Source organism: Natator depressus, chromosome 3, assembly GCF_965152275.1.
Source record: "Natator depressus isolate rNatDep1 chromosome 3, rNatDep2.hap1, whole genome shotgun sequence".
In the NCBI taxonomy this organism is placed as follows: domain Eukaryota; kingdom Metazoa; phylum Chordata; order Testudines; family Cheloniidae; genus Natator; species Natator depressus.
This window is the reverse complement of record NC_134236.1, coordinates 31,783,684-31,848,455: the sequence shown is the minus strand read 5'-3', so window position 1 is coordinate 31,848,455 and position 64,772 is coordinate 31,783,684. Positions and strand designations below refer to the sequence as shown.

Genomic DNA, 64,772 nt, shown 5'->3' with positions numbered 1-64,772 from the left:
CCATTGACCTAGCACTGTCTACACTGAAGGTTAGGTCAGTTTAACTACATTTCAGGATGGTTGATTTTTCTACATCCTGAGAGACATAGCTATCCCAATATAAATCCATGGTACGCCCACATCTTGAATACTGCATGCAGATGTGGTCGCCCTGTGATGGGTTGGATCACAGAAACTAAAGCTTATACAGGATAAACTCATAAATTGTTCACCCTCTATAACACCGATAGAGAGATATGCACAGCTGTTTGCCCCCCACCCCCGAGGTATTAATACATACTCTGGGTTAATTAATAAGTAAAAAGTGATTTTATTAAATACAGAAAGTAGGATTTAAGTGGTTCCAAGTAATAGCAGACAGAACAAAGTGAATTACCAAACAAAATAAAATAGAACATGCAAGTCTATGTCTAATACAGTAAGAAAACTGAATGCAGATAAAAATCTCACCCTCAGAGGAATTCCAGTAAGCTTCCTTTTACAGACTAGTCTCCTTCTAGTCTGGGTCCAGCAATCACTCACATCCCCTGTAGTTACTGTCCTTTGTTCCAGTTTCTTTCAGGTATCCTTGGGGGTGGAGAGGCTATCTCTTTAGCCAGCTGAAGACAAAATGGAGGGGTCTCCCATGGGCTTAAATAGACTTTCTCTTGTGGGTGGAGACTCCCTCCTCTCTCCTATGCAAAGTCCAGCTTCAAGATGGAGTTTTGGAGTCACATGGGCAAGTCCCATGTCCATGCATGACTCTGTTTTTTTTATAGGTAGCAGCCATGGGTCACATGCTACCTTGAACATCCTCAGGTAGACTTCTTATGTGGATTGGAGCCTTCCAAGATCCATTGTCTCTTAAGTGCTTCTTGATTCGGTACTTAATTTGCACATTCCTTTCTCAAGAAGCTGACCAAATGCTTTACAAAGGCTATTTAAAAATCAAGCAAGTACACAGTAAATATTCATAACTTCAAATACAAAAATGTTACATACATGCAAATAGGATTAATAGATTCAGTAGATCATAACCTTTACAGAGATATGTTACATGTCATATGTAGCATAAAACATATTCCAGTTATATCATATATATATATTCATAAGCATATTTCCATAAAGCCTTATGGGGGGCACCGTCACACGCCCTGTTTAAAAATATATATATTGGAATTGGAAAAGGTTCAGAAAAGGGCAACAAAATTAATAGGGTATGGAATGGCTGCCATATGAGGAGAGATCAATAAGCCTGGGACTTTTCAGCTTGGAAAAGAGACGACTAAGGGGGGATATGATAGAGGTCTATAAATTCATGACTGGTGTGGAGAAAGTAAATAAGGAAGTGTTATTTGCTCCTCCTACCACAAGAACTAGGGGTCACCAAATGAAATTAATAGGCAGCAGATTTAAAACAAACAAAAGGAAGTATTTTTTCACACAATGCACAGTGAACCTGTGGTACTCCTTGTCAGAGGATGTTGTGAAGGCCAAGACCATAACAGGGTTCAAAAAAGAACTGGATAAGTTCATGGAGGATAGCTCCATCAATGGCTATTAGCCAGGATGGGTAGGAATGGTGTCCCTAGGCTCTATTTGCCAGAAGCTGGGAATGAGCTACAAGGGATGGATCACTTGATGATTACGTGTACTGTTCATTCCCTCTGGGGCATCTGGCTTTGGCCACTGTCGGAAGACAGGATACTGGGCTTGATGGACCTTTGGTCCGACCCAGTATGGCTATTCTTATGTTCTTAATATAACTTTTCAGCATAGACAACCCATAGAAAAGATACAGTTATGCCTATATAAAGGTGCTTTGTGCTCTTATGGGTGTTTCCATCCAGGAAGGGAAATAAGTGATGACAATGTTATACTGGTATAACTGTATCCACAATTGGGATTGTATTGGCATAACTATTTCAGTTATAAAAAAAAATCACACCCCTAACCAAAAAATTTATACCAGTACAAAAACTGTGAATGTAGACCAGGACTAAGCACATAAGAATGACCACACTGGTTCAGACCAATGGTCCATCTTTTGACAGTGGCCAGTGACAGGTGTTTCAGCGGGAATGAACGGAACAGGGCAATTCATCAACTGATTCATCCCCAGTTGTCCAGGTCCAGCTTCTGGCAATCAGAGGTTTAGGGACACCCAGAGCATGGGGTTGTATCCCTGACCATCTTGACCAATAGCCATTGATGGAGCTATCCTCCATGAACAAATCTAGAACATAAGAATGGCCCTACTGGGTCAGACCAAAGGTCCATCTAGCCCAGTATCCTGTCTTCCAACAGTGGCCAGTGCCAGGTGCTCCAGAGGAAATGAACAGAACAGGTAATCATCAAGTGATCCATCCCTTGTAGCTCATTCCCAGCTTCTGGCAAACAGAGGCTAGGGACACCATCCCTACCCATCCCGGCTAATAGCCATTGATGGACCTATCCTCCATGAACTTATCCTTGGGGGAACCCCACTATTTACCTCTCTCCATTGTGAAAACTGATAATTTATTCTTACCTGTTGTTTCTTATCTTTTAAACAGTTACTGATCCATGAGAGGACTTTTCCTCTTATCCATGAGTGCCTATTTTGCTTGCCCTTGGTGGAAGGACCTTGTCAAAGGCTTTCTGAAAGTCCAAGTACACCTTGTCCATGTTTGTTAAGCCCCTCAAAGAGTTCTGATAGATTGGTGGGGCATGATTTCCCTTTTCAAAAACCAGGGTGACTCTTCCCCAACATATTGTGTTCATCTATATGTCTGATAATTCTGTTCTTTCCTATAGTTTCAACCAATTTGCCTGGTATTGAAGTTAGGTTTACTGGCCTGTAATTGCCAGGATCACCTCTGGAGCATTTTTTAAAAATTAACAATATATTATATGTCCACAAGTCATCTGGTATGTGGAGACTGATTTAAGCAACAGGTTACATATCACAGTTAGTAGTTCTACAATTCCAAATTTGAGTTCCTTCAGAACTTGGGTGAATAGTATCTGGTCCTGGTGACTTTTATTACTGTTTAATTTATCAATTTGTTCCATAACCTTCTCTATTGACAGCTCAGCCTGGGACAGTTCCTCAGATATGGTAGTGTAGTGCTCTTACTGAATATTTGAAGAATAAGTTCTACAAGTGCTGATGTGAAAAAACAGGTAAGAGAAAGGCAAAATAACAGTTAAGAAAGGCAGTCTTCATGAGTGGACCAAGGGAATGAAAAAAAAATAATGACAGCAATGCAGGAAACCCAGCAAAAAATAAACTTGTGCTGTAGAACAGAAATAAATAAATGTAGAAAAAAAGTTATAAAATAACAAAGTCAGAACATAGGAAGTATTAACATAAAAAACACTTAAAGATGAAAGTGCTTAGCTACTAGCATGTTAATATCTGGTTATTTGCTATTTGAACAATAATTTAAGTAGCACAATGTTAGCACATCATTCACTTTAGTTCAAGACAGTAAGTCATAAAAATGCCATTTTTAAAATAAGCACACTTTAGGAGTGAAACTACATTAAGTGTGGGGACCAAGGAATGGAGTAGTATGCGGGCAATCAGAACATCAGATAAGAAATTTGTGATTTGCCATGAGATTATATGTAGACATGTTGCAGCTATAGAAGCTGACAAGGAATTCTTTTAAACACCAAAAACATATGAGAATTATGAAAGATTCTGGGATTTTGTATGTGTAAAATATTTCAGGTTTCAGAGTAACAGCCGTGTTAGTCTGTATTCGCAAAAAGAAAAGGAGTATTTGTGGCACCTTAGAGACTAACCAATTTATTTGAGCATGAGCTTTCGTGAGCTACAGCTCACTTCAGTGAATCAAGTCTCCTTTCCTGCGGTTTCCCCTTCTGCCACTTTTCCAGGGGCTCACCTCTGTCATCAGGTCCCCAGTTCTGCCTGTCTGTCCCTCTCCTACCCCTCCTTCCACCTGGTTATTCCTCCCTGCAAAAGTTCTCCCCATCCTTCCCTTCCCATTCTGATAGCAAAGAAGGTACAGCTAGGGCAGTGCCTTCGGAAGATGTTATTGAGCACGCTCAGATCGCTGGAGCATACCAGTTGCAGGAAGCAGTGTCTAGCACTACGCCTGAAACTCTTCACTCCCTTGCAAGCTGCACAGAGTAGCTAGTCCAGACCAAGCCACCGTTCTCACCAGCAGGGGCTCAGAGCACCGGAGCCTCTTCTCTCATGGAATGAAAACTTCCATCCAGCACAAGGTAAGAGAAACAAAGCAACTGAACGATAGTGTCTGTGTGTGAGCTGGGGAAACGATTTATGCCCTGGGTCTTTTATGTCATTTTTAAGTGATTTAATGTGTTGGGTAACTGGGGTCTCTCTAGTGCCTTGTCTCAGAATCTTAAATGTGAGGCAAATGACAACAGTTATATTTTATTAGTAATTACCACAGTGTTCTAGGCTCTGTACAGAACATATAAGTAAATGTTGACTGTGCCTCAAGGAGTTTATACTCTAAGCGCTGATTATGCATTTCTTGTGCTCCCCAAATTCCCAAGGAGCTGTGTATGTGCGTGCAAATAATTCATGATTAAGCCCTAAATGATCAAACTAGTTATGTCCCTCCTAGGACAGCCTGTGAAGATGGGCAAAGAAACCTAAATCATGAAGTCCACTGCAGGAAATGCTATTTGAAGGGTCTTTTGAGGTATTTTTATGAAGAAGAAAAAAATCAGCAATCTCTGTGTGACAGAGAGGGAAATTCTCTTCCCATCCACTCCAGCTGTTCCTTTACTCTGAACTGTTTAATAATGTACTTTCTCATTCACCTCTCTATTTTTTCTGCAGTTTCGAGTATTAGTTGCTAAATATATTGTATTTACTGATGTGTTCTTTATGCTGTAGATTTGAGACCATTTAGTGTGGTTTCCACCAACTCTCTTCTCTGTATATAAGTAATAGAATTGTGGAAATTGATCACCATGGTAGCGGCATTTTCTGACTGCCTGAAAGTTCATAAAAGGATTTTTTAATTTATTTTACAGTCTACTTTTCCTTTTCTACACGACCATCATGGTACTAAAGTTTTTTAAGAGACTGTGTTTAACAAACAGAAACACATATTACATTTGGATTTTTGCGACCTACAAAAGGCTCACTCTTCCTTCCCTGCCCCGTAGATGCTGAAGCCAGCGGGAGTTTTTCATTGGCTGCAATGGGAGCAGGATTAGTGCCTTAAATCTGATAGAGGACGGTGTGCTATCATGGAGATTTATTTTTATGAAAACCTCCTCTCCAGAAACCAGATGAAACAACTCTGGGGGAGGAGGAACTTCTACTGCCTTTTCATGACATTCAGGAGAAGGTCACATTCAATTTAGGTTTCAAACTGAGGGAGCTACAATGTTCTTTAATTTATTTATTAAGTTAGTTTGGATAATCTCTGTATCTATATAGTGCTTCATTCTACCTGGATTCAGCTCACGGGGAAATACAGTAACCTTTGCTTGTCTTGTTATTTGTGGCTATAGTGATCAGGAGTGAAGAGAGAGGCTAAAAAGCATGTCGGAGTTCTGGTTAATTTCTGCACCGGGGGATAAAGTAAATCTGCAAGCCCTGGAGAGAATGAACACAGTGACATCCAAAGCCAACCTGTCCAGCAACAATAAATTCCTCATCCCAGACCTCAAGGTAAAAGCAGAAAGAGAGGATAGGGTTTGGGTGGCATAACGAACACAAACAGGGAAATCTTTCTTTTTCTTTATGGGGTACATATGTTGGGAAATGGAAGAGAGTTATGCAGGGAGACCAATGAAAATGGATCTGAGACAGAGATGATCAGGAGAGAAAAAAGAAATGGGTCTTCTGAGATTGTCTGCATACATTTTACTTTACTGAGAGGATGTCAGCAAGGAGTGATACATGCCAGGGGTGGCTAGACAATTAAAACTCTACACATGCTGGTTGATCTCTGTTGCACTCTGCTCACCGTTTACCCATGTGCTTCAAGGTAGTATACCATTACACACAATAGGCTCACTAACGCAATGGGAGTAGTTAGATATATGGATACCCAGGAGTGTGTTAATGAGAAACTTGACGAAGAAGAAAATAGTCTGTATGATAAATGTTGCTCTGAGGAAACAAAGAGTTGTACACCAAGGTGTGCACATTTAGATATGATAATGAGCTAAATCTTTCATAGATCGATAGATAGATGATTACACTTCAAATTTCAGTCCATTATTCATCCTTATTTTTAAAGCTCTGAGTCTTATTTTGATCTCAGTTCCAGTCACTCCATTAAAGTCAATGGAGTTACACTAGATTTAGGAACAGATTTTTTGAGGGAGCAATCCAAGTTGACAATGTGCAGCATGTCGTAGGAGAATCTCAGAACATCTGAGAATCCAGCCCTAAATCCAGAGGAACCACTAACCGTCTACAAATTGAGTTACTCCAGATTTCTACTGATGTAGTGGAGATCAGAGTCTGGCCTTCTGGCTGTTAAAACACTGAAATGAAAAACAGTTTGTGCAACACAGGACTTTCAGACTGGGGCCAGCTTTCCAAATATATAGTTACCTACTATGAGCAACATCTTCAGCTGGTGTAAATTAGCATAGCTCCCTTGGCTTCAAAGGAGATTAGTTGGTGTAAGTTAATAGATCTCCTTTGAAACCAGGGGAGCTATGTTGATTTACATCAACTGAAGATGTAGCCCTGTTACTTTGATTACCATATTTTTGCTAATTACACTCTGTAGCATTTGCTTCCACTCAACTCTTCTTCTCTCTTGGTATGACCCTGCAGTAAAGTCCATCATGATGATTTGGCAACATTACAATAATAGATTGAGCAACAGACTGTGATGTCATAAACATAAGATTATGACTATAGCGTGGAATCATACAAAAAGGAGAAGCTGGGCTTGGAGAAAGACATGATCTTCAGTATTAGCAAAGAAAACAGACAAGCATTGCTCAAAAGCATTTCTTTAGTATAAATACTGTTCCTCCTCCCACACCAAGTTTGTTCCTGTGTGTATGTGTTAGTCTCTTAAATTACAAAAATATAGTATTTTATTAGTGAAATGTCCAGCCTATTCTATGTGACGATTCAGGAATCAAAAATAGGAAGGAGGACATCAGTGCATGATCATAAGACTAATGTATGCATTTTTTCCATTTATCATAATGCGCTTTATAGTCCCAAAATCTAAAAAGAGCACCTGCTGCTATTTTCCATTAAGCGAACAAAGTTCTACTAAGTTTGCTGGTTTTATAATTGCTAAAGAGAAGTCGGTGCTGATAAAGCTTTTAAAGCATACGCCTTGCACAGGCTTGTGTACATTTAACTTATTTATGGTCCTTTGCACAGGTGGGGACATTGGATGCTCTTGTTGGTCTCTCAGATGAGTTGGGAAAACTTGATAGCTCTGCTGAAAGGTAAAATAGATGTTATTTACTGCATACAAATGAGAAACGGACGTTGTTTTCACAGGACACAGTGTCCTTGTGTTCATCTACCCTGACTTGTCTAAACCTGGTTCTAGAACTCAACTAAAGTTGATAGATTTGGCTAGCCTATAGTGGGTCACCACAAATAAGGGGCCAGATTCTACATTCCTTAACCAACAGGCCCACTGAAGTCAGTGGCAGTTTTGTCCAAATAAGAGCAGCAGGACTGGGGTCCTTGTGCAGAATTTGTTTGAAAGGTAACCCTGATTAAGGCTATAGTACTAGGAAGGAAGCTCCAATGAGAAATGTAGGAGGTTTTTAAAATCAGGTGCTCCAATGAATAAAGGATTTCTCAAAAGACTCTATTCCCTCCCCGGTAAGAGGCAGGATTTTTCAGGGGAAGGTTTGTCTAAGCAAGAAGTTTGAGTTCTCCAGGAGTCCAATTCACATTCCTCAACTCCTGCCATGCCAACACTGGGTCAGATTGTTGAGCCCTTATTCCCGCAGAGGAGCAACATGTACAAAAGCAAAGAGCCATGCTGATCTCATTGGGACTCACCTTAATGAATGAGTGACCGCTCTAAGGTCTGACCTTTGGGCCAAATCACACTTGCACACAGAGGGCTGCATGCATCATGAAGGGAGCAGAGAGGTTGCCTGGTTACAAGGCATTCTGTAGCACAGGGCAAGACTTCACATGCTGAGCCAGCACAACCTGCTTTTGGGTGTTCTTTGCTCCTTTTTTTTTTGGCAACACACATTGCTCATAGTCATGGTTCTGGCGGTGGCAGCGGAATACGCACATGCTCACTTATGGGCTAGTCATGCTAACCCTGTTCAGGCTGTTTTCCTAGCCCAGGTACATATTTGCCGCCTGAAGGGATTTTGTCCAGCAGCTGAAGCTGTATGCAGGGCTACCTGTGAGGGGATATGAGGGCTTCTTACAGCTACATCAGGATTAAGCCCATTAGAGCAAACTGATTCCTGGTGTAATTCTCGACTTCAGTGGAGTGACAGCAGGGCTGAATGTGGACCATTGCTTTTAATCATTATATGGTGCACATGCAGTTGCACTTCTTATGGCTGCTTCTCCAGCCTTTTCGCAAAACAGAGCTATTTCATGCTTAGTTCAATGATCAGTCCTCACCCGCCATCCCTGTGGTGGCAGAGGGAGTCAGATTTTCTCCCCAGAATCTTTGAAAACCTAGTCACAGCCGTCAATGTCCACAGTGGTGTGGGGTGAAGAGTGGGCAAGAAATGGGGAAGATGGTTTTCACTTTGTAGTCACCAGCTGTAACAATAGGGTACCACTTATCCAAGTGAGCCAGTGGCCAAGTTACTACATGGTTTGGGTTTGAATGTTTGTCAAAAGCACTTAGGTCCTGATTTTCAGAGGTGCTGAGTATGCACAGCTCCCATCAACTACAGTGAGTGCTCAGTACTTGTTAAGAGTCAGGCTCTTAGAGCTTGGGCTATGCACTGGAGTATTTCAGTGTGTGTAGAAATACAAGGTGTCCTCATCCCTCCCCCAGCCCTTCCCTTTGTTTGTCATCTTCTTGTGTTTTCCTTGTCTTAACTTAGCTCCAGATTCTGATCCCTTATCAAGTCGCACCTGACTCCACAAATGGTCCCACTGACTTCAGCAGTCCCACTTGTGAAGTAACATGATATCCATCATCAGCAAAGGGATCAGGATCAGGCCCTTATATTATAAGGTCTTTGGGGCAGGGCCTCAGCATATCTGTTTTGTAAAACTCCTGCTTGTCAGTGGTGCTAAGCAGTACCGAGGAATTAAACTGGTTTAAATATAAGACAGATATGTACAATATCAAAGCAAAGGATGAGCAGAGAAAGATATCAGTGGATACAATTGTGGTAAGGCGTTAGCACAGTGAAATACCAAAAAAAAAAAAAAAAAGCATATGTTTTATTCACTATATAAATAGTCCGGTAGGTTTTTGAGACTAGATTGTGTAATCCAAGGGTTAATGTACCAAGCACACATGCCTCAGTAGAAGTAAACAATGTACAGTTGGTTATTAGTGACAGGCTATGAAAATGAACTGGACATTTACATTCCTGCTCATTGAAAGGAGCTCCCTGCTGAACTGTTGTTAGATAAACAAATGCAAGAAATGCTGGTTAAAGCGAGGCAGCACAAACCTGTCAGCACTACTTCTCACTAGGACAGCAGAGAAGGGGCAAGAGTTTTCAGGGTCTCTTGTTTCCACATACTTTTATTATTTATTTACACAGCAAGTCAGAGTGTTTTTCCATGTCACTGGAAGGTAGTGTTAGGCTCTGATACTTTCTGATTGCTCACTCCTGATACGTGCCTTTACTCAGGGATTCACCAGCATTTTTGTTCCATGGACCACTCTGTAAGGGTCTGAACACATTCACATCCACTGGTTTCAAAGACTGTTGAGGGTGTTCAACACCTTTTCAGAATTGGTTCCTGAGAGAGATCCTGACATTGACCCCTGTCCTGTCCCCATCACCTATCTCCCCCACACCCCTCTGCACTGTTCAGTTCTCATAATATTTCATCCACGTCAATTGAAAAGGAGCTGCAGATCACATACCATTTCCACTGCTCTAACCTTTCCATTAGTATCCTCTGGGCCTATCTACTAACTGCTGTTTAATGCATTGTTGCCTACAAATCCAGTGCTGGGTAGTTTTCTTTAGGTGATGACATTGCAAACTTCTTTCACATGCAACATATTTGATTCTTCGAGTTCAGGGGTTCTCAAACTTCATTTCACCGCGACCCCCTTCTGACAACAAAAATTATTACATGACCCTGAGAGGGTGGACCGAAGCCTGAGCACTGCCACCCTGGGCAGGTGGGGCAAAGGCAAAGCCTAAGCCCAACGGCTTCAGCCCCATGCAGGGGGCCTGTAACTTGAGCCCCGCCACCCAGAGCTGAAGCCCTCAGGCTTGAGCTCTGGTCCCGGGTGGCGGGGATTGAGCTTTGGCTTCAGCCCTGGGCCCCAGCAAATCTAACGCCAGAGCTAGTGACCCTATTAAAAAGGGGTCACGACCCACTTTGGGGTTCCAACAGTTTGAGAACCGCTGTTCTAGACCATTATAGTAGACTACAAGATGGTTATTTTGAGAGAACACAGTTCATAGGTTCTGATTCTTATTACTCAAATAAGAGGCTTTATTGAAGCGTATTTTGCTTCAGTTTTCTCCTTGGCAGTGGAGCCCAGGAGAGTATGACACCAATGCTCAGCAAAGGAGTGGTGAGGAGCCAAGTGCTGCCATCTCTCTCAAGGAGCCAGAGGGAAGAAACCTAGACTAGAGGAAATAGCTGTGTTGCTAGTGAGCTGGAGAAGACAGTAGGGGGTTCAAGGAACTGGACCGCTGGCACAAGGCCTCAGCAAGATGGTTCTTTATAGCCAGTAAGTCTCCAGATCCCTGCATATCTTGTGGAACCTGCCAGTTTAGGAGGCTGGACTTGCTGCTTTTTCTGCAAGGAGGCAAGTGAAGGGGTGGGGTGCGGGAAATCCCCAACAGAAGTAAAATTTAGAGGAAACTCTGTACGGGGAATTCTGCACTACCCCAGCTACCTCCCATGGATATTTCTGCAGGAGAGGGGCAGTTAGGCCCGTCCCTCTGTGGAACAATACATAGGGGGTGCACCTTTGCCGTACAGTAGGATTTTGGTTTTGTCCTTAGGAAGCTTTTTAAATCTTAGTGAACTACAGAAATTGATTTAGCATCCTATGAAACTGATTTATTTTTGTTCTAGTTGCACATTTGCATTACTTTTTTTATTTCAACCACAGTTACTCTGGAATACTCAATATTTAGAAGACAATCCCTTGACCATCCTTGGAATTTTATGCACACATACATTTTTCTAGGATTAAGTCTTTATGCATCGGTGTTATGAAGCGTAGTAGATGCACATAAGGTCAAATCCTAATCCCAAAGAAATCAATTGCAAGATTCCCATAGGTTTGAATGGGGCCAGATTATAGCCTCGACTAGAGAGTATTTACAGAATACAGTGTATTTAGAAATAAGCAGTGTAGTTATGCAATATGCCATAGGTCTTTTGTTCATCATCATTTGAATTACAAATTAAAAGCCTTGCCTCAGAAATATGTTGAAACAAGTACCTCCTTGTTAATCAGATAATTGTTGTAACTGTTTTATCTTCAATTAGATTCTGTCACTAACAAAAGCTTCTCTTGTTACACATAAGCGTAATAAAGAAAGTAGCACAGTACATAGGAGAGGTTATGGAGGACTCGAAAGATAAAGTCCAGGAGAATCTTCTGGCCAATGGAGGTAGGTGCTGTGAATATGAATGTTTTTATTCATTGATGCTTTCTGTATCTATGTTAGAATTTGAACAAGTAGCATTAAGACATCTATCTTTTTTGTGGGGGAGATGCAGGAAATTCTCTAATACTGTTTTCTAAAACAGATCTTAACCCTGGTTCTACTTCCACTGATGTTAATACAAGCTTTTTCCAGTTTATTTCAGTTTCACTTCCCCTTTCCGTTGTCCAGTGTCCATTTTTCATTTAAGATAGAACTTTTATCAGCCTGGGGAGGGGAATAGAAAAGAAGGTAGGCGTCATTGTCTGACTCATGACCCCTCATGGGCTGCATGGTTTTGAAAATGTATGGACCACTGAGCCTTAATTTGTTCTGATTGACTATCTGACTGGAATGCTAGTTTGTGACATCAGTTAGCAAAGGCATATATGCCTCTCATTCTCCACTACAATACAGAGAAAGGAGGAACTCTCTGGTAACTACAGCTTTACCTACCTGATATCATAAGTGGACACGTCAGTCTGCCTCAGAGCCAGACCCTTAAAAGTCACTTCATCTAATGGAGACTAAGTGCCAGTTCTGGGCAGCAGGACAGCGGACATTGTATTTGTATAATACAGTAGTCTCAATACTTCAGGGGTAAGCAGTACTTTAAGCAGTTTTCTGTACCAATAACTTAGAATAATGGTGTTCCTGCTTGATACATAGGGCAAAAATCCTGCTTTATTCTGTACAGGAAGAGAGAGCAGATGAGGGGCTTTTTCCAGGGCATGAACTTGCTACAGTGCTGAAAGCGTTTTGAGATGTTCTCTTGAGGACACAGTGTGTGGCCAGGGTACTAGTCTGCCAATTACAGGGCAGGACCAACTCCAATGCAGCAGTCAGTGGCTGTGTGGTAGCTGGATACACACACATGCTGCTCCTGTTTGGAGTGTGTTCCCTTCAATCTTCCCTGTGCAATTCTGCCCTAGCCAGCAGCATTTGTACTCCATAGAGTGCTCTTCATTCTCAAAGCACTTTACAAATATTACAATGACCACTCCTCATTGTACCTCTGCAGTAAACATCATTCACATTTTACAGAAGGGGAAATTAAGGTTACAGGCCATGCCCAAGGCCACAGGGAGAGTCTATGCCAAAACTGGAATTAATGTTTAAGAGCTTCTAGCTCCCAGTCTTGTGCTCATATCATTAGCCTAAGAGTGTCTCAGCTGTTTAGAAATGTCTGTTCTCCTCATGTTTTCTTAGGCTACCACAGACCTGTAGAGAGAAATCCTTAGATACCAGAGGAATACCTGGGCAGTCATACTCTGTGTGTTCCAATTTTAAACAAGTAGTTTAGCGTTGACTGTTTGCACTGTTTTCTTTTCAAACCCTGTAGGAACAGTGTTAGGGTTTCTCTTTTAGAAAAGCTCCTCTTGCATATAATAAATCTGCATCTGATGAGTCGAACTCTGAAAGTTTAATAATCCCACTTATTATGTTTCAGGACTGAAGAATAAAATGAAGTGTCTAAAGAGTATGTTGAGTATTGATTGTTGCTGTGTTTTTACAAGCATGCACTTGAGTGTGTTAATGCAAATGATGGGTCTCTCAGTCTGGTTGTAGGGATACAGTGATCAGGTTACGAGGGATTTCTCAAGTAACAACCTCATAGCTCGATCACGATATCCCTATGACTTAGATAACAACAGGTTTAACCCATTGTCTTCTTTTATTTCCTCATTTTGCCCTTTTCCTCTCCTCTTCTAACAGCTCTGCATGCACGACAGACAAATGTGGGAATGAGTTGGCTGTGCAATATTTGTTACAAACGTTTAAGTTCTGATGATTAAGATAATTCATTTCTTTCTTAAACTCAGGCTAGGAGTACTTCAGCCTTTCAAAGACTATTGCGTCTTGCAAAATGGAGTCAGATTTTTGTACACTAAAGAGTTCTCCTTATACATTAGGATGTCATGCATAGAACGCCAGCTAACTAATCCTCTTGACACCATCTGAGATAAATATTATCCCCACTTCACAGTGGAAGAAACGGACACCCCAAAATTAAAGACTTGCCCAAGGCCACAGAGCAAGTCAGCATCAATACTATAATACTTGAGCTCCTGCTTCCTACTCCCATTTTCAGCCCACTCGACCATACTGGGTCAAATCTCTCTTCAGTTACACCCATGCAATCCCATTGATTTCAGCTGGATCATGTGTGTGATTGACGGAAATATGGCCCAGACTTTCTGAATTCAGAGAGTTTAAGGCCAGAAGGGGCCACCAGATCATCTAGTCTGATTTCCTCTAAATCATAGGTGACAAAACACCATCCAGCCATCTCCACACCAACCCAGAATTAAACGGAGGTATTTCAGCCCTCAGGAAACTAAACTATCAAAATGGCATGTGTGTCTACATGACAGTGTCTTGTCTACATTCATGCGGGGAGGGCTGGGAATAGCACAACATATTGCCTTTTTAGTTTAGCCAACAGACATATGCAGAGGTCATTAGGGCAGGAGCCAGTTAGTGTTGGGCAGGTGGGGTATGCCTTTTATAAAAAGCAAAATGAATATGCTACCAGGAACACTAGCCCATCACAACAGCAAGAAATGCCTTCTTGCGGCATAATTATACGAACTTCAAAAGCTAGGGAGTGAAAATAAAGCTTTTCCAAAGGTGCTAGGCCCAAATCTGCTGTCATTTATAGCAACATTGATTCAAGGTGACTTGAAATTCAGTGGAGTTATGCCAGCTTTACAAATTATGTTCTATAGTAGAAGGAGATCAAAACTCATAGGAACAGCAAGAGGGGATAAAACACGGGTGGAAATACATATACATTTTGAAGAATTAAACAGTGTGGAATAAAATTATTACAGCTGAGTGACTAATTCACAGCCAATAATTTCCTTGAAGGATTTATCTTATAGCCTGTCTTTTGGCTCTTGGAGTGCCAACAGCAGCTGAATTGTAAGCACTTCAGGGCAGGAAATGTCTCTTTTCTTTGTTTGTACATTGTACCCAGCACAATGGAGCCCCTAATCCCAGGTCAGACCTCAGGTGCTACCATAATATAAATATTTACTACTACTAGCAGTGATTTTCCTCAAGGATTTTTAGTATTTGAATTAATGCAATTTTTTGAGGATCTTTCTCTTATCTTTGGATTGATTCTTTACAGTTTTCTGTAAGTATCTGGTATTTGGTATTGAAAGTTTGTGATGGTATTGATATTCTGTTTACTTCCTAGGTGGATAAATGTAATTCATGATCAGGAGGAGGGGCTTGCAGAAGCTCTGGGGCTTTGAATCTCAGGGATGAATAGCAGCTTAATCAGTTTTAGAAGGGGTAATGTGTGGCCCATAAGAGGAAACAAAGGCTTGCCTGGAGTGCCATTTCTACTACAATTAGCACACTACAGGGACAGAGCATTGATTGCCTGGGACACACAAAATCAGTGTGTGCTGTCCCAGCTGCAAAGGTGTGGTAGATTGTTCGGCTCATTTAGTTGCCCCAGTGCTAGCTCTGGTGAGGGGTTTGGGGAATAGTGTGTCCCTGTTGTGTCAAGCAGCGTCCCATCTCAAATTATCCCCGTTCCAAGTACTGTTGCACAACAACTTTGGAAAGACTTAAAGGTCACTTTGGAAGTACTAGTGTGAGTGAAATGCAGACACAAAGAGGGCATAAAAAGGGTCAGAGTGCCTGTGAAGTTTGAACAAATGCTTGTGGAAGCTTGTGTAGAATTTGCTACATCTATTTACTATCCAAACTAGGCTGATTGACACCGTCAGATCATTCACAGACTATGTGGGTGACTACCAGTGCTCATCTCTTTCTTCTGACCAATAGTATCAAGCTGGATATGCATGAATTTAACACTCCAGATTTTCTCTCCTGCTGCTCAAATGCTGACTTTCTTCCAAACGCTCTTGACTGGCTAACAGACTTGCAGGTTTACAGTAACCAGCTTTCATTGGCGTTGTACCTGCTCTAAGATGATTCTGAAGTCAGTTAACCCAGTGAGGAAAAGTCACACAGAGTGTTCACTTCTGCTGCCACAGAGAGACCCTTGAGGCTATTTTATCATACTCCATAGCATATGGCTGGAACCCATAAGCTACAATAATTAGAGCATGCATTTCCTCAGGAAGGCAATTCAGTTTGTGTGCATGTTACCTGACCTCCTTCTCTAGGAAAGCTGTCAGAAATGAGTTTTAAGAGGCATCTGAATGTGGAAAGGAAGGTGCTTTGGTGAATAGGTATTGGGAGAGGGGCATTCCAGACATAAAAAAGGAGCAGAAAAGGGGGATCCTTGGCATCAGTGGCAGGTTCAGAGATGATGGAGCAGCAGAGAACACAGAAGGAGGCCAGGTTAGATATCTGGGCAGGGACCATGTGATGTGGCGTGCCCAAGGTAAAGAGAACTCTGAATTTAATATTTTGAGTGTTTTGGCTTGTTTGCCCCAGGGAGGGGGGTGGTAAAGTCTTCTTGGAACTTCTGTCTTCCATGCGTTTTCATGAGCGATTTCCACATCATTAGTTGCAAGTAGCTCCATGTTGTATTCAGGCACACCTTGCCTAGAAACCAGGTTTCAGTTAGGTTTGTCACCTATAAAGCATTACTTTTCACTATGCACATGAAAGAAACAAACTCTGAAGTGACTGTAACAGACATCTTACCTCTCCAGCACAGAGGTGCATCCACTACCTCACTTTCCCTCCAGCTGCTAAGCTGATTTGGCATGTTGGCAATCTGGCCCTTCACCTTCTCAACTAAATCTTTGTCACAGTGAGCAGAAGGGAGCCTTGTATAGTCCTGCCCCTTTTCCCAATAGGCCTTGTTGTAGGCTGTAGTCATATGATCCTTCTGGGGAACTACAGGGTCCCAGAATGCCTGTCCTCAAAGGCCAGAACTTGGAGTAGGGATGGGCTGGACCCCTTGCCTTTCCACCTTGAACACCCACATAAGTGCAGCCTGCCTCCACACACAGCATGCAATATAATAAACATTAATGTGCTCTTAAAAGGCAAAATCCTCAACTCTGCAAACAGGGCCGGGTTAAGGTTATGAGGGGCCTAAGGCTAATGGGACGGAAGGGCCTAAGTATGAATTACATATTGCAAAAAAAATTATGAAGTCATCAAACATTTATCTACACACATATTTATATATTATTTATTCTGTAAAATTAACAAGTTTATTTTACTCTCATTACACTCAATTCTTCAAACAGATACTTCTGAGTAAGAGGTAGCATGGGGGACGCTATACTGTCCTTTTCTTAGGCCTCCTTCCTCCGAGGTAGTGGGGGGCTCATCTGTCTGAGGATGAAAACTGCAGCATTCCCCATCCTGCTCACCTCTTTCAACCTGGTGCTTCTACTCTCAGCTCTCCACATGGCACAGTGCAAAGCCAAGCCCTGAAGGTGTTTCCCCCAAGCATGGACTCTACACCACACACCCTGTCTCACTCTGATTGCAGTCTAGGAGGCAGCCAGCTTTCATTATGCATAAACAAAACCACGCAGGTGTAAAATCCACTGAGTAGAGGAAGTAGTCGTGGGGAAATTACATTGGGTGGCATTGTATTTTAGGCTGTCTTGCTCGGAAAACTGCCTCCCAATGTTGCACTGGCTGAGGACAATGAATTACTGTTTTCACATTGAACCCAAATATTATTTGTGGGATGATACCAGTTTGTGGGTCCTTTCCCCTGACTCACAGCCTCCTGTAGGCACCTATCTGTTCCGTGTAGGTCTCACTCCCCAGGTCCTCTGCTGGCCTGCTGGGGCCTTTCTCCAATATATGAATTTCGAGCTTCCTAGCCTACAGGGTTACAGTCCCAGACCTGCTGCCTGGATACTGAAGAGAGCCTTTGTCTTCCTTCTTGTCTCCAGCCTCCTTCCTCAACTCAGGCTGCCCATTATATTCCAGCAGGTCCAACTCTGAGGCCCAATCTTCTACCATGTGATCAGAGGACTTATTCCCTTCTGTTGGGAAGGCAGGCTGAGCCTGGCACAGGGTGGAGCCAAGCCCCAGCTCCCTTAAAGGGCCAGCTCACCCCATGACAGTCCTACAATAATTTCTAAGGGTTGCCTGAACTTTTGAGGGGTCACGGTAGAATTTTAATGTAGCATCATGGTCTTGTCACGTCATGACACAACCTGAGGACATGTGAGCTTATCACATCGGACAAACTTGCATAAAGACAACCCTACACTGACATAACATCAGTGTACAACTTTTCTGGGTTGACTTTTGCAAAAAATTGCCTGTTTCATAACAGCATTTGACATATTGATGAGCAAAAACATTCATTTGGTTTTGTAATGTCTACTCAACCTTTGATGGTAGCGGACACTAACGATCACTGTTTTCCAAGAGGTGCATCATGGCAAGAATCCTTTTTGCTAGCTGGGAGTCACTGGTGAATTTCTGCCTCATCACAGGAAGGAGTAGAGGCTCCCATTTCTCAGTTTCAGAGTGACTCATTCATGGGCTGACTTTGGGTCCTGTGATTGATTTATTCTTTCGTAGAAACAGTCTTGCACAGCTTTGCTTCCATTAGCCTGGGAATTCTGAGTTTATGCTTGCACTGGTACACTGTCAAAGCCAAATCAGGAGTTTCTTGCTCAGTTTTGACTCACTCCTTATTCAGGTTTGACTTCAGGAGGAGTCTGACAGAGTCAAAACTGAGTAACAGTATCAGCTATATCAGTAGCAAATTGGGTGAAATGCTTCTCTCAATACAATTCCATTAATTCCAGTGTTTGCCCCAATGATAGCTCCTACTGATATGATTATAAACTTCAGCCACACTTTAATAATCAAAACTGAGGTGTGTTTCATGAGCATATTTGCCTCAAATGAGAATGACTGCAAAATCTGATACCGTTGAATATCTTTTTGTCCAGAACAGGCACAGCTAATTTTATAGTGACTTTAGTTTGGTGATAGATACTAATGCTCCGATCCTCAAAAATATTTTCCACTGGAAGTTAGGCGTTCGAATATTGTTGAGGATCTGGGTCTAATTGATTGGGAACAATTTACCTCAGTGAGGACGTGTGACTTGATTATTAATTAGTTGGGCCTGTGCTACAAAGTTTAATTCTGGATCTGAACTTTTTCCAAGTTTGGGGAAAGCGGGGGCGGCAGGGGAGGATCTTGAGGGTTTTTTAGAGTTGTGGTTCTGGTTTGTGAAGTTCCGATCTGCTGCGGAACTCTGGGGTCATTCAGACGTGGGATTCTGGGTGAGCCCCTTTCTAATGTTAACGAAAGGTATGGCTAGTGAAGCAAGTGGAGAATAGCTCCCAAAGTTGTATTTTACTTTCAGTTTTAGAACATAGTGTAGTGGATTTCTCAGCTTGCTTGTTTCATACATATATTTGTATCTTTTCAGTTGACCTAATTAGTTACCTGACCCGGTTTGAGTGGGACATGGCCAAATATCCCATAAAGCAGCCACTGAAGAATATTTCAGAAGCATTAGCAAAGGTAAATCGTACTCACCGACTTCTAAAAAGGCATCTAAATGGGAGTATCATGCTGTTGCAGTTCTCAGGGCTAGTATCAGTGTCTGATCCTTCCCCTATCAGAGTCAATGGAGTTTTGCCATTGAGTTGAGTAGGAGCAGAAGCAGACCCTGTGTACTGAAATAGTCAGTGTGATTTTTTCATTATGAAATAATGCTGGTGAAATCTACTCAGAATAATATATTACTCATGTCACAGGAGAATGACAATGTGCCTTAACAGCTCTTCCTGTAGGGTTGCCAACTTTCTAATCACACAAAACCAAACACCCCTGCCCCGCCCCTTCTCTGAGGCCCCCTCCTTCCCTAACTCTTCCCCACCTTCACTCACTTTCACCAGGCTGGGATAGGGGGTTGGGGTGTGGGAGGGGGTATGGGCTCTGGGCTGGGGGTGCAGGCTCTGGGGTGGGGCTGGGGATGAGAGGTTTGGGGCACAGAAGGGGCTCCGGGCTGGGCCAGGGTGTTGGGGTGTGGGGGAGGTGAGGGCCCCGGCTGGGGGTGTGGGCTCTGGGGTGGGGCAGGGATGAGGGGTTTGGGGTGCAGGAGAGAGCTCCAGGCTGGGCCAGGGGTTGGAGTGTGGGCTGGGGCAGGGGATTGGGGTACAAAGGGGGGGTGGGGGGTTCCTGGCCACGCTTACCGTGGCTCCGAGGAATCGGCTGCCAGGGTCCCTTTTTGACTGCATGTTCCGGTCAAAAACCGGATGCCTGGCAACCCCATCTTCCTAGAATATTTTTATATAAGCTTCCTACTGCTTTAATCTACTTTATTATAATACTTCTGTTATTATTATATATTGCAATGTTGTTGTCCATATGGAAAATATTGTATTTTTTTTCTACAGTATTCATGGCTTTACATTAAATCAAAACACATCGCAGGATGGATGAATTATTTACACTGTAAACTTCTTGGGGCAGGAGCCATCTGCTATTTTATATCACTATACTGCCTAGCACAATAGGGCCCAGATCCTGGTTGAGGCCTAATGCATTGGATATAATGGGAGGGAGGTGAAATGGAGAGAGCATGGAAACAATGAATTCTGTTTACAACCACTTTTCCTATAGTTATTTTCTTAAACCCAGGTGAAGCTACCTCTTTGCAAGTGTAACACCCTTCATTAACAAACATGCCATCTGATAACTCTCTTACTTGTGCTGGCGGATGCACTGAAAATGTAATGAAAATGTACCTGTAATGAATTTAGCATTTGGTCCAGTTCCATGCATTGTGCTACTTATTTTACAGCACTGTTGACTTTGTAAACATAAATGCAGTCAGTTTACATCAGTTGCATTTTTCCTTTTGTATTTAGCAAATCACACAAATAGAAACAGACCTGAAGTCCCGAACAGCAGCGTACAACAACATTAAAGGAAATTTGCAAAGCCTGGAAAGAAAAACTGTGTATGTACAGTATGTGCCTGTGTATGCTGAGTGTTTGTGCTGGTGTGTTGTTTGTATGTATGTACTTTCCTGCCCACTTTATAAAAGTGTGCATGTTCTGACAGGAATCAGTATCGGGAGTAATTGTCAGAAGTGCTGAGCGCCCACAGATCTAGCGGAAGTTAAGTGAGAATGGGGATGTCCAGTACCTCTTAAAGTCAGACCAATAGATTCCTTCTCTTTGCTTCAGCTAAAGTTCATAACTCTTATCTATAGAGGCAATGTGACTGATTTGCTTTGTAATGCATCAGAACCTAATATCATTGCATTTGTTCTGAGCATATCACAGAGTATCAGCAATAAGAGATGGGGACGTTCTACTAAGTCAACCAGTGCAATCCCATGCAATGCAGATTGTATCCTATACTTGGTTATAGAAGTCACATGCAATTGTGCTTCCATTATTTCCCCTGGGAGACCATTACACCGCTGTCTGCATCTCACTGATGATCAGCCTTCCCATTCTTAATTTCATCCTATTACTCATAGCTACCCCCTCTTGCTTTTGTAAATGTTCTCTTTCCTCTCTTCACTGGGTTAAATAAGTTCACTCTTTAAACATGTTGAGACTATTATAAATATAGGGTATGTTGGGTTCCCTTGATTCACTACTTTTGTAATTTTCCTTAAACAAGCAATGAGATTTGGCTGGCAAGCTCCATTCTTTTTAAATTCAAGTCTGCTTTTATCATCTCCCCACTTCCAATGGGAGTTAGAGAATCCTAGGTAAGGATGAATCCTATGTGAATTTTAAGCAACCCATTTGAGAAGAAAACATCTGTAAACAGAACTTTTGGCGCATCTTAGAGAGTGCCAGGCAAACCCACTGTCAGTGCCAACACAAGTCTCAATGCTAATGTGAGCTCGCCTTTCCTGTACAGGTTCTCTAGTTCCATAAACAGCCTCACAGCTGCCACTCCACACTGCTGGGACTGTTCCCAGGGAGCTGAACTGTACCGATGAAAGTTACCCAGGCCCTGTGGGAGGGGATGTAGGGCTCCAGGAATGGAGAAGAGTGCCACATGCAGTGTAGCTTAGCACTTTGGAGAATGGTTAGGATGAGAAGTAGCCAGGCATTTTTCATCTGAGTGGGTTTTTTTGTTTGTTTGTTTTATTTCTGTCAAAACCAAAATGTTAGCAGGAACTGGTCTGTTTCAATGCATTTTTTCGACGCAAAACATTTTTGAAAAAAAGGTTTTGAAATTGTTGAAATGTTTCATTTTGGCATGTTTGAACAATTCCGGTTTTCCGTTTGAAATGCCCTTTTGTTTTGAAATGTAAGCTAATTATAGTAAAATAGAACACAGTCAAAGTCTTTTGGAGCTTCAGTTCACAAAAATTTGAGATTTTTGACTTTTTATCCAGAGTTAGGATGTGAAAATTTTTCAAAATCTCAAAATTTTTGCCAGAAAGAGAAAAACTGTTTCCTGCCTAGCTCTATTTAGGATGCAGCCCCCTGCCACCCTTGCAACAAAGTGATGGATTAGCATCTTCCCTCCCCCAACACCCTCTTAATTGTTTGTGGCATACGCTGGCAGGGTTACTCTGTCTCTCCTTTTGGGTCTGCATTCTTTACTCCCTTCATGCCTCTCTCCTTCCCCCCCTTGTGCTTTTGCTTTTTGTTTTATATTCATGTTTGTTCACTTGAGTTTTGCTGTGCTCCCTGGGTCTTTCCTGCCAGCCCCGACTCAGCAGAAGAGCACTTGCCGCATGGGACAGAAGATACCCATGGGTGGCTAAGTGGAGCTGGGACAGATGCTCCCAGACTAGCTGTCCCCTCTCAAATTCCTCAGAGGGATTGACCTCCAGTATGGGAAAGACAAGACGAGAAGTAACATGGCTGTGGTGGTTCTGTTTCCAGTTATATATTGAGCTGTAATAAGAGATGAGGCAAAAATATGAAGAACCTTAATGAAGGGTATAGTGAAAGCTTCAGTTCTACTCACCATCACAGACTCAGGGGCATGGAGGGTGTCTTTCTATACAGTATGTCCTGGCAATGCGGAAGGGCTGAAGGGCTTCTCTACACAAAACTTATACTGCTTTAACTAGACTTAGTTAACGTGGTACAACACTGCTAGTGTGGGCACGGTGGTACCGGGGTAATAAATATTCCCATATGAGAAGGGGAATAAACTAAACTGATATAAGGCAACTTTATATTGGTATAACTGAGTCCACACTAGGAGTGGTACTGGTATAACTCGTGTAAGAAATCTCGCCCCCTTACCAAAATAGATATACTAGTACAAAACCTGCGCGTAGGCGAGGCCTTTAGACATGTCAGATCTGGAACGTGCATTCCTCAGTATGTAACACTACTTCGCAGTTAGCTGTATAGCACTTGACATTTCCCAAGTGCTGTAGTCACCTGTATATGCTCCAGTCATGATTCTTTTTTTCTGATTTGTTTTATTTTAGGGGAAATCTGTTAACTCGTACTTTAGCTGATATAGTGAACAAAGAAGACTTTGTGCTGAATTCAGAATATCTCATCACTCTTCTCGTTGTAGTTCCAAAGTAAGATAATCTCATGTCTTCCCTTTCGGGGAAGGAGGGAGAGAGACAGAGTGCAAGTGTGTGTGGTTTCCTTTTAAGAAGGAGGGAGGGAGGCAGTTATGAAAGACAGGGTCAGAGTCACAAAGTTTGGATATAGGGTTTTGGTTTGGGCCCATCTCTAAGGGTATGTCTACATGACAGCGGCTCAGCTGTGCTGCTGCTGTGTTGCACTGTAGCTACATCGTGTAGACACTTCCTACATTAACGGAAAAGGGTTTTTTTCCCCATCCATGTAGTTAATCCACTTTTCTGAGAGGTAGTAACTAGGTCAATGTAAGAATTCTTCCATCGACCTAACCACATCTACACTGGGGGTTAGGTTGATGTAACTACATTGTTCAGGATGTGAAATTTTTCACATGAAGCTAGGTCAGTCTAATTTTTGAGTGTAGACAAGGTCTAAGATAAATCTAGGAACTACATAAACGTGCAGTGCACATGTCACAAGTCATGCCAACTGAGAGCCCATTAAACCTTTATACCAACCCCAATCATGATTTCTTTAATGACACATTGTACAGAAAAGTTATTTTAAGAAACTTTTTGAGAGTTTAAAATACTTTTACTGGGACTATTTAAAAAAACAACCCTGTACCTGTAAAGCTGTGTGTGACACTTCGGGGTTTCCCCCAGACAGTAGGGGGTTGTGTCACCATCTGCTCTGTAAACCTAACTGCTTCTGTGTTGGCTCAGAGCCCTGGTCCCAGCAGCCTGCTCGCAGCACCATGGCCTCACCCTGGCTTCCACCAGCCTGATTACTCCTTGCAGGTGACCCAAGCAGCCCTTCCAGTCCTGGGTCTCCTCAAAACCATCTCCTCTGCAGTGCTCAGCCCCTCTCACTGTAGCCCAGGTGGGTGAGGTAATATTAGATAGCCCAGGTGGGTGAGGTAATGTCTTTTATTGGACTAATTTCTGGTGGTGAGAGAGACAAGCTTTTGAGCCACACGAGCTCTCGAAAGCTTGTGTCTCTCACCAACAGAAGTTGGTCCAATAAAACTATTACCTCATCCACCTTGGTTCTTTAACAAATAACAGACATTTAAGCAATCCCAAGTAGAAGGCATTGAGATAGGAATGGTTACAAACAAACAAAAGTAAAAGTATGCCCCTAAGACTAAAACTTAACTTAATGAACTAGTTTTCTCGCCATGGTCATTCTTCCAGCATGGCTGGCCAGTTCTTAACCAGGAGCCAACAGAGAGCTCAAAGCACTCTGTTCCTTTGTCTCAGCAGGAGAAGGATGCCAGAATGGCTCTCTCTTTGCTTATATCCTCAGATTTTATCTTTCTTTTCAAAGTTAGGAAGCCTTCCTGAGTGGCTCAGCTTGGTATGTCCACCAAGGAGCTGACACCATCTTATTATTTGCAGTCTCCTCCCACTGTCATGACAATTAAGTGGTTATCTCCCCCACTTGCTAGGTTGGTGGCTTTGTTCAAACTCGCTAGTTTGGTGGCTTTCTGCTCTGTAAATGCATTTCCATGGTCTCTCCTTGCTCAATTTACACTGGTGATATATTCAAGCCAGCTGGAAGCACATTCCTTAGTCTAGGGCTGGGTGCCTTAAGCCCTGCTTGCCAAGCGCAGTTGAAGAACATAGTTCCAGCACACATTTATAATTCTTTATCTGCTAACTGCACATACCCTGTGCAAGCATACTAATTGATCAGTGAGTTAGCTTTCCAGTGATATATTGCAAGACACCTTTTAAATAAACATGACAGTGGGTGGTGGGTGTACAGGCCAGCTGAGACTCAGTGCTTCACCTGGGAGCCCCTTGCCCTCTGGCTTTAGGATGATTTTAGTGGCACATTAAGTGCATCTTTTTACCATGCTGCCAACTGGCCAAGGCTCAAAGGGAGGGGGAAAAATCATTCTAAAAATACCTTGTCTAAACATCAAAATGTCACTGTGTATAGTCTGTTATCTCAGGCCCTTCCAGGGTGGGCTAGGAGTAAGTGTTGGGTCCCTTTGGGAAGCTGGGAATCTCCCCTCTCCCATGGGATAAAGCTGCTGCTTCTAGACCTTCAAGGCTGTACGATGCCAGATTTTAAAGTTGTGCTATTTTGATATCTAGAAAAACCATCACTGGAAACCTTGGTCATGCTGGGCCTCCAGCTAGAATAACTGGGTGGAGGAAGTGGGGAGGAATGCCACATGTGAGGGGATGAGGAAATGTGTGCTGGCAGGCTGATTTCTTATTCATTTATTTATTTAATGGCTGCAGTTTGAAACAGCTCTAGAGTTTGGAATGTTAGAATAAATCCTGGTGAAGGAGCTTCATGGGCAGGTGATGTGGTAATAGACTTTTGATAAGTTAATTTATAATATGCCCTGTGCAGCCTGGCATTGGCTATCACATACCCATGTATATACTTCGTAAAAATGCTTGCGCTTTTCCGTTACTTAATTCACTTTGTTTTGTGTTACCAACAGATCAAACTATGCACAATGGCAAAAAACATATGAATCCCTCTCCAATATGGTAGTGCCTCGATCCACAAAGTGAGTGACATTCCTGAACTAGCTCCCCTGTTTGCTCCTGAGATCTCTGTGCTGTTTTCATCTTAATCCTTTGATGTCCCTGGCTTGCAGAGGGAATAGTGCATGTAACAGAAGAGCTCCATGAGACTGTATGGAGCGACACTATCCTCTCAATCTCATTGTTGCTACTTCAATCCCTGATTAAAATGGAAGCTGCTTGGTTGTGGGAAAGTGCAGATGAATGAAAATGCTTATGTGAGCTATTTTACAATAACCTTGCTTTTCTTTTGAAATGTCTAGTGATTCAGGTCTCTCTCCTTTTACCTTGACACCTGACTACTCAACAAACCATTTATTTTGCCTGCTATTGTTATGAAAATAGAGGAACACGTTGTTACAATAATATGGGTCAAGTTCTGTCCTGATGTAAATAGGCACGTCATTAAAGCCAGTGGAGTTACAGACACTTACACAAGTGCTGCCATTTAACTGTTTCCTGATTGGGGATGGGTTAATTCAGCTTCCAAGATGTCTCTTGTAGCAGGAAAAGCCTAGTTAACCCTTACCCTGTTGGACTTACCAGGAAGTAAAAGTTCCAGTGGATAGCCAACAGCAGGAAAGAGTAGATCATGGCAGAAGAGAAGGTCCAATCCAGAGATGAAAGGCTTGGAGATGGAAGATCAGGAGGGAAGGAACCAATGGGAGCAGGAGAAAGCGGAGGAGGGCAAGTTAGGGAGTGGGCAGGAAGGGGGATTGTCTGCTACTTCCTGTCTCAAAAATATAGGTGGACAGAAAGGAAGAAGAGGGGCAAACAGGAGCCAGAAAGAAGGAACAATAGGAGAGAAGCAAGCAGACACAGACACCCACCCGACTGGCAGGGTTCAGAAGCTTGGTCATAGGGGGCCTAGAACTGAAAGCCCAGTCCTGCTCCAGCAGAAATCAATGAACATTTTGCCGTTGCTTTCAGTAGCAGCAGACCTAAAAAAGTTCATGCTATCATTCAGTTTTGTAAATGGAAAAGAGAATTGCAACAGAAACCAGGTAATCAAAGCACAGGGCATCCTCTACGCTTGGTCACTGCAGTGCATTTCCTTCCTGCAGAATGATTGCTGAGGATGCGGAGGGAGGACTCTTCACTGTGACACTGTTTAGAAAAGTGATGGATGATTTCAAAGCCAAAGCCAGAGAAAACAGGTACTGTAGTTACTGAATAGCTCCTGCAGAGTGGGCCAGCCTCACAGGGTTGCTCAGGGTGGGGAGAGGATGCAGGGAGCCCCTGCTCTGCATGAAGCAGGAGCCAAGCACAACCAGAGCCTTTACACTTCTCTAAGTGCAAGGACTGCTCACGTCTCTTGCTGCTGCTGGCTCTAGATTCACTGAGAGCAGGGAAGCCCAGCAGGGTCTGTCCTCTGTGGGGGTGAATGTACGCGGCATTCTCCAGGAGTGGCACAGCAGCTGTCCACAACTGCTGCTCCTGGTGCTGTCCGACCCTGCTTGCCTAAGGCACAGTGTGTCTGGGAGAATAACTCCTGCTATGCTGAAGTGACTCCACATTGCTCTGGGGTAACAGCACCATTCAGCATACTGTATGGTATTGGCTGGCAATTTAGAAATGCCTATTATTCCAGAAGCGTATGACAGATGACCAGGCAAGTTACATGAGTGGCAGCTATTACAAGCCAATATATTTGTTTTAAGGTTCATGGTCCGAGAATTTTATTTTGATGAGAAAGAACTGAAATGTGAAAAGGAAGAAATTATTAAATTAGCTTCTGATAAGAAACAACAATATGTAAGTAACAAGTAACACTTTGATTTGACCTTCCAGTGACTGATTTGGCCCTCATCACTGTAGTATCTCAGCAGCTCACAATCATAAATGGATTTTTAGCTCACGGCATCCCTGTAGGGTAGAAAAATATCTTTTATACAGAGGGAAAACTGAGGGTTGAGTCAGTGACTTGCCCAAGGTCACTCAAGCTTGTGGATGAGCCTGGAACCTTGTCTAGTGCCCCATCCACTAAATCATCCTTCCTACCCTACAGGCCCCCAGTCATAAATGTGAATGGTTCATAATTAGCACCAGTATCACTACTTCCAAAGCAAGGTGAGAAACAGCAATGTTACTCTGTTTATTGCCATAGGGGCCACTACTGCGCTGGCTGAAAGTAAACTTCAGTGAAGCATTTGTGGCTTGGATTCACGTAAAAGCCCTGAGAGTTTTTGTTGAATCTGTCCTGAGGTAAGTGGGCAAATATGCAGAAGTTAAAACGAGCGGTTTATTTTCCTATAGCAGTGTTCAGACAACTTTAGAAGGAAAGACTCACCACCAGAGTTAGGAATTGCTAGAGCCACCAGCACATGGAAAATTTAGATGACTGAGAGGAACAGCACTGTTGCTTGAAGGAGGCAAAAGGGTGAAAGTAACTATTCAAGTGTATTTACAGGGGATGAGTAAAATGAAGGCTACAGTGGGGACAGAACATGTTGTTTAATCAACTTTAGACTTCACAAGGGTGCTCCCATGCACTGTGATCAGGTGATGAGACAGCACAAGGGAAAGACACTCTGCAGTGGTGGAGAGGAGTGAGCTGGTGAAGACAGGCTGACAGGAGATTGGAGAGAGAGGAGGAAGAGTTACCAGAGAGTTTTGAAAGGAATGCACTGTACCAAGAGCAAAAAGTGTACGTCTGTGTATTTAAAGGTACGGCCTACCCGTGAATTTCCAGGCAATGCTGCTGCAGCCCAGCAAGAAGTCTATAAAACGCCTGAGAGATGTTCTAAATGCAGTCTTCAAACACCTGGACGAAGTAGCAGCAGCAAGTATATTGGATGTATGTGTTCAGGCTACTGCATGAGAGACTATGGCCATTAGTTCTGAACAAGACTATAGTTGCAAGACTTTGTATCAATTTAATTAAAACCAGTGCTCAGGAAGCAGATCACATAGGCCTAAACCCTGGAGCATGAGGTGCTATCTCAAGGGGCTAGGAGATCTAGTGTGGGAGGCCTAATGGGATGTTTCATACACCTCCCTCTGAAACATCTGGCCACCATCGCGTGTCGGATCCAGGGTGGCAATTCCTGTGACCAAAAAGCCCCCTGATTTCTCCCCAGCGTCTATGTTGGCTATTCCTAAGCAATATTTACAAAAACCTCACTTTATTCTAATGGAGGTGAGCACAATCCCATAGTAGGGAGCAATTTACAGACAAGTGGCTAGTAGGTATCCACCCTAGAGGGTGGAGGTGGTGAAGAATTAGTTTTGAACAATTAAAAAAATTAATTTATAAATACTTCAGAAAGAATCCACAGTCAGAACTGAGCATGACTTCTCAGACAGAAAGCTTTGATTAAAGCAAATGTAAGAGTATGTTCTGTTTACTGACAGGGATGTAAAAACACAAGTGATCGTATCTCAGAATAGAGTTTATTTCTAGCACCTAAGTTACTTTGTCTCCTTTTGCAGATGAGCATGGACATTCCTGGTTTACAACTGAGCAATCAAGAATACTATCCTTATGTCTATTTCAAGATCGACCTCAGTCTTCTTGATTACAGTTAAAAATTAAAAAAAAAAAAATTTAAACAAAAAATCAAGCTTGACTTACTCATGTGCAAGTCCCCAGTGTCCCAGTAGAGTTATGCTCTTCAGCCATTAACAGTCAAATTAAAATGCAGGCACCTACTTAGCTGGATAATTTTATAAGAATTCTTTTGCATCTGTAGCACAGTAATTTAAAGTGGTCAACCTACTCCACTTTTCTTTCAAAGTGTTTTACTATTTTATAGTCTCTTCACTTTGTATGGTTAGAAACATGCTTCACAAGCAGGTAGTTTTTATTTATTTATTTAGTAAGTTACAAAGAGGGGATCATCATTTTTACTGGAATTTAAAATAAAATCAAAAGTTAAAGTAGTCTGGTGGGTAGTGGGTTAACTAGCAATGTACAATCAGGTCTTTGTAACAGATTTCTTACTAATCCAACAGTAAGGGAGGAAATCCTGCTCTTAACCTTAAAACCAGATGGAATAAAATTTTCAAAGGCTCCAAGTGCCTAAGTCACTTTTGAAAACACAACTTTAGAGCCCAAGGGCTCGACTACACTTCAAATGCAGCAGCACAGCTATTCCGATGCTGCTGCAATGGCACAGCTCTTAGCGGAGATGCAACCTCTGTTGACAGGAGAGCTTCCCCCGTTGGTGTAGGTACTCCACCTGCCTGGGAAGCAGATGTGTCGATGGGAGAAGCTCTCCCGTAAACCTAGTGCTGTCTGCAGTAGGAGTCACAGAGGCACTTTAAAAAATTTTATCCCAGATCCTTCAGTTAGAATTTAATCATTACTGAAGGCCAGCATGAATCATCATCCATAGCTGGTACAGTCCATCACCTTGTCAGTGTGAAAGACTCTTTAAAGACAATATTGGGTTGGGGGTAGATTTGTAAAATTACTATTGTGAAAAGGAGCTTTCAGCTGTGCCATCTCCCTCTCTCATACACAGGTCAGTCCCACATACAGTAACTTTGCTAGACATTGATACAAGAGGGGGCCAGCCGCAGAATAATTTATTTAGTACCTTTCGCCTTCAGTTTTTATAATATTGATTTTACAAACAGCAGTAATTATACCAAACACCAAAGCGTAACCACCCCTGGGGTGAAACAGTAAGTAATTTAACAGTGTAAGTTGGGAAGCAAAGAACACCAGATCCAATGGAAAATGCAGGGGACATTTAAGAAGGCAGAATATAATCACCCAAGTTGGAATTGGGCCAGGATGCTGGACATAATACCTGGATTCCGTTGAAGAGACCTGTCAGTATCAGTTTTAGGCCTCTCTCTAGAGAAAGCAGTTACAGCAGCACATTGACCCTTCACACTCTGGTGGGTCACTGGCTCACTACCAACTCAGAGGAAAACTGCCACTTTCTGAAATCAGCAGTACTTTTCACCAGCCTGCACTTTCCCTAGAGATCTCCCATTCAAGCAGCAACCCAGCTATCAGATGACAAGATCACCGTCTGAGGTGGTATGTTGTTTCCAAGAAACTGAAAACAGGAGGAAAGGGACTAGACTAGAAAGATCATTTTAAAGCAAGATTGTCTGGTATAATCTTCAGGCAAAGACTGTCAAAAAGTTTTATAGTGGCAGGGTAGTTTAAGAGCCTTACAGCGCCATTCCTTATGATCCACTGTTCACTTTGCAACAGTCATCTGAACCTGGACAGCTTTAATTGTGTGCTAGTTTGTTGCTCTGTACAAGACTAATACTCTGTCAAAAATATCTTGTTTTATTCTTTAATTGAAACAGAAGCTGGTCAGGTTCCATCTAAATGAAAAAAAAAAAATCACATCTAAAACAGGTTACAGTAACATCCCCCAGAAACATTCAAAAAGCACACACGCTATGGACAAAGTAAAAACCAAGATGTAATCAAAGATCAATGTTGTCCTCAAAATATTTGTTACACAGAATACAATCAAATTTACTGGTTACAACAATTCATAGAATTTTTGCAATGTTTTCTTGAGAGGCATACAGTTCACTGTCGCAGTGTTCCAGAGAGCTGGCCAAGTGCTACTTCTCTGTAAAAAGGCCATTGGAATATCCATTTGATTTTGAACAACGTTCCAAACTGCTGCACAAACTCTCCCAAGAAAAGAAACTTCCTGAAGATCTCACAATTCGTCTTTATCCCAGTCTTCGAGATCCACATCACTCAGATCAATGTCATCTTCAACTGGAAGCTGTGGAACCGCAAGCAGAGTTTTTGAACACCAGTGCTTGTAACGCTGTTCTAATATGTGACTTGAAAAATCAGTGCCCTGCTGAGGATGACAAAAGTGTCATCCAAAATAAGACTAAGTCTGGATGTACAGACAGAGCTAAAAGAAAAGGAGTACTTGTGGCACCTTAGAGACTAACACATTTATTTGAGCGTAAGCTTTCGTGAGCTACAGCTCACTTCATCGGATGCTCACGAAAGCTTACGCTCAAATAAATGTGTTAGTCTCTAAGGTGCCACAAGTACTCCTTTTCTTTTTGCGAATACAGACTAACACAGTTGCTACTCTGAGACAGAGCTAAATGGCACTTCAGTGGAAAAAGCTGAAGCTCACATGACTGAAAGACCCTTAGTGCATTTCAACACAGGCCCAGTGGCCACTTATCTGAGCTTGGGACCAGTACAATACATGTTGCTGGGAGTGTTTTCTACCAGGGAAATTTATTTACAACACGCTATCCAGAAAGTTGGAACTTGTACGGCATTGCCAAGTTCTTATTAAAACAAAGCCATACCACTGATTCTTTGGCTCCTCCCCGCCTTTTTAAAAACAACAACCACCTTTTGCCACTGAACCCTATATAATCAAGGATTTACTGCATGCCTCAATTATCATGACTTCATTATCAATGAAAACTGTATAGCTGAGTCCCATGCAGCTGAAACTTCTGAGTTTCAAGTCACTATACTACAAAGTCAACACCCATCTAAGTTTCAGGTGCTATAGTGTAGTCACCCCTTTAGTTCACACACTAAGGTTCCCTCATAACCAGATGTTGGCAATAAATTGCGTTTCATCCTCAACAGTCTGAAATTTAATACTATTGACTAGAACATAAGACATTAACAAGGCAGAGTATAACTGTCCATGACTTCAGGTAACTAGCTATCTGGTAGGCCTGGTTAGGTTTCCTACTGTTTAAATCTTGTTGTCTCTGTAACTAGGAGATTCAACAGAGGTTTAGTTTAGAGAACGAGCATTACAATATTACCTAGCTATTCTTTAGTACCAAGTGGCTATGGAGGTAAGTTCAAAAAGCAGCAGTCTGAATACTTTGTGAGGGAAACTACAAGTGTTTCACTTACTCTTGGAATAGGTATTTTGAGAAAGCATGTCCACCCTGGTTCAGTTCCTATGTCCTGTATTTCTTTATAACCTAACAGGGTGTTCATGCACCCAGCGGCGAGGTGCCTCTTACCTCACCATCTTTGCCATCCCACGGCTCGACTGTGTTAATTTTAGGGAAACCCCCACCACCTACTGGTGCAGTTGATCCACGACCGAAGGAGAGCTCCCTGGGAGAGAGGGCGGGAGGGGAAGGGGAAAAAAAAACAAAAACATTTAAGAAGTTTCCAAGCTCATCCACCTCAAACACACTGTACTACTTTGTATACATTTAATAGGGAATTAGGTGTGCTACTGGATGTTTAGCTTGAATGGATCCCAATTCCACCACATCAAATAGCCCTAATTTGAGGTTCATAGATCATTAGAGAACGGTAAAAACTTTGAAGGTGACAAGAAGAATTTTTAGGGAGATCCCAAGATAAACACCAACAAACAAACTTCACAGCATTCAACCCATAAACAGGGGAGGTTGGTTTTAAAAACAATTTATTGCCATGACTGGTCAGCTTCTGAGCACCTTTTTATAATGGATTAACCTAGTTGTGCCACTCGCAGTAAAGATGAGACAAGCCCAAAATTATTGGTTGGTTTACACGTTCTAGATTCTGACAACGTTGTTTTTATTTTAAGATGGGCAGTAACGTTACTTAGTTGCCAACTGCAGAAGTTCATTTCCTTCAAGTCAGAAGCCTAAATCTTTATCAGTTACGGAGTGACTCACAGGGTGAACAGCTTCTGCATTCATCTCAACCTGCTCTGCTAATTCAGTTTGTAGAAAGAGAGTGACCTTTATGAACAGCAAGCATTATTCCTTTCAGTATTTTTTTTTCAGTGGTAAATTCACACTTATTCTGAGGTTGGCCTTCATTATCTCATTAAAGTCTATGTTTTCCTGCTCCTCTCCTCTTCGGAGGCTTAGTTTTCCTGATTTCAGCTGAACAGTTTACAGGCTTCCTATCACATTACAGTGAGTTTAGCACCATGCTCAGCGTGCACTAAGAGAGCTAACTAGAGCTATTGTGACTGTACTGCTTCCCTTAGACACAGCACACCTGAGCTGAAGTGTTAATGTCATCTTCTACTTTGCAAGTCCTTCTCTTTGGTAAGGTAACATGAATCTTTAATTATACAGCCCATCAATATGGTGGTTACTGTGGATATTTGCCCTAGGAAGACTGTCCTCTGGCATCACTATTCACAGCACCTGTTGAGGTCTCACTAAAGTTGTTTTAAAACATACAAGAACTAACTAAGTTTGAGAAATGACAGACAGTTGTCATAGCCGTGCTGACCATCAGCATATGGACATTTTCTGATATGCTTTGTGAAGCTATTACTTTTGTATTTAATAGACCTTAAATTTCATGGGTTAAACTTACATCTTTCCGCTTAAAGGAAAAAAGATTCTGGTAGATTTCAACCCAAAACTAAATGGAAAACCCACTAAATCAGTCTAATAAACATTGGTTTAGGTCAGTGGTTCCCAAACTTTAACAACCCGTCAATCCCTTTCACTAAAATGTCCAGTCTTGTGAACCCCCCTCCTAAAAATGAATATTTCAAGGGATTTTCTCCCTTACCCGAGCATAGATTATAAAAGCAGCAATCTTGGAAATATAAAGTTTGTTTTTATGACATGCTTATTACACACTATTTATTATTTATCATTACATTATAAAAACACCAACACTCTTCCAAGACCTCACTTTCGTACCTTGTGTCACTTTGATTAAGCCTGTTATAAGACAAGGCTCCTATGTTTCATCCAGGAGTATCAGATGTGAGACAGCATGAAGGGATTTAAGAAGCCAACTCAAAGAGTTCCTCCTGCACAAGCATTCAGGTCTTGAGCAGCCCAGGCAACCAACACTCGTTACAACAAAGCTTAAGCTTGTTCTTCATAATCATTTTAAAAACAACACTAGTAGTCGTCATTTAATTTTAAAAACAGCAAAAAAAAAATCCACTCCCTTTCCATTTCTTGTAAAGAGTCTTGAAGTTTCAATCTCCTCAGTGTGATAGATATGCTTGCTATGATCTGCAGAGCTCTTGGAAGTCCCCGGGGCTCCGGGCTGATGGCCCCGTGCTGCCAGAGGTCCCTAAGGACAGCTCTGCCTGCCATTAGGGAATTTTTTCCCCAAGAACGCCCTGTAACATTTCGTGAACCCCAGTTTGGGAACCGCTGGTTTAGGTTGATGCCTCCACAATGATTTTTTACATCCTTGTAAGTATGTACGTTATGCAGCAGATTCTGTTCTGTGCCATCATCATAGAAGAGTGCTAGGGTTCACAGTGCATCAACTGATTTGAAAGAATACTGTTACAAACTCACTGGTGTTGGCAGTTGTGGGGTTTTCCATCAGAGACAAATCCCTTAACTGAGCTGCTCACAACCAATGGACTCATACTAGTAAAGTTCATGTAAAATCAGGTACTTCCTGATTCACTGAAGCTACCCAGAGCGCATAATCACGATATGAAGTACTCTGGATTAAAATGAACATCTAGTATTGGTGAAGTCACTGTTTGGGAAGTCAGTTAACCAGGATACCACAGGTGCAAAAACAACTTTTTCTGAAATGGTGGTTAGAACTTGCCATGCTTAGTGCACTCACAATCTGGGGGAGGGAGAAAGAGTGGTGGTGGCAGGAAGAGACATGGAGCACAGAAATGTTTTTGCTTTACAGTGCATTTTTAAAACTTAGGAAGAATGGTGATGGTGCAGACCTACCTTCAGACACTGGATAAAGGAAAAGTCTGCATTGGACTTCAATTATTAGCACAATCTCAGTTTATTAGAATCAAACAGTTGGGATAGGCGCCATGTGTCCCCCTCCCCACTACTGCCACACTAACTACTTTGAGTATTTGGCAACTTACAGTTTAAGGGCTCGGTCTGATCCTGCAAATCCTCTGCAGAATCAGGGTCTTATGCTTTCTGACACTCCCCCTTAGCCCCATATTTTAGTTAAAAAAAGCCACTAACAACAAAAAATCCACAGCAACTAGTAATCTTATTTCCAGAGCTCCACACTCCTGAATAAATTTACACTGGCATGCCAATGTACATCGTACAATGTGTTCTGTCTCCACAGATCCAGAGACTTAGTTAAATGAACAGTTTAAATTACTTAAAAAAAAAAAGAGTTTGTACCTGAGAAATTCATTAATCCCCTGTTCACTGAAAGATCCTTTCAGGAGGGCAAATTTCATCTTCCGTGCATTGACTGCTGCCATTGCTGGGTACCCAAATCCTCCAATTCCCAATGAGTTTTCAAGCTCAGACTGAGCTCCAGCCTCTGTCCACAGCCACCTTAAAAAAGAAAAAAGAAAGAACCTTGAAGACAGTACTGTATTATTGCTTTTACACCAGTTTTTGGCAGGTCTGCTTTTTCATTTGCAAAAACATCCTTGTCCTTTGTAGCACTGTTCACAGGGCTGCACAGATTCCCACCGAATAAAACTGATAAAGTTTAAGGAAGATTCCAAAGTTTTTGATCAGTATCATCACGGAAAACTGCACAGAGACCCTCATCTCTATTCAAGTCAGTAAGGTCTAGCCGTGATGCGGAATCATGCTCTGACTATGTGAAGAAAACTTTTCAATCTTCAACAATGACTTCTAGCCCAAGGTCCCAAAGGAGGCCCAGCCATTGAAGTCTGTACTATAGAAGTGGCTATAAACAGATGCTCCTACAAGACAGGAACCATGTTACTGAATGAATGCTTAAGCACAGTTGAACAGTTACTGACTTGCTCTACTTCAACAGATTGCTGTGCTTTAACCTAGGCAGGCAAGGCTTACAGTGCGCTAAGTCACTGTAAGCAGGAAAAACTGTAGCCTTGAATAACGCCTGAGGCAGATTGCTGAGCAGAGAAGGGGAGTGTGATGTTTCCACTCTCCAATTGGCTAATTCAGTTTCTCTTGCCCCTAACAAGTCCTCCACGGAAAGTGAAGCATTAGACCAGTCAGGAGTTCAAAAGGTCTCAGCACTCCCCCGAAGTCTGTCATTCCACCCCCTCTCCCTCCCATGGCCTCTTTCCCAGCAGCTGCCATGTCAGAATGCTCCCCAACACTTCCTGTGATGTCCAGCAACCTGGAGTCCACAGGTAGCCCTAAGGCAACATCACCCTCCTTAGCAGACCTCTCCCTGGCTTGTGGGAAACGAAAGACACACTGGCTCAACCCAGCATGGAGGAAGGGGGAGAGAAGGAGAAAGAAAATGCCAGCTGGCCCACAGTGGGAATGTGAGGCAACATATTAACAGAGCCTGCACTTCTGAAATATAATCAGACACAACAACAGAGAAAAACCAGCCTACCAAAGTAAGGCTCCAAAGAAACCAGACATGTTTTACAGTTCAAATATTGCTTTCAACATTCAGACCTGGGAGGTATGTTTGATCTAATCTCAATGTTTAGATGACATTAGCCTTAAGTAGTCAAAATGCACATTTGAAAGCAAGGTGAAAAAGGGATTAAATCAGTTGGTTTTCTGTCTGTCTTTTTAAACAGACCCCATTTAAAAAATAGTCAATTTAACAGAGGTATCCACTGACCTATTCACAGGGCTTTCCGTTTTACCATGCTCTTAGCTTATCTGCAAAATAGCACTGTCAGATGCAAAGCTGTGCCCATCTCTGCAAGGTATTTATGTATTTCTACAGAAAAACAAGACGCGGGATCTTCCAGAACACAGAGTAACTACCTCTCCGAATCTAACATGGACATCTGAAGTCCTCCACACACACCCCTTTTCAAAAGAAGTGGCCAAGCCAGCAATGACACTTACCCCCACATTTTCTTTTTGTATTTGTCTGCCATTTTTAACATGACTTCCAAGTAGGAATTTCTACCTGCAGCTCCTGTTTGCCAGACAGAATTTGACAAGTTAAGGCAGGTCGTTCTTTTTCCTTAAGTGACATTATAAAGAAAAATGCTTCCTTTTATTCTACCTGTATCAAGAATATGAGGCAACACAGCAATGACACAGAGCTGGTGGGCATCGCAGGTACTCTTCACAATATTTTCATCAATAATCTGGGAGAATGAAACAAGAAAACACAGATTACAAAACACCACAGCACTCAGGTGATTAACAGTCCTGGGTGCCATAGCCTCAAACTTAGTCCTGCCTGAAAAGACAACTGCTTTGAGGGAGAAAAAAAACCTACTTTTCCCCATGGCAACATGCCAGAAGAGACACTGGAAGCCTCCCTCTAGTCCACTAGCAGGATGCTCATCTGAAACACCATGCCCAAACCTATGAATATTCCTACCAATACTGTTGATGCTGCATATTCAGATGTGAAGGGAGATCAAATGGAGACTCAGCTGATAAAGTTTTATATAGCCTGTCAGCAGGCTAACTATAAAAACTAGTGAAGTGGTTAGCAGCAACATGTGGGGAGGAGGGGGGCAGTGCAGCGGACAGAATCGCCATGGTAAAAATTTCACTGAACTGGGAACAGGTTGGGTGATTTCAGTGCCTCTGGTGGAGCCAACCACACTTGGCATGCTGCTAAATCTTCCCAAGCCAAGAGGGACTTCTAGTCTTGAGGCTCATTAAACAGACATATTGTGGTTTGTCAACAACAAAAAAAGGCCTAGTCCAACCCTGCCAATCTCCAGGGGGTGAGAGGGGTGTGTGCATTTTATAATTCTGTCAGTCACTAAGATACCATGATTTTGGGGGGTGGAGGGGGGAAGAGGTGTGGTGCCAGGCCAGGTAACTATTACTGCTGAACAGTTTATTTCCTGTGAAATAGATAGAATTGCACCGAAGCGGTGCAGGCACCCAACCCTGGTGAAATTTGCATGTGTGTCAGATTACATAAACTGTTGACAGTGCTGCAATGTTAATATTCTCCATGCATACCGTAAACACTTTGCTACAAAGTGCAGCTTAGTATAAGTTTGCCCAGTAGTGTCATTAGACTCTCTGATGTCAGTTAGAAGGGAGTTTTTGTTTAAATGGCAAAGTTATTCAATTGGCCAGTCCCTCACATCAGCACAGATTTTATCACAGGCTAAGGCACGAGATTTGTGGAAGCTCCTTGTTAAAATAATGGCAGCACACCACACTACATAACAGGAGTCAATTTCTGCTTCTAAGTCAGTGGTTCAAATCCAGCCCATGTCAATCAAATCTAGAAGTTACCAACTGTAGGCCGTTAGACTAAGTGACATGAGTGTGGTTTCCACCCAGTCCTTCATGTACAGATGATCCACATGATAAAGCCACCACCAGAGTCTCAGCAAAGGGGCCAAGGTTTTAGTGGAAATGGAATCTGAACTTTCATCTCACCCCCTTTCTCCAAATGAGGATTTAGATACATTGGCAAGATAGCTCATACTGCTGCCACCTTCACGGTATCTATTCCATGGATCAAGGTCTTCAGCATTCAGGACTGTCAGTCCAGCTTCTTTAATGAGCAGTATTATTCACTGTAAAAAATGTAAAGCTACACCATGGACCGGGATGTGATCTTTGGGTACTTTTGATCCAAAACAAGTTCTGCTCGTGCACCACTTTGGTCATTTTCTTTACCGTCACTATTTTTCTTAAAAATAACTGCAGGGCCCAAGAGACAGGATGGAAAAGCACTCAGAGAAGTTAGGTTTGCAGAGCAGGGATACCTCTAGCAGCTCAGGTTGTGGGGCACTTTCAGAAAAAAGATCCAGAGCTCGAGCAACTATATCAGATCTTGTTCTTCCACCATCATAATCAACAGGGTCTTCCCCTTTCTGAAAGATCTTGATTGTGGGAAATCCACGGATCTGCAATAAAATATGGAAGTTATTAGTTCAAATTAACAAGAATGTTAATGGTTGCAATGGAATACCACCATGATGTGCTCTAGATAAAGAGGGAGAGTTTTGCATCAAGACAGGGGATCGCCACACTACATCGCAGGGCTACACCCTCAGCCTAAACATTTTAAAAGGCAAGTTAGTTATTCCTTGTCTATGCTACAATTTAAAATTGGGTTAGTCAATACATGTTAAAAACACTGTTAGCTATTGTAGTATCAGCATCTGTGGTGCATCAAGGGTCCAAGTTTTGACACCAGATCTCCCTAGAACCATGGATTTAAATATCAGCAGGGCCAGCTTACTCCTCCATGCCTCTGAAGGCAAAGGTGAAGATCCCCTAAGTTTATTAGGGGAGAGAGGGTGGCCTGTTAAGAACTGTGGCCACCTCTACCTCACATGGACTTTAAAAAACAACTCGTTTTTAATAAGTTTGTTCTAGTACCTTCACTGATTGCCAACTGATTATCAGTGACTGTTGAACTGCAGTGAGATTGAATTCACCCTCCACCCGCATGCTACTCAGTGATGTTTTTTCTTTCTACTTTCTTAAACTATTTTACTATTAATGAGATATGGAAGGACACGTAATACTTTTAAAAATCAGGCCCTTAGGAGCCAAGCGTGGTTTTCAAAAGCAACTAGACACCTCACACCCATTGAAATCAATGAGTTTTATGTGCCTAGGTGCCTCTGAAAACCCCACTAGGTGCCTAAATACCTTTAAAAATCAAGAAACTTCTTTCTGGGGGAGAGCGAGCCAACGAAGCACCAAGTTCTGAGCCTGCGGTATCACATCTGTATAGCTAACATGACACCTTTGGAATTCTTTCAGCTGGAGATACCAGCTGCACTCGGATCCATGTACAAAAACTGCCAGTCTCAGAGAGGTGGTATATACTTTAGGATGGCACTCAGTAAATTACTATAGGGTGCAGTTATGCCAGACCTCGTGGAAGCAAATTGCAGGAGTCAAAGATACTTTCTCAATGGCAACATCCATATTTATTCCACCTTCTCTCAGCGTTTGGGAAAAGCAACTGATTTCCCCATGAATTGCTCAAGTCCCTTTTATACTAACATTTCTTAGTACTAAGAACTAAAAGTAAATGCTGAGGTAAGAGTTCTTTAGGTATTACCGGGGAACGTGACCTATTAGAGAGATTGCAAACAAGGGGAGGGAATTTTCAAGCCTGCAGTGCACACTCACCCCATATCGGCTGGCTAACATCTGATTCACTGTAGCATCTACAGCTGCCAGTTTTACTTTTCCCTTGGTTTGTTCTTTCACTTCTGTGGCAGCAGCTGCCCATTCTGGCTCCAGACTGGAAAGCAACATAATGCCAGTTACTAGCAGTAAAAATTGGTATTTTAGAGGCAAGTTAGTGAAACCACAACCCACAGCTTATACCTGGAGGAATGCGCTCTCTCCAGAGTAGCAGCAGCTCTGGAAAAGGACTCAAGGACTACATGGAATATCTAAGGACATCTTGAATTCTGGGATTAGAAGACTCTCTTAACATAAGAAACTTTCAAAGGGCCAGATCCTGTTCCCACTTATGGCAGTGGGAATTTTGCCCACGATTTCAAATGAAGCAGGACTGGGTCCAACAAATGCTAAAACTGCTGATTGGGGTGGGGAGGGAAGAAACACAGGTTCCCTGGTAAATTCTGGAGTAGGCAAGTTAAAGAGTAACTTGCATCATTGTCAAGACTCACATCCAATAAAACGAGAGAGACAGGGTCCCAATTCAAGAAATAAGCCTGCTTACATAAACTGCAGATGACAAGCAAGTACCCATTTAAAATGATTGCCAACAGCTTCACTTACTTTTTGCAGTGTCCACACCATGGGGCATAAAACTCTACCAGCCAAACGTCATCACTATTCACAACATTCTTATCAAAGTTGTCATCAGTCAGTTCAATCACATCCTTTTTATCACCGCCTCCGCTTTCCCGGCTACTCTGTAGTTCAAAAATAAAACCTGTTAAGCTGGAGGAACTTTTGCATTGCTCCCTCACATAACCACACTCTAGATGTGATCACTTCCATGTGTGTGTATCTACACACTTCTTTGCTAAATTAAAACACGTTTATCAGAAATTTCCAAGTTCAGACAATCTGAGTTTCCCATGCTAGAGCTATCCATGTTAAGAACACCCACAGAGCATACAGATTGCCGCAAACTCCTAAAGACCTATGGGAAGCAACACTATAGTCTCTGGAAAGACCAGAACCCTGATCTTAATGGCTCAAGATCTTTTGGTTCACTTTTAGAAAGAAGTCTCATTGCCAGAATATAAAGGGACACAGTCAGGTTAAAAAAAATTACCATTAAAAAAGTTCTTATCCACTTTGGTAGGTTAAGTATAAAATTTTCAGGTGGTTCCTAAATCAGTTAGGTGCAAAATCATATTTTTAGAAGTGACTTAGGCACACAGGAGCCCAAATCCTGTTGAAAGTCAATGGCCTTTAGTAACTTTTGAAAATGGGGGCTGGGTACCAAGCATTTTTGACAGTGTTACCCTATGACTTTTATGAAAGGTTTCAGAGTAGCAGCCGTGTTAGTCTGTATCCATAAAAAGAAAAGGAGGACTTATGGCACCTTAGAGACTAACAAATTTATTAGAGCATAAGCTTTCGTGAGCTACAGCTCACTTCATCGGATCCGGATGATCCTTTTCTTTTATGACTTTTATAGGGTTCTTATTTTTCACTGTTCTGTTTACATTTTCCACTTCAGGGCTTGGACTATGAAATAATCTCATTCATTCTGCAGCACTTAATGCTTAGCAGCTGGTCTTGTTCCTGGTTATGTTTTGCTTTCTGGCTCTCATGTTAATTTAACTAACTACTTTGAGGTCCTCAGATGGAACGTGCCACAGAATTGCAAACACTAATGAACTTAGCCTTAATACAACTCTGAGGAAGGGATGAAGGAACCCCATTTAACACATGGAGAGACAGACAAAGATTGAAGGCCAAGTCACCCCTTCCACAGGGTCTCTCTTGCGTTAGTGCTTAGAAACTTGACAAATCTCCACATTCAGGGCTTGTCTACACTTACATTTTATAGCGCTCTAATTTGCTGGCTCTGGGGTGTGAAAAATCGCCCCCCCGGGCACAGCAAGTTTGAGCGCTTTAAAGCGCTAGTGAGGACAGGCTCCAAGTGCAGGGAGCCGCGCTCCCAGTGCTCGGAGCTATTCCCCTTCTGGAGGTGGATTACCAGGAGCGCTGGGAGACCTCTCTCCCAGCGCTCACACGTGACCACACTCACACTTCAAAGCGCTGCCCCGGGAGCACTCCCGCAGCAGCACTTTGAAGTTTCTAGTGTAGACGTAGCCGCAGTTACTCATCTCTTTGGGAGAGTAGGACTTCTCTTCTCATGGAGGGGACTGCAGGTCCTGGTTTCATGAGGCCATTGTGCACAGCGGTGCACTGAGCACTCCAGAGAATTGCACATCTGCTGCAGGCAAGAACTGATTGTCCAAGTTTCTTTTTAAAAAGGATTTTAGTACACCATTAACCTAATGAGGTTTATATTCAAATCACTATGTGATGCGTTAGCCAAGCTACTCCCACTGACTGCAGTGGATGTGTCAAGGTAAAGAACCAGGCTGCTTTTAAAATATTGATCATATTTTTGATGATTGCCATCAGCATTTAACTTGCTCTAGTTATTAATAACTCTATTATAATACTTAGCATTAGAATGTTGTGGAGATGAAAAAAAGTCAGCTAATACCTACACGTTCCACTTCGACAAGTCAACAGCTGAAATGATTTTTTCCTGTCAGGAAAAAAGGTTCCTTCAAGTTGAATTACTGAACCTCTAAAAGGCTGACAGACATCCTGACTGCTTACTGGTGGACGGAGATAAACATGCCATATAAACCGTTCTGGCCAATGAAGAGTTCCGCTGCAGCTGGTATCTCACATCAGGGTCACATGCAACCTGGCTGTTTTCTAAACCATGTAATTCACTTTATCTTACCTTATGCGTATGTCTACACAGCAAGCAGAAACCTACAGCAGCAAGTCTCAGAGCCTGGATCGACAGACTCAGACTCAAGTTACACCACTAAAAATAGCTGCACAGACATTCAGGCTTGTGCTGCAGCTTGGGCTCTGAAGCCCATCTCCCTCCCTAGGCTTTCTGGCTGCCATGCGGACATATCCTAAGAATGAGACTTGTGGCTTTTCTGGAATGTGCTGCCAAACAGCCCAAAGAGATAATCTTCTGTCAATCAGCTTAACCAATACTCCAAGTTCTTTCACACACTTTGCAAGTGTCGTACCAGCATGAACACAAAGTGATCCCATGCACCCTCAAGTGCTACACAGATCTTGGAGCACAAGGCTCTGATTTGCTGCAGAAGACATGAAGCCTCATCAATAAAAATAATGCATTATCCATTCCCTCAGAACTACCTGCTTTCCAGAACTATATCCTCCACTTCTGCCACTAAGACGATCCTTCACCAGTGATCGAAGAGTACTTAAAGCAGCATCAACAATAGCTTCACTTGTTCTGCCACCTGTGACACAGCAGAATAAAGAGATAAAGGGCTGAACTGTCAAATCATATTAGCACCCTATTTTACAAGCTTAGATTCAAGGCCCAATCCTGCTCCGGTTGGCTTCAGTGGGCACAGGATTGGCCTTTACTGACATTTTGTGTATGGTGGGACGCAACTAACTTGGGCACTAAGGTTGCACAAGTGTATTTCCTCACAAATGCTAAAAAGCAAAGAAATTACATGCAAGGCAATATTGATATTGAACACAATACTCTACAAGAATTAGGTCACTGTCACCAGGACAGCAAACAAATACCCTTTCTAATAAACCCTCTCCTCAGTGCATGCACATCAAGAAATCAGTAATATCTTACTGCAATGCCTCGGACCTTCCAAACTTGAGCACTGCAGCGTGATTTAACTGGGAATCTGCTATTATGTTTCCATGCCATCACATCAGATGAATTACTCAACTGCAACTACTAGCAGCAGAGTTCTTTTCTGTTTGTTTCCTAAAATAACCACAATCTACATGAAAATACCTGATTATTAAGGCTGAGAGTTTGTCACAGAGGTCATGGATTTTGTGACTTTCCGAGACCTCTGTGACTTCTGCAGCAGCTGGTGCGGCTGGCCTAGAGGCCACTGAGCAGCTTGGGTGGCCCCCCAGCCAGTCACACCTGGGGCAGTCTCAGTCTCCTCCCCACTCCAGCAGCAGGAGTTTGGGTGTGGGAGGGGACTCAGGGTTGGGGCACAGGAGGGGTTGAGGGTTCTGGGTGGCACTTACCTCGGGGGGGGGGCGCGCTCTCCCAGTAAGCAGTGACATCCCCCTCCCTCAGCTTCTAGGCAGAAGCATGGCCAGGCAGCTCTGTGCCTTGCTTCCACCTGCAGACACCACCCCTGCAGCTCCTATTGGCCGAGGTTCCCGGCCAATGGGAGCCGGCGCTCAGGGCGGAGGCATCACAGAGCTGCCTAGCCACACCTCTGCCTAGGAGCTGAGGGAGGGGGATGTTGCCACTTCCGGGGAGACATGGAGTCAGACAGGGAGCCTGGCAGCTCCGCCAACCCACCCCACAGCGGAGGACCCAGGCTGCACGCCCCTGCCCCCCCCAAATCCACGGGCCGTCTCCCCCCAAAGATTTAGTCAGGGGTATACAGTACAAGTCATGGACAGGTCACAGGTTGTGAATTTTTGTTTACTGCCCGTGACCTGTCCATGACTTTTACTAAAAATAACTGTGAATAAAACATAGCCTTACTGATTATAGATGGAATAAGCAATTTCACAATTCTTTTTATCTATCGTGCCAATCATCACACGAGACATGAAAACACACCACACATGACAGAGTACCACACAGCACTTACCCTGGTAATCTTCTGCTTTGTTCTTGTTGGATCCAAATATCTTGATAGTTGGAAATCCTCGAACACCGTACTGACCACCTAGGGACTGATGCTTATCTGCATCAACTGCACCAACTTTCACAACACCCTATTTAAATTTTAAAAAGCTTCAACTGTAATTTAATGCATTTGACAGCAGGAGCCATAATGGTCAGGTGGAAAGAACCAGTGAGTAATGTACTGGGGAAGTTTGGGGCCATGGCAGCCTAGTAGTTGGGAATGGGAGACACAAAGTTATCAATTAATGGTTTTTTTGTATTCAACAAAAAGGTGTGTAGAAAGACTAAACAGCAAATTCAAAGCTCAGCAGATCACTGCATTGTCACATTTACCATACTGAAACAAATGCTAGTATGTTGCAGTTTACAGAGCTATTTCCACACACCCAACCTGTGCTAGTTCTGGGATCTAAAGGCATTCAGAGGCTTTTGGGGGAGGGGGAGGGGGAGGGAGGAGAAAGAAAAATATTTCTCAACCAGAAATCTGGATTATAAACCATTGATTTTTGATTCTATAACAGCCTTCCAAAGCAGTCATGGAAGTTTACCAGAAAAAGCAAAAACCCTTGGACAGATTATTTAGAAAAACCTGACGTTTTGCCTGTTAAAGAATTTTACTTGTCCAGGGCTAGTAGAATTTCACAAGGCTGACCTAAAGTTAGTTGTAAATTTCTAAGAGCTGACAAAAGCCAATTTCCCCCAACTCCAAAGCACTGCATGTGCGTGGGAAAGTTTAAAACTTACTTTTAATGCTGTCGCTGCTTTCTTCCATTCAGGAGTTAGTCGTTGACAGTGACCACACCTTTTGGAAAAATAAATTTCTTTTCATTCAAGTAAGTACTTGGTAAGTACTTCATTTCACAAAATACCTAAGAAATCAATGAAGTTTGAACTCTGCAAGAGTCCGGCATACGAATGTAATCAATCATTTGCTATTTGCATTTTGTGAAATGGAGTTGGGAGTTCTAGCCACGTGAGCGGGGGAAGAATACAAAGTTGTGATATCACCGTGTCACTGCAGACACCAGGAGCAAACACTGCAAAGGATTCTTACCCTGCTGACAACGATAATCTAAAAACTAGCCTCAAACGGAGATGGTGAGCTCCAGCCTAGCAAGAGAACTGTATATGATAAGAACTTGGACTGCCTAGTACTGTTAAGCCTTAAAGAAAGGAGAGGGGAAATCTCAAGGGAAGTTATTCCAGTGAAGCAGAACACCCAAGCAATCCTGACCGAGGGGTGATAACTGAGTAGTTTGGTTAAGCAGATCTGCACAAGAGGCATGTCAGAGAAAACTGTAAGAGTATACACATTCTCTGGTAAACTGTGGTTTTCAGTAAGCTACTCTTCTGTTTCTGGTGTGTAAAAGACATTTTCTTCTGCAAAGAGCATACACTGAGATCTTACCTGTTTCTTATACTTCCATTATGCTTTGCCCCAGGCTAACCCTGAAGACTTTCCCTTTTTCGCTGGTTACTTTATGATAGGTTATCTTTAGTTATAATGGATTAGAACCTGGATGTGTTAGCCCAACAGTGATTCACCCTTCTTAGTATGCTATTACATTTCATAGAGGAGATTAATCGCAGTTTTAAATCGCACTGTTACACAATAACAGAAAACCATTTATTTAAATATTTTGGGATGCTTTCTACATTTTCAAATATATTGATTTCAATTATAACACAGAATACAAAGTGTACAGTGCTCACTTTATATTATTTTTATTATAAATATTTGCACTGTAGATAAGAAAAAAGAGATAGTATTTTCCAATTCATCTATACAAGTACTGTAGGGCAATCTCTTTCGTGAAAGTGCAACTTACAAATGTAGAATTTTTTTTTACATAACTGCACTCAACTGGCACGTAAATATCTTGCATATGGCACTGTTGTAGCTGGCGTTGAATGCCTGTTCTCACGTTAAGGTGTCATCGTAAAATAAGAAGTAGGCAGCATTATCTTCCATAAATGTAAACAAATTTGTCTATCTTAGCGATTGATTGAACAAAAAGTAGGACTGAGTGGACTGTAGGCTTTAATTTTTACATTGTTTTTCACAGTAAAGAGAATGAACTATAGTACTTGTATGAAGTGAATTGAAAAATACTATTTCTTTTATTTATCTTTTCTACAGTGCAAATATTCGTAATAAAAAAATATAAAGTGAGCACTGTACACTTTGTATTCAGTGTTGTAACTGAAATGAATATATTTGAAAATGTAGAAAAACATCCAAAATATTCATAATAAATTTCAATTCGTATTCTATTATTGTAGTGTGATTAAAACTGCAATTGTGATAAAATTAATTGAGTTAATTTGTTTGGAGTTAATGGTGATTGACAGCTCTAATTATTTTTCTATCTTTACTGAAGTTAATATTGAAAGTTATAAATGCAAAAAGATTTGAGCGTCTAGGCTGGAATCTAATGCACCTCTTACCAATCCAGACTAATTATTTTCCCCCAAGCTGTTCTATAAACCCAGGTTTATTTTGCTGGCCACAAGGCTATTGAAATGCTTTGAAACCCAAGTGAGATCTGTGTGAGAGAGTGAATGGTTGGTCCAGGATTTCTAGTAAGTCACCTTTCGTATTCCTCGAAGATATAAGGGTGAGCAGGAAATCATTTGCTTATAGAAATTAGTCAACCCTCTTACAAGCACACCTGGCAGGACAGCATGTGCTAGGATTCTCTGACTAGCTATGATCCTTACCATGGTGCGTAGAATTCTACCAGCCATAAACTGTCGCTCTGAATGACTTCCTTGTTGAAATTTGTTGGTGTTAGCTCTATCACATCATCACTGGATGAATATAGGCTGTTAGCTGCCAGGAAGAATGTGCAGCTCACAGCTCCTAGAACAAAAAGAAAACCCAAATTATACTCTCATCAAAAATATCAACAGCTGTACTAGATTCATGGCTGAATCACCCTCCTCTCACCCCCTTTTTCTTTTAGCAGTAGGGAAAAAGAGACAGGAACACCAAATCTGCCAGAGAGAGGGAAATTGCAGCAACCCATCTCTCTCTCCTTGCCATCCTGCAGAAGCCTTCCCATGCAAAGATCATGTGTCCAGGACTCCATGGATTTAGGTGACAGATGCTTTCTATACCACCATCTTCCAGCAAACCTGATGGAATTTATGCTGCCTCTCCAAACCTCCTCAAAGATTTTTGGCTCACATTTGGAGGCCATAGCAACTACCTGAAGGCCTGGAACAGCACAGACAGGCTAGACCTCCATGTGCATACCCTGGAGATCTGCAGGATGTCCTCACAGGTCTCAGGAAAAATGGAGGGTTGGCTGGCCACACCCCTTACCCAACATGATACAAGGACAGCATAGGCCGAAATTCTCAGATCTCTTCCCCCCAAGGTAACAGGACATGTGTCTTAGTTCAATTATTTCAAGTTACACTGGTTTGGAGTCTAGGACTTGCTACATTCAATTTGGAACTAGTACCAAACAGCAGCAGCAGGAGGGGTAGGAAGGAAGGAAGGAACTCCTCTGTCCTTGCTACTGATGAGTCCTAGCACCTACAGTATTGTTTTGTTTCTCAAATGGTGGGAGGCAAACCAGAAGTTAGTCCTTGGGTCACACCTCCTGGAACAACAAACACTCTAAAATAGGGATGTAAAAGGTTAACAGATAAGCATCAGTCTTACTTACTGGTATTGGTTAACGGTTAATGATTAAACTCCGTTGCCCACTGGAGCCCAGGACTCCACTGCTGCCCCAGGCGCAGGGCCGACAGCGGAGTCCCCGGGTGAGGTGGCGGGTGGTGAAGGCCTGCGGCAGAGTCCCTGGGCACGTGGGCCGGGATCCCTGGGAGCAGAGCCCCACGTAAAATGTGGGGGTACTGCAGCACCGCCCGCACCCTTAGTGCCCCGGTGAAACGTTTAACCGTGTAACCAATAAAATTTTAATCGGTTACACGGTTCCTTTTTTTCAAACTGCTATTTACATCCTTACTCTAAAAGGTCCTTTGAACTCTAGAAGATTTTTCATGGTGAAAAGTTGAGCAACTCTTTCTTGAATTGGAGACGGTGCAGAAAAGAGCCATAAAATTATTCAAGGGCTGGAAAAAATGGCTTAAGAGCGAGAGACTTAAAGAACTCAATCTGTTTAAACTTATCTAAAGATCAAGAGGTGACTTGAATACAACATATTAAGTACCTTCGTGGAGAGAAAATACTAGGTACTAAAAGGTTCTTCACAATAGAAGAGAAAAACATAACAAGAACCAATGGCTGGAAGTTAAAGGCAGATAAAAATGTGTGATGTGTTTCTAATTTGAATTTAACAGTGAGGGTGATTAACCATTGGAACAAGCTACCAAAGGAAATGGTAGATTCTCCATCTCTTGAAGTCTTTAGATGAAGACTGGCTGCCTTTCTGGAAGATCTGCCTTAGTGATTATGAAATTCTATGGCCCATGTTATAAAGGTGTTCAGACTAGGTAATAATACCACCTCTTACACAGCGCTTTCCAACAGTAGGTCTCAAAGTGCTTTACAATGGAAGTCAGTATCATTATCCCCATTTTACAGATGAGGAAACTAAGCCATGGAGGTGAAGAGACTTGCCCAGTCTCAGACTCAGACCTTATGACCAAAAGGAACCATTGTGATCATCTTCTAGTCTGACCTCCTGCACATAGCAGGCCACACAACCTCACCCACCCACTCCAGTAATAGGCACATAACCTCTGGCTGAGTTACTTAAATCCTCAAATCTTGATTTACAGACTTCAAGTTACAGAGACGCCTTTTACTCTACTTCAGACCAACAAGTGACCCATGCCCCACTCAACAGAGGAAGGCAATCCCACCAGGACCCCCAGGATCTCTGCCAACCTGACCTGGAGGAAAATTCCTTTCTGACCCCAGCAAATCAGTGGCAGTGCTGGAAATATAGCACAGTTCTCCTGAGTCCCATTCCAGTGATCTCCACTCTGCCACACTGCCTTATAATGGTCCCTTCTGGCCTTAAAATCTGGGACTTTCTTTTGAAGTAATCCTGGACCAACTTAAGTATGTTTATTCATGTTCTAGAGCAGGGGTCTCAAACTCAAATAACCACAAGGGCCACATGAGGACTAGTGCATTGGCCCGAGGGCCGCATCACTGACATCCCCCCTTGCTGCCCCCGCCCCCATTCCAACCCCTTCCCTGAAGTCCCCACCCTAACTCCGTCCCCTCCCTGCCCCCAGGGGGTGCAGGAGGGATGCGGGGTGTGGCGGGGGCTCAGGGCAGGGAGTTGGGGTGCAGCAATGGGCTTCGGGCAGGGGGTTGGGGTGCAGGAGGGATGTGGGATGCGGCAGAGGGCTCAGGGCAGGGAGCTGGGGTGCAGGAGGGGTTCGGGGTGCGGGCTCTGGGGCCAGGGCAGGCTCGCTGGCTGCCTGCCTGCCCTGGCCCCGCTCTGCTCCAGGAAGCGGCCGGAACCACGTCCCTGGGGGAGGGGGAGGCACAGGGCTCCGTGTGCTGCTCTTGCAGCTCCTCCAGGTACCTCCCCCAAAGCTCCCATTAGCCACGGTTCCCTGTTCCCGGCCAACGGGAGCTGAGGGGGGCGGTGCCTGGAAGCAAGCGCAATGCACAGAACCCTCTGCCCCCCTGGGACCACAGGAACATGGTTCCAGCCGCTTCAGGGAGTGGCACGGGGCTCACGGCGCCACGGGGTAGGCAGAGGGGCGGCGGGGCGCACGGGGAGCTTGGCAGGCCGCACGAAAGAACCCTGCGGGCCGCATGCAACCCGCGTGTTTGAGATCCCTGTTCTAGAGAGTCTTTCTTCCCCTCATCCCCTTCCTCCAAAAGTACTACCCTCACCACAGGTGATCAACTCACACCAGTGTACTTCAGGAGTGACATGCAGCCCACATACAATTGCTCCTGCAGCATGTCAGGCTGACCTGCAGTAACAGCTGCCATTTAGGGTAAGGTAAGGCATTGAGAAAGTGAAAGAGAGCCTTAGCTGCATGGTACAGCTGCTCTTAAGAGAAAAGGAAAACTTCCCCTCAGAGCTGAGTACACTGTTTGTAGAATTACAGCAAAACTTTTTCAGGAAGTAACTCTATATCACCTAAGAGATCTGTGGCAGAATGAAGTCAAAACTAGAGCTCAATGAATTTTATTCAATAATTTCTGCCATTTTCCCCCTTTTCATAAACAGATCTTCCAATTTATCAGAAGCTTTTGTTAATCAGCAAATTGTTAACAGTTCACTATGAAATCTGCCCCAAGTCATTTTCTGTTCCCAGACTGGAAGACATCACACTAACCAAAAGTGTGATTTGCAACTTCTACAATCGCATATGCAATTTGAAATTTGCCTTCAGCAAAAATTCAAGGTTAAAACTCACTTTCACACAAACAGTAATCAAACCTGGAATAGGGCTTTCAAAACAAAGGGCATAATACAAAGTAAAAGGATCCCCAACACTGTCAAAACAAAATGTGCTTTACAATTTGAATGAATTATACAGAAAACAAGACCATCCATAGTTATGACAGAATAGAAGTATAAATGTTACATAGAAACCTTCACTGTCATGACAAAAGCCACCCATTGACAGGGCTAAGGAAGAAATTTCCCCTAAGGGCAGATTATTTCATGTGTCCCTTACTAAGGATTTTTGTAGAAGTCTGATTACTGTGCAGTTCATAAACTGGTGCACATGCATGACAGGTAAGACACTCCACCCTGGCCATGCATGGTGCTGTTTATTCAGCATTTCTCACTACCTGTGAATGTTTTAAGGGATACACACTCACAAAAGCGTTGGAGGGCCAGGTTGAGTAATGGAGGTGGAAAAAAGGCCACAGAAGTATTTATTTAGTCTCTATCCTTCCTTCTTTCCCCCCATCAACATTCTATGCTTTCTGATAAAATATCGATTTCTCACACTGGTGTGCAGGATCCTAGCTATGTGCAGCCATGTAAATAAAGCATCAAGACACTCACTGGAGATGTAAAACAGAATTCATTTAATTAGGCCTGGATTAGAGAGGGAAAAATACATACTGTGTATTTTCTACAAAAAACAGACAGGTAATCTCAAGTGTTCTACCACTGTATTTCCTACTGCAAATGATTCATCATTTTGCAATAGTTGAAGTGCACATTGTAGACAGCTTTGCTTTCTATCTTAAGAGAGCCGTCATCTCAGCACTTATTTCCTCTTCCAATATATTTGTGTTGCATTTGGTTGCGTCTCTTTGGCCATTCCCTCTTATTCATCTTGCATTTCACCTGACAGTAACTGCACATTTCTATTGGTTTCAATATGGATTTCCATTTTCCAGGATCACATCTGAATCCATATTTTGAACCTTCCCATTTAACCATCCATACTGGTTGCCTTCCTGTAATTATTTTTTATTATTTTGGTTAGGGGGTATTATACATGCTTTGACTCTTAAGATATATTTTGCTGCTTATGATATACATGCTGAGTCTGAGAAATTTAGTTCTCATTTTTGATTATCTTCCTTTAAAAAAAAGTCTCACTTTCTAAACTTGCTCACAATGCTTATCCCTCCATGCTAAAACTTACTTACATTGTGGTCGCTAGTACTCAGTAGCCTAGCTATCATTAATTCCTCACCTGTGTGTTACTTAGGATGATAGTCTCTGCTGTTGTGTGCTCTGGAGCTAGCAATTACAAGCAATTCTTTAAGATGTTAAATGATACAACTTATCAACATGATTCCACTACGACATGATGCTTCTATGAACAGATCACTGCAGTCTCACAGACCATTTTATTAGATCTAGTTGCTGCTTTGGCCTCCCCTCAAAGTTATGCACTCAACACTTTTTACAATTCAGGAATCCAGTAGCATAACCATGCAGCATATTTGTATTCTATGATTTGGCCTTTGCATCATGTTACATCTCACAACTTGAACCCTTATCTCCCGGAATGATCTTCTTCATGCATGGAGAATAGTCTCCTACACCTCCATTGGAAAGTGTGGCTCAACTAAGAATAAGGTTTGCTACAGATGGATACCTTGGTAAGGTTAGAAAATACACAGAGAAGTAAAATTTTTAGAATCAGAGTCCAACAATCCCATGAACTTCCACAGCTGTTCAACAGGAGCTTGGCCCAAGTTAGAACAGAACTGGGTTCCTACAAATGAGAGGGGAGGAGGGAGAGCTCAGTGGTTTGAGCATTGCCCTGCTAAACCCAGGGTTGCGAGTTCAATCCTTGAGGGGGCCGTTTACAGATCTGGGGCAAAAATTGGGGATTGGTCCTGCTTTGAGCAGGGGGTTGGACTAGGTGACCTCCTGAGGTCCCTTCCAAGCCTGATATTCTATGAAAGGATGGAAGAGGCTCACCACTGGCTCATGTAGGCCATTCCCCCAGGAGCAACCGCAGGATTCTTTCTGGCTATTTGCCAGGCCTAATTTTAAAATGTCTTCAGGAACAGGGCTCCTATTTTCAGAGGGGGTAGCCGTGTTAGTCTGCATCAGCAAAAACAACGAGGAGTCCTTGTGGCACCTCAGAGACTAACAAATTTAGGCAAATAAATCTGCTAGTCTCTAAGGTGCCACAAGGACTCTTCGTTATTTAGGGCTCCTACTGTTTCCCCTCAAAGCTTATTCTGCAACCTAACAAATCTCCCCATTAGTTGGTTTCTTCCTTGAGCCCGAATCTATGTTCTTTTTCAACTAGCTTTGGTTACACACTTCTCCCCTCTCAGCTTGTGCCCCAGTTACTCAGACCCCCCCCGCCCCAGCACACACACACACACACACACAGCCCACTGCAGCGCTAGGGCCCCCCCCTCCCGCGTGGGATCTCCAGGAGCCGCCCACCGACCGAGCAGGGAGGCCTGACTCGGCCGTGAGCCTCCCCCTCCCCACAATGCCCCCCCGGCCCGAGAGGCAGGGACAGCCGCGCTACGCCCGCAGGGCCCCGGGCAAGGTGGGCTCGTGCCGAGCCAAGGGTCTCACGGCTCCATTCAGAGCAGGGAGCTCGGCCAGCGATGGAGCCTCCGCCAGGGTCACCGCCCAACCCTCCCCGCGCAGCCAGCTCCCAGGGGAGCCCCCTGGCCCCGGCCTGCCGGCCCCACGCAGGCCTCCCCCCGTGCCCCCTCCCACCGGAGCCCGCGCTCGCAGGGCGCCTACCCAGCAAGAGGCCGCTCGCGCCGAACATCCCCATGGTGACTGGGCTGCTCCGTGTCCCGCTGGCGGGCTCGCGACCTCCCCACAACCGGCCCCTACAATCCGCTCCCCCCCGCCACCACCCTGCCCACGCGGCCCCGAGTTCCTAGCCGTGGCCGCTGCTCATTGGTGCTGCCGCCCTTCTCTCATTTGCATAGCGAATAGATGGCGGCCGGGTCATTCCCAGCTGGAAGTGACAGCGTTCGGAGGGTGGAGCCCGGCGGCCCCGCTGAGCCTATGGCGGGCGCGATCGTGGCTGGGTCTGTAGTTGCAGCCTGGAGGAGCGCGTGGGGTTCCCCGCCTTGTTCTCCTCCATGTCCAACAGCTTCCCCGGGCAGCCGGGTGGGACACGGGCAGTGCACCGCGTGAACAGCTCCCCGCTGCTAATTTGGAGGGGCCCTGTTCCTCTCCCCCTTGAACTGCCTCGCGCTGCTGGCTAGAGGGGCACTGCCCAGTGTATCCCCCAGGAACTGAAACTGGGGAGGGGGCGAGAGCAGGAGGGAGAAGGTGGGCTGTAGTCATGGCACCGTAGCAAAAATTGAAAAATGTTTCGTGACCTTTTTATTAATTTTAACTCATGTTTTAAAATCATTGCATATATTAACGTTAGCTCCACAAGCCGGCTATGAAGCACAACAGCTACATCCTTCTTCGTTTCGTGTTACAATTTTGCACAACTCTGTTAATGAACTTTTGAATACAGTGTGTCCATCTTCAGTGGCTTCTCGTGTGTCCAGTACTTCCATTCCTTCAACTGATATGCTCATTAGTTCGTTCATATGATCAGGCAGAGGCACGGGTGACAGGTGAATGACCGGCTGGGAGAGACTGCTGCAAGCAGGGAGAGTCACGGTTGCAATAATTTTAAGACAACAGCCAAGGATTACCCATGAGAAAGCCAGCGGGTTTTCTCAAATTGGACTAATTTGAACTTCAATCCCAGAGTATCTTCTATTTTTTCCAAGAGGTTCAGTCTTTTTGTTCTCTTGCTGAAAAAAGAGTATAATGAAGACATTACATTTATGGCTTTTTAAATGTCTTTTGAAGAGTCTGGCGCTCATACTAGTGCTAGTTGGAGTAGATGGCCTCTGCAGCGTGTACAGGAGAGATTAGGGTTACACTTTTCTCTGAGCAAAGCTTGTACTCCACTATGTCTTCCAGAGAAGTTTGCAGCTCCATCAAATGCACAAGCAGCCATCTGTTTGGGGTCCAATTTACAAGTATTTAACTCTTCTAAGATATGGGTTGTCACAGATGCAGCCAATGTGTCTTCTATAACCTGAACATCTAGAAATGAATCTACTGGCCTACAACTGGCATCAAGATAATGTATGCAATGACATAATACTTGACATCCATTTGTATCGGTGCATTTATCAGCCCTTTATGCAATTTTTTTGAATGTGGTGAGAGATTGCTTCACTTTTTCAACTGCTGAGTCTTTCACTGTTGCACCGCATGCTTCTAACCAGTCAGTTGAGTTTCTTGCAGAAAGATAGTGAACATTTGCCAGTCTTGTTCAGAGCCAGTGTCCAACTTCAGGATTAACAAGTGACAATCCACTTAACATTGGCCTCAAGTTTGTAGTGTGTGGTATCTCTTGCTTAAATAGAAAGTATGATGTGACAGCCATATGTTCGCATAAACTGTGTTGTGTCTCCAGCATTCTTAACAGCCTCATAAAGTACTTCTAATATTGGCTTTGACAGTGACTGGCTTATAAGGCTTTCTGCATATCGATGCAGTGCAGATGATTGGGGTTTTGTAGCCTTTTCACATAGTTTGTCAGTATTGACTTTGCAAGTTGCTCTGGAAAACCAAGCCCCTTCACATCAGTTGTAGCTTTGGGAAGCTTTCCTTATTCATAAGCTTTTATGCAAGAGGTGCACTGGTAGCCATCTTTGGTCACTTCAATAAATGGGAAAACTTTGACCGACAAACATTGGGAACTGCCTTTAGGTTTTGGAGGCACTGTTTCTTCAGCAGGTTGCTGTATTTGTGCTTTGGACTGGTCAGATATAGGATATACCACTTTAACCTTCAGATGACATATAGGTATATTCTTGGTTCTTGATGTGTTCTTTATCTTGGCTGGTTTTTGAGGCCTTTGAGTGAAAAAATTGTGGCATTGTTTTTTGTCTTTTCATTTTCACTTGGATTTGCAACACATAAAACAGATATGAATAAATTAAATGTTTTGTTAGCATAATACAAATTTTACATAAGGATAATGCAAATTATGCCAAAACACATAACAGTTCTAGATTTCTAAAACAAAAAATATACATAAAAATGTATTCAATTTAAATTGACTTTGGAAAAGTAAGCAGTCATGGGATAAGAAGGAAGGTCTTCTCATGAATCAGTAACTGTTAAAAGACAGGAAACAAAGGATAGGAATAAATGGTCAGTTTTCAGAAGGGAGAGAGATAAATAGTGGTGTTCCCCCGAGGTCTGTATTGGGGCCAGTACTATTCAACATATTCATAAATGATCTGGATAAAGGGGTAAACAGTAAAACGGCAAAATTAGCAGACGATACAAAATTATTCAAGATAGTTAAGTCCAAAGCAGGCTGCGAAGAGTTACAAAGGGATTGCACAAAATTGGGTCACTGGGCAACAAAATTGCAGATGAAATTCAAGGTTGATAAATGCAAAATAATGCATGTTGGAAACATAATCTCAATGATACATACATAAATGATGGAGTCTAAAATAGCTGTTACTGCTCAAGAAAGAGATTTCAGAGTCATTGTGGATTGTTCTCTGAAAATATCTGCTCAATGTGCAGCAACAGTCAAAAAAGCTAACAGAATGTTAAGAACCATTAGGAAAGGGATAGATAATAAGACAGAAAATATCATAATACCGCTATATAAATCCATGGTACACCCACACCTTGAATATTGCCTGCAGTTCTGGTTGCCCCATCTCAAAAAAGATACATTGGAATTGGAAAAGGTACAGAAAAGGACAACTAAAATGATTAGGGGTATGGAACAGCTTCCATGTGAGGAGAGATTAATAAGACTGGGACTTTCCAGCTTGGAAAAGAGGTGACTTAAGGGGGGATATGATAGAGGTCTATAAAATCTTGACTGGTGTGGAGAAAGTGATTAAGGAAATGTTATTTAATCCTTCACATAATACAAGAACCAGGGGTCACCAATGAAATTAATAGGCAGAAGGTTTAAAACAAACAAAAGGAAGTATTTCTTCACACAACACACAGGCAATCTGTGGAAGTCATTGCCAGGGGCTGTTGTGAAGGCCAAAAGTATAAATGGCTTCAAAAAGGAACTAGATAAGTTTATGGAGGATAGGTCCATCAATGGCTGTTAGGTAGGATTGGCAGAGATACAACAGCATGGTCTGAGTGTCCCTTGCCTCTATTCACCAGAAGCTGGGATTGGATGACAGGGGATGGATCACTTGATGATTGCCCGTTCTGTTAATTCCCTCTGAAACACCTGGCATTGGCCACTGTAGGAAGACAGGATGCTGGGCTGGATGGACCATTGGTCTGACCCAGTATGGCCGTTCTTATGTAAAAATTAATGATGATATAATAATAAAAATGTTTAGTACAGAAACTCCCCAAGATAACAACCTCTTGAGATAGTAACAATGTGAGATAACGACCTTGGCAAATAATGCATTTTAAAAATCTTGGCCTACTAGGAAACATATATTTATATAAGTTTCCCAGTCACAAATCTGGCATTCTGGAGCAAAGTCACTAAAACATAGTCCAACAAACAAAGGTTCCTTTAACATCGCCGTCAAGTCTTCCTTCACCCCACCTCACTCACCGTTGTTGTCTTTGGTCACTGGAGTTCTGGAGTGCAGAGGTGCTTTCACGAGAGTTCACCTCCCATGGAGGAGGGAGGGGGGGAAAGTACCTTGCTGATTCCTTCAGCTGCTCACCGCTTGCTCTGGCCACTGTTGTTCATCATGTCACCGTTCACTCTACCGCTCCATTGCCAATGGCCCTGTGCCCTCACCTTCTGCTGTCACCTACCACTATGACCTCTGTGAGTAGGTCTCTTGAGGTTCCACCCAGCTCTCAGTGATTTCAGCTCTCAGTGGGGGAACCTCACTGCTGGTGAAGGCTGGGCAAGTCTCTTCCATGGAAACACTGTCCCACAGCAGGTCTCAGTACTTAGGCCTGATTATCAGTGATTTCACCTCTAGTGGTATCCTAATAACAAAAGACTCTCAATGGTGCCTAATCAGCTCTATCTTTTAACAGGGGATAGAGGCAGGTCAAATAGTGCTGGTCACTCTTAGGGCTGGTCTACACTACCGCTTAAGTCAATCTAACTGACATCACTCAGAGGTGTGATAAAGACACCCCCTGAACAACGCAAGTTACAATGGCCTAAGCGCTGTCCACATTGTGCTATGTCAGTGGAAGACGCTCTCCCGCTGGCATAGCTTCCACCTCTCGCAGAGATGGAGTAATGATGCCGACAGGAGAGTGCTCTCCCACTGGAATAGCGCGTCTTCACCAGATGCTCTACAGTGGCACAGCTGTATCAGTGCAGCTGCGCCGATGCGGCGCGGTAGTGTCGACTTGCCCTTAGGCTATGTCTACGCTGCAGACCTTACAGCTGCACAGCTGTACCGTTGTAAGGTCTCCTGTGTAGGTGCTCTGTGCCGGTGGGAGAGAGCGCGCCCACCAACATAGCGCTGTGCACACCAGCGCTTTTGTTGGTGAAAATCATGTCGGTCAGGGGTGTCTTTTTTTCACACCCCTGACAGACAAAAATTTTGCTGACAAAAGTCCTAGTATAGACAAAGCCTTAGGCAGAGCCCACACCACCAAGCAAAACACCTGTCCCCAGCCTCTCTCTCCACTGGGATCTGGCCTCCAAGCCCTCTGCTTAGTGAGTGTAGTTCACTTGAGGGTGGGTGACCCCCTCAGTCAGGACAGGCTAAGCACAGTTCTGCTGCCCTTTAATTATAAAATAACAACATTGATAACAACATCTAATTACCCCGGCATTCAATTCTAAAGTGATTTATAACCCAACACCAGCCAGAACTGATCACTTGGGCAACGCAACTCTGTCTGCTGGATACCTAGGCAGAATAGGTGTTTTCATATAAATACAATCTGGTCCTGAAGCCTTTCCCCCTCACCCACCCTAGGTCATCACTAGCTGTCAAGGGAGAGCTCATTCAGACCCTGCTTGCAAATCATAATTTAAATTATTAGGTCAGCCAACATCCCTGAAACGAATGCGTCGACAGTGTCATAAAAAACACAGCTGTGTGAGGAAGCTAGTTTTGGTTCATACTTTTCAAACCTATCATGCTTTTTCAGATACACGTATTTTATCATATACTGTATGTGCTTTTAAAGTGTGTATTAATGTTTCAGTTTGAATTCAAATTTCCAGCCAATGACTAAATTGGCAACACTGCATGTAACTAGTTGACCATGGGTGGGGTGTCTGGGAAAATTGGTGGGGAAGTGTAGGAAATCCCTGGCACTGCCCCTCTCCCTGCTCTGAACTAACCCCTGCTGCTGCCTGCAGGGGACCTGCCCCTCTGCCCCTCTGAACAGCCCCTGGAGTGGTACGAGGGCAAAATGCAAACAGATTTTTTTACAAAGCCCCCAGCCGCTCACCTGCTGAGCAGAGAAGGGGAAACTGCACATTTAGACTTTTATTCAATCAGAGAAAAAGGCCAAAGCTCAAATCTGCCTGGATTCTGCTGCTATTTAGTATCAACTCCCCTTTTCCTGCACCAACCCCCCCTGGATTCTGACAGCACTGTGCACAATTGCTATAAAATCCCAGTTCCAGCTCCTGGATTCAGGCAAATTTTGGCCTGATGCCCCCCATGTTCAAATGCATAAATCAAAAACAACTCTAGCCTCTTCTATTGCACCAAAAACATTCTGGGCTTTGATGAATCTTGTCACATGAGCACTGAAAAATTTTTGATCCACCATTTACATCTAGGTGCATCTTGGCAATTTTTGACTCTAAATTGTTCAGTATAAATGGAAAATCAGTGTAGCTGCTCCTCCTTTACTGGAAAAAATCTGCATTCCATTCTAATAGCACTGAAAACCCACCTACATAATATCAGTTGCATGATCTGAGTTTTTACAAGGCTTATGGACTGTGGGGTCCAGAAGTTTTTGGTGCAGTAAGAGTTGATAGACTGTTCCTCTAACCCCTAGAATATGGGAAATTTGAGCCAAACTTTGGCTGAAGACAGCAGGATCCAGATATCAGACTGGGGTTTTTGTAGTGCTCAGGCTTGAGGATATGCTGAGGTCTGGATTTTTTTGGTAAAAGTGGCTAGTCTTGTTTTCAACTTTGATGGTACAGTTTCAGGGTTGGGCCCAAAGACAAGCAGAACTCACATAGATCTGGTGGTGAGCTTTTTCCTGCCATTGGTGATGTGCCCACAAGTAATGCTGTTAGTGCTACTTATGTTTGGCTCTCAACAGTGCTACATTGTTAGCACAGTAGTGAAAATGACACCCAGACAGTACTAGCCCCAAGTTATCTCACAAATGGGGAAGCACATGGGACGGAGGCACAAGAAATTAAGCAGCCATGATCAGAGTGGCCATCGACAGTAGAAAGATCACATCATCTTTATCTGAGTAGCTATAACAAGGTGCAACCTGCAGAGCTGACAGGGTGTAGCCTGTGATGTTCCACAGCACCAACATAAAACACTGCATGCTTGGACCTGTCATCTCTGCTGGCTGCATTTCTGTATGAAAGATAAAAGGTGGTTGCTGCCTGTTTCATTTTATGTAAGTTATGTGCAGTCCACAACAGCTAATATATTGCCAATACATCGTCTCATGGGGGAACACTGCCCTAGTTTGAAGATATGAATAAAAAGCACTGGAATATTAGGAAAAGCATAATTAATATATAAAATGAACAGGAGTTGCTGTCAAGAACTTAATGCATCCTTTCAACTGTTCCCCAGAGGAGAATTACAGTCAGGATTTCTGTAATGTTGTGCCAGCATTCAAAGAGGGCAAACAGGTTGACCTGAGTAATTAGAGGCAGGTTAAACTGACATCAATCCCACACAAAATAACAGAAAAACTAATACAAGAATCAAACAATAAAGACTTAAAGGATGGATGCATGGAAAACAGGTCTTGGCAGAGAAACCAGATTCCATTTTTTGATAAGTTTGATAACTGTGTAGATATAATAGACTTTTACAAGGCATCTTACTACTGCACAACATTCTGATTTTAAAAAGTAGCATTTTACGACGTCAGTTAAGCAAACGTTAAATGGATGAAGAACTGGCTAACTGTCAGATCTCAAAAAGTAGTTGGCAATAGGGAATCATCATCAAATAGGGATGTTTCTGATGGGGTTCCACAGGATTCAGTACTAGGCCCATTGCTAGTCAACATTTTCATCAATGATCTGGAAGTAAATACAAAATCACTGCTGATAAAATTTGCAGATGACACAAATACTGGCAGAGAGGTAAATAATGATGAGGACAGGGCAGTCATGCAGGTCAATCTGGATTGCTTGGTTAGCTGGGCCCCATTCAAACAAAATGTGTTTTAATACAGCTGCATGCAAGGTCATACTGCCAGGAACAAAGAATGATGCCATATTCACAGAATGGGAGATCATGTCTTGGAAAGCAGTGACTCTGAAAAGGATCTGAAAAACTGCACGAATAATATTGTGTTTGGAGACTAATACTTTCATAGAATAGAACAATAGAATCTTGATTTCTTAGACTACTTGGACAAAAATACGTTTGTATAATTAGGCTCGGTGGGATTCGATTTAAATAGTTGGTTGTCGGTAAACGTCAATTTCACCTGATGCACTGCGATCGAAAAAAAAATGTCCATCAGTAACAGTCGGCCAAGTGTAGCCTTCCTTGCACATATAGGGATTTGGTGTCACCAGCCCTCTGCAGCCCCACTATCAAGGCCCTGCACACTCACCAGTCGGGGGGTAAGAGGGGCAGGGACACCCCTGGGCAGGAGCCATTCAGCAGAGGTGTGACTTCCCCCGTAGCTGGGGACTCTTCCTCCTCCTGAAAAAAGAAAAGGAGTACTTGTGGCACCTTAGAGACTAACCAATTTATTTGAGCATAAGCTTTTGTGAGCTACAGCTCACTTCATCGGATGCATACTGTGGAAAGTACAGAAGATCTTTTTATACATACAAACCATGAAAAAATGGGTGTTTACCACTACAAAAGGTTTTCTCTCCCCCCACCCCACTCTCCTGCTGGTAATAGCATATCTAAAGTGATCACTCTCCTTACAATGTGTATGATAATCAAGTTGAGCCATTTCCAGCACAAATCCAGGGTTTAACAAGAACGTCTGGGGGGGGGGCGGGGGGAGTGGAAGAAAAAACAAGGGGAAATAGGTTACCTTGCATAATGACTTAGCCACTCCCAGTCTCTATTCAAGCCTAAGTTAATTGTATCCAATTTGCAAATGAATTCCAATTCAACAGTCTCTCTCTGGAGTCTGGTTTTGAAGTTTTTCTGTTGTAATATTGCAACTTTCATGTCTGTAATCGCGTGACCAGAGAGATTGAAGTGTTCTCCGACTGGTTTATGAATGTTATAATTCTTGACATCTGATTTGTGTCCATTTATTCTTTTATGTAGAGACTGTCCAGTTTGACCAATGTACAATGGCAGAGGGGCATTGCTGGCACATGATGGCATATATCACATTGGTGGATGTGCAGGTGAACGAGCCTCTGATAGTGTGGCTGATGTTGTTAGGCCCTGTGATGGTGTCCCCTGAATAGATATGTGGGCACAGTTGGCAACGGGCTTTGTTGCAAGGATAGGTTCCTGGGTTAGTGGTTGTACAAGAATTATAACATTCATAAACCAGTTGGAGAACACTTCATTCTCTCTGGTCACACGATTACAGACATGAAAATTGCGATATTACAACAGAAAAACTTCATTTGCAAATTGGATACAATTAACTTAGGCTTGAATAGAGACTGGGAGTGGCTAAGTCATTCATTATGCAAGGTAACCTATTTCCCCTTGTTTTTTCCTCCCCCCCCCCCAGACGTTCTTGTTAAACCCTGGATTTGTGCTGGAAATGGCCCACCTTGATTATCATACACATTGTAAGGAGAGTGATCACTTTAGATAAGCTATTACCAGCAGGAGAGTGGGGTGGGGGGAGAGAAAACCTTTTGTAGTGGTAAACACCCATTTTTTCATGGTTTGTGTGTATAAAAAGATCTTCTGTACTTTCCACAGTATGCATCCAATGAAGTGAGCTGTAGCTCACGAAAGCTTATGCTCAAATAAATTGGTTAGTCTCTAAGGTGCCACAAGTACTCCTTTTCTTTTTGCGAATACAGACTAACACGGCTGTTACTCTGATTCCTCCTCCTGGCAGTCCTAGCTGGGGGGTCTCTGCCCCACTAGGACTGCAGCCTCCTCCATACCTTATGCTTGCAGGGATCCAGTATCACTGGCCCCATGGCTGCACAGGGAGCCCTCTGCAGCCCCACTGTCATAGATTCATAGATATGTAGGTCAGAAGGGACCATTATGATCATCCAGTCATGGCCCCACTCACTGACTTACCAGCTGGGAGTGTGGGAGCTGTCTCCAGGTTGGAGCTGTTCAGCAGCGGGATGGCTTCCCCCATGGCTGGAGGCTCGTCCTCCTGGTTATGGTCCTGGAGGAAAGGATATCTTCCTGGCAACGCTGGCCATGTGGCCAGGCAAGGTGCACTTGAGCAGGTGATCACCTGACAAAAGGCTAAGGCAGCCGCTAAGTAGGGTTGTCAGGTGTCCGTTTTTTGACCTGAACGCCTGGTCAAAAAGGGACCCTGGTGGCTCTGATCAGCATTGCTGACCAGGCCATTAAAAGTCTGGTTGGTGGTGCAGTGGGGCTAAGGCAGACTCCCTGCCTGCCCTGGCTCCGTGCAGCTCCCAGAAGAGGCTGGCAAACCCAGCTCCTAAGCAGAGGCATGGCCATGGGGGCTCCACGCACTGCCCCAAGTGCCAAGTGCCAGCTCCACAGCTCCCATTGGCTGGGAACCACGGCCAAAGGGAGCTGCAGGGGTGGCGTCACAGACAGGGCAGCACACACAGCCACCTGGCTGCCCCTGTGCCTGGGGGCCGGAGGGAAATGCTGGCCACTTCTAGGAACAACCTGAGGTAAGCACCACCTGGAGACTTCACCCTGTTACCAGA

General features: G+C 43.2%; 2 protein-coding genes across 2 annotated transcripts; one reads left to right on the top strand and one right to left on the bottom strand.

Moving 5' to 3' along the window:
- The first annotated feature begins 4,058 nt into the window (after positions 1 to 4,058).
- Positions 4,059 to 31,155, top strand: ATP6V1C2 (ATPase H+ transporting V1 subunit C2). Its single transcript, XM_074947662.1, has 13 exons — positions 4,059 to 4,215; positions 5,485 to 5,644; positions 7,334 to 7,401; positions 11,633 to 11,718; positions 19,109 to 19,203; positions 20,556 to 20,647; positions 23,108 to 23,206; positions 25,678 to 25,746; positions 26,827 to 26,919; positions 27,424 to 27,517; positions 27,870 to 27,967; positions 28,430 to 28,559; positions 29,195 to 31,155. The coding sequence occupies exons 2-13, from the start codon at positions 5,516 to 5,518 to the stop codon at positions 29,288 to 29,290; spliced, it is 1,149 nt and encodes a 382-aa protein (XP_074803763.1). The 5' UTR covers positions 4,059 to 4,215; positions 5,485 to 5,515; the 3' UTR covers positions 29,291 to 31,155.
- On the bottom strand, positions 31,138 to 54,671 carry PDIA6 (protein disulfide isomerase family A member 6). Its single transcript, XM_074947661.1, has 13 exons — positions 54,524 to 54,671; positions 48,105 to 48,246; positions 46,128 to 46,185; positions 45,346 to 45,472; positions 43,889 to 43,995; positions 41,285 to 41,421; positions 40,664 to 40,778; positions 39,280 to 39,420; positions 37,596 to 37,680; positions 37,433 to 37,505; positions 35,795 to 35,953; positions 32,711 to 32,807; positions 31,138 to 31,473 (listed from the first exon to the last, which is right to left on the bottom strand). The coding sequence occupies exons 1-13, from the start codon at positions 54,555 to 54,557 to the stop codon at positions 31,405 to 31,407; spliced, it is 1,344 nt and encodes a 447-aa protein (XP_074803762.1). The 5' UTR covers positions 54,558 to 54,671; the 3' UTR covers positions 31,138 to 31,404.
- Between the last annotated feature and the right edge of the window lie 10,101 nt (positions 54,672 to 64,772).

Bases quoted from the DNA above. Each gene is read 5' to 3' on its own strand.
- ATP6V1C2 (XM_074947662.1), top strand. From the start codon at position 5,516: ATGTCGGAGTTCTGGTTAATTTCTGCACCGGGGGATAAAGTAAATCTG. The intron at 23,207-25,677 runs GTAAGATAATCT...TGTTACCAACAG, and splicing joins CTTCTCGTTGTAGTTCCAAA to ATCAAACTATGCACAATGGC. The intron at 26,920-27,423 runs GTACTGTAGTTA...ATTTGTTTTAAG, and splicing joins GCCAAAGCCAGAGAAAACAG to GTTCATGGTCCGAGAATTTT.
- PDIA6 (XM_074947661.1), bottom strand. From the start codon at position 54,557: ATGGGGATGTTCGGCGCGAGCGGCCTCTTGCTGG. The intron at 41,422-43,888 runs GTAGTTCTGAGG...TTTGAACTACAG, and splicing joins GATATAGTTCTGGAAAGCAG to AGTAGCCGGGAAAGCGGAGG. The intron at 32,808-35,794 runs GTACAAACTCTT...CCTCTCTCCCAG, and splicing joins GGGATTAATGAATTTCTCAG to GGAGCTCTCCTTCGGTCGTG.